We start from the raw sequence: 67195 nt of genomic DNA, 5'->3' as shown, positions 1-67195 counted from the left end.
TATATAAAACAAAAAATCTTGGGTAATATGTGTGTGTGTATTTTTATGTGTGCGGTTTATTTTTTGGCAAGGTAATTGGGGTTAATTGACTTCCCAGAGTCACTCAGCTAGTAAGTGTTATGTGTCTGAGGTCAAATCTCAACTCAGGTCCTCCTGACTCCAGGGCCAGTGCTCTATCTACTACACCACCTAGCTGCTCCTTGAGTGATCTATAGATTAACTTTTCATAGAGAAGGGGGGTTCAGACCTAGGATTTTCTTGGTGCAATAAACTCTTGCTGTCAGAATTCCCTTCACCACCGAAGATCAGCAATTCATCTGTAACTTACAGCCCTAAAGAGTCACTTGGGGTGCTGAGGGATCTTAGTGGCTTGACCATGTTAATAGAATATGGACTTGAATTCAGTCAAGTCTTTCTGATCCCAGGGCTGGCTCTCTACTACTATGCCCTGCTATCTCTAGACCTATAGATTTGGTGACTCTATCCCTATTTCTATATTTGCCTGGACTAAAACTCATACATATCATTTGATAAAGAATATTTCTTGCCAATTCTTATTAAAAGTATATTCTTTTCTTGAAATCAGACTCTGATCACTTTTTTTAAGGACCCTTCCAGCCATAGAGTTTCTATGATTGTAGGGAGTCTAGATATAAATACTAAAAATAGCTATTTAAGTGTAGCTAGACAAATACAATGTAAGACAAGCTACCAGTTGTATTCCCTATCCTGCATCATTCTCTCTCGGGAGGTTAGCCACCAGATCCCAAAGCTGTGGATGTTCAAATCACTTTTTAGCTTACCTTAACAATTACACTGTTACTTTAGAATTAAGGAATAATCATTCCTTCTCCTTCTCTCTATATAATAATAACAAATAAAGTTGATTTAATGCAATCTAAAATCATAACAATCTAGGGAGACAGAGGTTTTTTTTGTCATCTTAAATAAGATATCAAAGCTACAAGATTTTGCTACTGACAGATATACATAATAAATTCAGAAAGGTAGGTCAGATAGGTGGCAAATAATGACTGCCTCCTTAGATTACCTTTTGTTCTGGCTCAAAATCCACATTCATGACAAGCCAAAGAAGGTCTTACATCAGATCTATGTCAGATGGTATCTGGAACAAATGAATGAATGAATGAATGAAAAAGCATTTGTTGAATATTTACTTTGTGCCAAGCATTTGTGCTAAGTACTGGGGTTAGAAAAAGTAAAAGCTGGACAGTCCTCACCCCCAAGGAGCCCACACTCTATTAAGAGGGGATAATATATAAATAAAAGTTTTGTTGCAGGGCAGATGGAAATGTCCAGAACCCTTAAAGGTTAAGTAACAGAGAAGATAGCAAGGCCTAGAAGTCCTGAAAATGTGCCAGGGATCTGCAGGGTATAGAAACAGGGCAACTGGTAAGGCCTGATGATCTTCCAACTTAGCAGATGGAAAAGAGAGGTGATTCCTAACTTATCCAAGCTATGTGAGCAGTCAAAGAGTCAAGATGGGTTCTGGGTGGCCAAAGCTAGAGAAAGGAGCAAAGAGGGAAGACAAAAGGGAAAGAGCACCTCTAGTAGTAGTGGGTCTTCCTAGATATTCTAGGATGGCCTGGAGGGTGGGGGGAGAAGAAAATAAAGCTGGAAGGGAGCACATGAAAGAGAGTTCAGCCACAGGATGGATGGAAGGGCCTAGAAATCCTAAGGTGAATGGAAAGGCCCAGGTGTCTTAGGGCCCATGAATAAGTAATGACAGTTCCCCAGGCTCTGGAGGGCACAGAAAGATAGCAAATGGAAGATATTAAGACACAGTGACAGTATTCTTAACCAAATGACGAAAGATAAAATGCGAAAGATAAAACAGACAGTTTTGGTTACCTGAAACCAAAAAGCTTCTGCACAGAAAACATTAATGCATTTAGGATGGGAAGGGAAGTGGTTAAATGGGAAAAATTCTTTGTAACCGATTTCTTTGGTGAGGGTTTGGTATACAAGATATAAACAATTAATAAACATATAAATGGCCAAAGAATATGGAGAACTGCAAAGTATTCACAAGTACATAAAAAAGTCACTAATAATAAGGGAAATGCAAATTAAAGCAACTAATATTTCACCTCACACCCTGCAAATTGGCAAAAATGAACTATGCAAATGAAGTAACTAACTTGTCCACACCCTTTGAACCAGAGACTCCATTCTTGGGCATATACTTCAAGGAAGTCATCAATAAGAAAAAAGTCCCCACGCTCCAAAATATTTATAGCAGCACTTTTTGTGATGGCTAAGAATTGGAAACAAAATAGATGCCCACGAACTGGGAGGAAGGGAAAAGAAGGAAGTAACAGAGTTGAATTCCGGTGCTTGTTGTCACATAATGGTGGAATGAGGACAAGGGTAAGGATTCTAAGATCAGCAAGGGAATTGTTGGGTGAGCAGACTATGAAACACAAGCCTGCAAGTCCCATCGTGCAGCCCCTAAGACAGTAGGCAGAAGACAGGATGTTGAGTGAGCATACTAGGGATAAGAGATCAGTTTTTTCAGCTTTTAGTTCAACAGGGTGGTACCTTATTAGTGTTTTTGGTGTTTTAGTCTGTGGAGACCTCTACAATTATTTTGCCTCTTGAGAATAATTCATATTTTGGGAGTTTTGAGCAGTCATGAAGATTAGAGAAAATGTCTAGGCCTCCATCTTGTTGGTCACATCACCCAGAAGCTTCATTCTTGCCTCTCTCTTAATGCAACTTTACCTACCTCTTAAATCACAGCAGGCTTTATTCATTCTTTTTAAAATACAATTTTTTTTAAATCAACAAAAATTCATCTTCTGTCCCACTAACTTCACTCTCCATCAGCTGAAAAAAGGAGGAAAAAAAAACCCCTTGTTACAAACATGTATCATCAAGCTAAATAAATTCCTGCATTGGTCATTTCCAAAAAAGTCTAAGTCTGTACTCTGAGTCCATCACCTCTCTGTCCTTTGATTCATTCTTAATGCCCAGTCCACTTAAATTTATGTGCATTTAATTACTTAAAAGAAAGAATGTACATTTAAAAAAAAGTAAATGACAAAAATGAGGAGGAGAAAGAGAGTAGGGGAGGGAGAAGATGAAGAGGGGAGGGGGGAAAAGACAGAGAGAAGGGGGAGGAGGAGGGAGAGGGAGAGGGAGAGAAATGAGAGGGGAAGGAAAACCATGGGTTCAAGTCCTGCCTTTGCCACACATTGGCTGTGAAATCCCAAATTAGATTTACCTGAGAGTTTACTTACTGAATGTTTTTAGATTACAGGATCATGGATTTAGAGCTAGAAGATACTTTAGAGACCACTGAGGCTATACTCTTTCCCTTCGCCCTCAATTCGCAGATGAGGAAACTAAGCCTTAGAAAGGCTTTTACTTGTCCAAGGTCAAACGATTAGTACTGGACAGAGGTAGCACTCCAAAGCACGTCCTCCTCATTCCAAGGCCAGAAATCCATCCACGATAGCATGTTAGTGACAAAAAGTCTTTAAAATTGGTAGCTGAGCTGGAATCGAGGGTCTCATCAGATGATCTCTCTTCCCAGGCCCCTTTCAAGTGAGGAAGAAAACTGTGAAGTGCTTGGTGGGGTTCGGGATGGGGGTGGAGCAGCAGCTGTTACGGTTTCATCCTAACTGGCTGCCACATATCCATGAAAACACGGCACCTCCGTTCTTTTGTGTTTCTTCTTTCTTGACTTTTCCTCATCAACATAAGTGAATGAGTATTGGAGGGAAATAACCAGGTTAGGACCTTGTCAACTTTGAAAGGCCTGAAGAGACATGGGAGGGATCCTCAGCTACCAGATTCAGCAGCAGTGTGAAGGAGCTCAACTAGCTGAGGACAATTAGAAGTTTTGCAAGCATCACGTGACCAGCATAACTCAGACCAGTAGCCAGTTGGCCCTCAGGCGAGACACCAACCTTATAAGGAGCCAGCTCAGCTGAGTTAAATCAAGGTGAACTTGATGGCGGCTCCTCAAGGAGATTAAAGGTCTCCCAAGGCCAAGATCTCAAAGTAGCCCTTAGTTCCACACGGTCCTTATTTCCCTATCTTTGTGCTTCTATATGGTATCCACTCTTTCCAGGGGTTATGTTTAGAGGGGAGAATGTACCTCCATTGTGGGGAAGGGAATATTTTTACAACTTCTGTCTTTATTATACCTTGTCAGTAAATTCCCTTTTGTAAAAGCTAATTGATATCAACTAGTGGATTGATATCGGAGAAAGGACTCTAAAAGGTGTTTGTGGGGCAGCAAAGTGGCACAATGGCTAGAGCACCAGCCCTGGAATCAGGAAGACAGGAGTTTAAATCTGGCCTCAGATACTCACTAACTGTGTAACCCTGGCCAAATCACTTGTCTGTTTCAGTTTCCTCATCTGTAAAATGGGGATAATAATAGCATCTCCTTCCCAGGGTTGGTATGAGGATCAACTAATGTGTGTAAAGCATTTAGCATAGTGTCTGGTACATAGTAAGCTCCACATGTTAGCTATTAGTAGCCATTACATTATTATGAGTGGTAGTATTAGAAGCAACAACCCCTCAGGGTTTTCTTTCTCCTGAGGAGTCAACATACTAATGCAAGGAGGAATTGGGAAAGTGAGCCTAGAGGGGTGCTTAGAAAGGCTTAGGAATATCTATCAATAGATATTTGGCTATGGCTAGACACTTGAGTCCTACATATAAGGAATGGAGAAAGACTAAGGCAATCTAAATGCATCTAAATGATAGAAAGAAGTATGGATTTATTCCTTTTTCAGACCATAGCTATGGGAAAGTAGACAAAATTCCACCTATATGGATTATAGGCAGCCTTGCTGAAACATTCATCAACAAATGGCATCAGTTACTTTGGAATCAAAAGCATACGATTTATTTTCCCAGTTCATTCTGAGTCTTTATCATCATCCTAAAGATTCTTTCTAAACTGGCTAATTATTAATACTGTATAAGGTGGTTGTAGAATCTATACAGCACTTGTACAAAACTGCCTGCTCATATCTGAGCAACAGGGCTGATTAAAGTAGGTTCAGTAAACATGATATATTTAGTCTATCTGTAAACTGTGAATTTAGTTATTTTAATAGAATCCAATGAATGAGAAGCGCTGTCACGAACAGGCAGAGCAGACTCCATGATGCCAAGTCACCAGACATTTTTCAGAGGAAAGAGGGCATTGTTCTTATTCCTTCCCTTTCTCTCAGCCCAGAAAATTCATAAAAAAGCAAAATACCTAGACGTTTTTGCAGAAGTTCAACTCCTAAATCTCTGGTCCGTGTACTGATGATCTCCCTTGTACTTTTTTCAGTTCTAGTTATTATCATGGTATTGTAAGTGGATAAAGAGGCAGTGAGGTAGTGGCAAAGTACTAATAGAATTTATGGTTCTGCCTAAAGTTAGAAGACCTGTATATGAGTGCCAGCTCCATAAAAATTATTACCTATTTGACTATGGTAAGCCATAACCTCTGTAAGCCTGAGTTTTTTCATCTATAAAATGAAATAATAAAACTACTGGCCTGAAGAAATTATTTTGAAAATTATAAAGTGCTCTGTGTGAGCTATTATAGGGAGTTGACTTTAAAAAAGTAACCTATACAGCAAAAAGAATCTATATACAGCAGACAGAATTAATGATCTGAAGATATATTCCAGGAAGTAAACGTCCTTAAGGTATGATTTACAGATGACTCTTACTTATGTTTCTCCAGCCTTGACCTTTCTCCCAGAATTCAGCTCTATCACCCTGCCAACTTTTTGATGGACATTTCTACTTGGAAGTCCTACTATAACTTCTGAAACTCAGTATGTCTAAATTAAAACTGAACTAGCTCCAGTTTCCAGGCTAAGTATACCTTACTGTCACTGGCCTATTTACCATTTACCCACATTCAATAACCTCTCACCTGTGTGCCTTTGCACAGGCTGTCCTCCGTCCCTAGGATCCTCTCTCTCTCCTCAATTCCACCTCTTGAAACCTTTAGCTCACTTGAAGACTGACTCAAATGCCAATTCCTTTAAGAGGCCTTTCTTGACTCCCCCATTTTTAGTGCCTTTGCCAAATTGTTTTGTATATATTTTATATTTACTCATCTGTAAACATGCTATATTGCCCCCTGTAAAATGTATATTCCTTGTAGGTAAGGACTGTCACATTTTTGTATTTGTATTCTCCCCAACTAACAGACTGCCAAGAATATATTAGGCACATATATTGTTTTATTGATTCCCTTTGATTGGAATGACTACCCCATCTTCAACAATAGAAATTCTATACATCTTTCAAGTCCAAACTCAAATGCCATCTCCTCCAGGAAGATTCCCCTGGTTACATCCATTAGAAATGATTCCTGCTTCCTCTGAAGTCCTATGACAAAATGCTTATGACACTAATTTTCTGCTTTGTATTATAGTTATTTGTATGTCTTCTCTCCCCTTACTTACCTGTAAGTTCCTTGAAAAATAGACATGATATCTCATATATTTTTATGTCTGGGAAATGGCCTTCCCAGATTATATCAGAGAGCTCACACCACACTAGCATCACGTGAAGGAATGGGGAATATTTAGTTGTACCAGGATAATACTTATCAGGCATGTGACAGCTATCTTCAAACAGCTAAAGAACTGTCACATAAAAAGAAATTTGAATTCTGCCTAATCTAATTTTGCAGAATTAACAACAATGGATAGAAATGGCAGAGAAAAATTTTGGCTCAAGATAAGGAATAAAAGTTCCTAACAATTAGAGCTAGCCAAAAATGAAATTAAATGCCTCAGGAAGTCATGGTTTCACCCTCACCTGAGGTCTTAAAGTGAGACTGCTGGATTTGTTAGCTATATTGAAACAAGAATTCCTATTCAGGCATGGATGAATTATATGATCCTTGAAGACCTTTCTAATTTTGAGATTCTATAAAAAATCAAGAAGACAGTCATCTAAATGTAAATTAATGTAAAGTGAACTATAGTATTAGAAATTATAACATCATAACATATGAAATAAATGATATAATGGAAAGATTTTCTGCCGAGCAATGAAAAGAGCTAGAAAAGGGGATATGGAGAGTAAGAATGGCATAGTTCCTACAGCACTGACTAAAGAAGGTGTTTAGCACCTTAGTACTTGACTATCTTACCTTAGCAGTGACTATCCATAGCTGTCAATCAGGAAAGATTGTTTTAAAGAGGTTCATAGGATTACATATTTTGAATTGGAAGAGATCTTAGAATTCATTTAATTCAGACCCCTTATTTTGCAGCTGAGAAAACTGAGGCCCAAAAGGTTAAATGATTTCCCCAAGGTCAACGAGGCAAATGATGGAGTAGGAATACAAGCCTACCCTCTTTAATTCCATATTAGCTCAAAGTCTATGATAATACCCTACATATAATGTATACATATACTAGCTGATAGATGGCAATGATAAGGTAGAAAAAAACTAGCCCTAGTGTAGAAAAGGAAGACAAAAACATCACTTTGATCTAAAAATCTTTTTGGCAATACACAATTTCCTTTTTTAATTTTTCTTTTCTGATTCTATGATCATCAAGCAACTTCTGATTGATCTCTTTCACTGTGTGGGGCTTCCAATCAAGTAACTACAGATGACCACTCACTACTGGTTATACTGCCACTTAGGATCTGGAGATGTTCAGCTTGGGAAAGAAAGGACTTAGTACAGTTATCATTTTCTGTTTTCAAATGTTTGAAGTGTTGTTCCATAAAAGTAAATTAGACTTATTCTGACTGAGAAATGATTTTGATTAAAATTTTTAAAGTTGTATTTCTGAAACCTAAGAATTTCCAAAAATGTCTAAAACATAGTAAATTAATGACTTTTTTCTCTTAAAAATTGATCTGAAAAGTAGAATGAGATTGCTATCAACCCTTGGAGATCTTTGAGTAGTTGGCCAATTATAAAATATGTTGCAAAGGGAGCTCAGGTAAGGGTTGGATTGGATAATATCTGAAGTCCTTTTCTACTATAAAATTTTATGGTTTGAGTAATTTTAATGGTAATTGCAGTGAGCAATAGGAAGGGACATCAGAGGGAACTGAGATATCAAAGCTGAGTAGAATAGGATGTCTAGTTAGAGGTAGGTTGGAGGAAGATGCAGTACCAGATCTTGCTAATAGCAGAATAATGACCTTTATCACATGGCACAGTGACTACTTCAGGGTACCTTTCACTGGAACTTAAAATAACACTTATGTGGCCAAGTACTACACTCAAAATCAAAAGATTTGGGTCCTAGTATCATTAGGCAGTCATTTCAACTTGTATGTAGCAGGGAATGAGACAGTTGATAGGGAGTTACTTGAGATTAGGTGCATTCCTCCTCACCCCAAACATCCAAATGGCTTCCAAGAAAACCCATCTTTTCTCACAACTCAATTCAAAGTAAAAAGCACTTATTAAGTACCTGTATAACCACTGTACTAATCAGGAATGATACAAATCCTTTAAAATCTGTTTTCCCTAAGACTTAGAATGCACAAGGATATTATGTCTAATTTCCATTCTCTTTGTGATCACAGTCATGGCTGGAATGGTCATCCCTTCCAAAATTTTCTTAATTTCCAATCCAGATACCACTTCTTCTTTGTTTTCTCCATCTTTTTGAAAGATGAGGTAGCTAAGCAAGTTGAGCAAGTCAAGAAATTATTAGCTGCTCTGCTCTTACCAGAAAGAAAATTCCTGCAGTGTGTGCATAATTGAAATCCCTTCTATTAGGTCATTTCCATGACAGGCTTGTAAGCTGTTTCCCATATTTCTTGTGTAGGTGATCTGTAATATATACTGCAATAACAATATCACTTCTGTTTCCCTTCCACTTGATTTTCACCCAAATGATTCTCATAGGTATACACATACATATAGGTGTGTGTGTATATATATATATATATATTTATATGTACAATAAACCTTCTCCTTTTGAATAAGGTGTAAAGTCCAACAACCATATTTCAGTCATGGGTCTCATCCCAAGTGTTAGTGATGCCTACAAAGTCAAATTTGCTTTTGTGTTGGGCTCTCCATGGTTGCTACCCTTATTTTCTGCATTTGTGTAAGCATTTAATATTTATACAATTATCAATACAAAAGATGGTTTCTAGCTCTAAACTCTTATTTATGCCCTAGTCTCTTATTTCCAATTTCTTCATCAGGATGTCCCATCACCTCAAATAATCATGTAGCAAATATATTATTTCTCTTTCCATTCTCCTCTCAAATCAACTGCATTTCCCAACTACTTGCTTGCTGAGTTTCTAGCAGTGGTGTGTCATCATTCTTCTCCTCCCTTGAAAAAGCCTTGTCATTCCCCACCCCTACCCCCACTTCTAGACCCACTGTTACCAAGATCCATTTCTTTCTTCAGAATTTTTCCCACCAACAACCTACTACAGTATGCTTTCATAACTTCATACCTGTATCAAATGAAATAATACCCTAGCTGGCCCCCTTGATTCCAAGATCTGTCATAAATGATGCTGCCACACAAATCTAAACGATCATGCCGATCTCCTGTTCAAAAACCTTGACTGTTCATTGCCAGTCTAGAGTTCTTAAACTGGGGTTTGTGAACTATAGATATGTATGTATGTATGTATAGCTATAGATAGGTATATATGTATACACATGTATATCACTATTTCAACATAATTGGTTTTTTCTGTAATGCTGGTTTTTAAAAAGTATTTAAAAAACATTATTCTGAGAAAGATACATAGGCTTCCCGGGACTCACTGTTGAAGGTTCCAGGACACAGGAAAGGTGAAGAACATTTGGTCTAAAATGGGAGGAGGAAGGAAAGGAGGGAAGAAGCATTCGTCAGGCGCCTACTAGTGCCAGGCACTGTGCTAAGCGCTTCACAATCAAGGGGAAGAGAGCCTGGTCGGAGAGTCAAGGAGAGTGGCAGGGGTAGGGGAGTCAAGAGATGGAGGGCGAAGACAGCCTAAGACCCTTCACTGGCACCGGAAGCCGCCTAAACCTCCTGAAGCGGAAGCCCTTTGAGATCCCGCGAGATCTGTCAGGACAGCCTTGCTGCACGAAGCGTGCTCTGATTGGCTGCCTTCCCCCTCCCCGCCCCAGCTTCTTCCCCCGCCCCTTCCCTTTTCCTATCTTTCCTCTCCCCCGGGCTCTCTTCTTCCGTCTTTCCTCGTGGATCCGGCTCCGTGAGCCGGAAGCGGAAGTGGGTCTTCCAGTCTCTCGGGGTGTCGCTGTGTTCGCGCGGGTGGTCGCAGGCACCTGGAGATCTCGCTTCGTCTAGCCCCGGTTCTGAGCCGCCGCAGGTGTTTCCACGCCCCCTCCGGGGGGGTTCGGAGACCGGGGGGGGGGGCCACGGCCCAGGATGAGCACCATGTTCGCGGACACTCTCCTCATCGTTTTCATCTCCGTGTGCACGGCGCTGCTGGCCGAGGGTGAGGGCTGGACCGCGGCGGCGGCGGGGGCCTCACTCCGCTCTCTTGGGGGTCCCCTGCCCTGGGCCTAGGACCCAGAGCTCCTTTTGTCCTCTTTCCCGCTTCAGGGGAGCAGGGGCTTCTCACCGATTCGGTTCAGTTTAACAACCGGTTTATTATGCGCCTACTATGTGCACAACACTAACCTTCCCTCGCACGATTTACCTGCACAGTATGTATGAAATGGAGAACGAGGGTTGGACATCAGACATTTGGGCTGGACTTCTGACTCCGACACTTAATAGCTGCGTGGTCGTGGGCAAGTCACTTAACCTGAGTCTCAGTTTCTCATATCGACATTTAAAAACCATACAACTTGTAGTGCCTGCCTCCCAGGGAACTTATGTACGAAAGTGCCTTGCAAACCTTAAAGAATTATGTCAATGCCAGTTATTAATGTGGTACATAGTAGGCGACTAACAAATGCTTATTGAATGGTTACTGGCTGGTCACTGCATGTACACAGATTAGTTTAATACAGGTAGGAAATGTGGGGGGGCCAGAGACGGAAGAGCTCTGCAGAGGGAGGGAGGGGGAAGATCAGGAAGGATTTTTGTGGAGAGAGTAAAAGCTGAGCCTGGAAGGAAGATAAAGATTCTGAGAGGCAGACTTTCTGCATTTGTGCAGGCATTTATCAATACACAGATGATTTTTAGCTCTAACCTCTTATGCCTTAATCTGGTGTTTCCAATTTCCAGTAGGACATCATCATCACGATAACCCATAATAATGAATTCTTAGGTGTGGGGGATTGTATGAGGCAAGAGATGAAATTTTAAATTCTGAGAATATAGAGTAGTCCAGGTTAGATGGAACTAGGGTGTGCAAAGGGGAATATAAAGAAGTGTGGTATGTATTTATAAGTCATCCAGTGATTTAATGGCTATTTCTTCTTCTGTTCTCTTGGTGTATTTTGTTATTACATTACATTCAGAGATTACACTCACTTTGAGAGGTCTCTTATATTAAGGTAGAAAGGTTAAGTAAAACTGATAGTTCAGTGACCTCGTTTGAAAGTGCTTGCAACCTTTGGCATTTGTAGCACCCTCCCATCCAGCTTCACTGGGGGAAAAAGAAAACAACAAATTTTGTGTGACAAATATGCATAGTTAAACAAAACATTCCCTCAGTGACTGCATAAAAATAGCATTTTGCACCCTAAATCTCGCACCACTCTGATGGATAGCTTGTTTCTTCGTAGGTCCTCTGGAATCTTGAATGGTCATCGATCATAATTTTTGCAACTTTCAGAGTTGTTTGCTTTTATAGTGTTATAGAAATTATTTTGGTTCTACCCATTTAATTCTTCATCAATTTATAAAATCCTCAAAATTTTTCATCTTAATAATACTGATATGATATAAATTGTTCTGGTTCTGCTTACTTTACTCTGCCTCAGTTCACGTGAGTCTTTCCATATGTTGTTGTTTCCTCATTTCTTAAAGCACAATAGTATTCCATCACATTCATATAACATAACTTACATAGCCATTCCTCGATTGAAGGATATCTCCTTATTTCCTGTTTTTTGCCAAAGAAAAAACTGTACTACGAAGTGGAATTTATTAAGACAATTTGTTACTGGTTAAAAAGTAGATCAATCAGTTGAACAGATTAGGCATATAACACACAGAAGCAAATGTATCTAATATTCTACTGTAGTGGTGTCTAACGCAAACAGAACTGAGGGCCACTAAACCATACATAATGATCCCTGCTGCGTGCATATTGACTTTGAAAACTATTTATTAACATCATCTATCTTCCGGGCAGCTAGGTCACACAGTGGATAGAGCTCTGGCCTTGGAGTCAGGAGGACCTGAGTTCAAATCGGACCTCAGACACTTGACACTTACTAGCTGTGTGACCCTGGGAAAGTCACTTAACCCTGATTGCTTCACCAAAAAGCAAAAAAAAAAATCTGTCTTCCATTGTATTTTTATTATTAAATGATTCCCAATGAACTGGTTCCAGCTACACGTGGGAGTCGTGTGCTGTAATATCCCATAAGCATAAAGACTCCAGCTATGGGCTTAACTATTCACTAAATGACTAAAACCACTGGGAAAATTGGACAGCTGTATGGAAGAAATTAGATTTAGACCATTGTCTCACACCCTGTTCAAAGATAAGCTCTAAATGGATGTGAACTAGATATATAAAAGGTCACATAATAAAATAGAGAAACATGGAAAATATTACTTATCAGGTCTATAGACGGTAGAAAGGTTCAATACCAAACAGAGAGTAGAGAGGATCACAGAAGATCGCATAGAATTGAAAAGTTTTTGCACCAACAGATGTAGTGGTTTTAAGATTAAAAGTGAAACAGTTAACTGGAAAAAAAATTTTAGCAAGTTTCTCTGAAAATTTCACTTCCAAGATATATAAGGAACTGATACAAATAAATAGATTTTCCAATTAATAAATGAGCTAAGGACATAATCAGACAGTTAAAAAAACCCAAGCCACTTATATGAAAAAAAAATGCTCCATATCACTAATAATTAGAAAAATCTAAATTAATGCAACTCAGATTCTACCTCACACTCATCAGAGTGGCAAAGATGACCAAAAAAAAACCAAAAACTGACAAATGTTGGAAGAATTGTGGGGAAAACAGATAACATTGATACACTCTTGGTAGATTTGTGTGAATGAGTTACAACCATTCTGGAAGTGACTTGAAGTCTTCACAAGGAGTTACTAAAATAGTCCATATCCTTTGATTTAGCTGTAACACTGCTGGGCCTGTACCCAAAAGAAATCAAAGAGAAAAAGGTCTTTTATGTACAAAAATATTTATTGTAGCTCTCTTTGTGATGGCAAAAAAAAAAAGCACTCTATAAACTTGGTAAGGTAGGAAGTGTTAAGTGTTGTTACCCCAGTGTCACACAGCTCATAAATGGGCCTCGGCCCAGAACCCAGGGCCTGGATCCAATTCTAGTCCTCTTTCCACCATGTTTTTTATTTTTGTGAGGAGGGGGATGGAATTTGACATTAGTTTAGAAGAATCTTCTAGCAACTTCTTTCCTATCTTCTGAGAACTCTGGTGTCTGATTGCAATTCCTGACAGGTGGAATTCCCCCTTATTCTCTCCTTAGCCAGACTGTTTAGACCCATGTCCCATGGTTTAGTCTCCTATCACGGTCTGAACAGTTCTCTTCTAGTTGGTTTTCCTTTTTTTTTTTCTTTTTTCCATAGGAGGCCTCAGACTGAGGGTTTTACTAAGTAGGAGGGATATGTATCCTATGAAGTAGAAGTTCTCAACTCAAAATTAATTGATACCTCTTTGTATTGCAATGTTTCTCTCCCACCAGGATGGAACTAAATAGATACTTATGCTACCAACGCATCCTGGTATGTTGCCTTGATTGAAGAGATGATTGGTTTAACGTGTTATTTTTGATGTTTTCAGGTATAACTTGGGTGCTGGTTTACAGGACAGACAAGTATAAGAGATTAAAAGCTGAAGTAGAAAAGCAGAGCAAAAAATGTGAGTATTATTACTTGTTTGATTCCAGCTAAAATGTATTAAATGTTCACAGAATGTGCGTCATAGCATCTGTTATATTGATAAGAAAAGTTTATTCCACCAATCATTTTCTTGCTGCAAGTTTTAACAAATTTAATTTAGATTTAGAAATCAGACCCTCAAATTAGGAATGATGTGAATTTTTTATATTAGAATAAAAAGAAAACTGGAGGAAAGGTGGTATGTTAGCATAAACATACTTAGAGTCTAGTGCGTCCCACCCTCAGTCCAGGATCCATATTAGGGCACCTCATCATCTCAGGAAGAGTCTCAGAAGACGTTTGCATTTGTCTCAAAGAAGCAATTGAATGTATTTGACCACAATACATCATGGATAGCAGGCCTGTACTGAGATGTTAATGTTGTGGGGATAGCAGTGGAGCCACAGACTCTCAGTTGTTCCTCATTTTCTCTCTATTCTCTCTTTTTACAGAGTTGCCTCTTTGGTAATAAGTTGAAACCTTTTCCCACCCACTGTGTACTGCTTCATTGTTCAATCCTTAAATTTAATTCATTAGACATTTTGATATTCTCTGACAGGTAGTAGTACAAGATTAATGGAAGAATATTGATATAAAAATGAGACTTTGCTTTTTTCTTTCTTTTTTCATTAGATATTTCTTTAAAGTTAAATCTTCCTAGTTCATTGGGCTTAAGTAGGAAAAGACAGTGGCCCTTTAGGCTTAGTAGGTCCTTTGGCTTCCCTAGCATGTCACATGTTGAGGTTCTTCTTAGGTTCTTCATTTCCTAACTCTAGATATGGGTGTGTGCCTTTGGAGCTGGTATGTATCTAGGTGGGGGTACCTTATTCAGAAGAAACAGGATAGGTGAAAGGGAATGTGGTTTGTAGTGGAGTAACATTGTATATTAAGAGAAACTTAATGAGAATGTCATGGAAGCCAGTGGGGAGGAACTTGCTGGAGAGCATTTGGGTAAAGATCAGTGGGAAAAAAAGTAGATTTGTCATTGGAGTATATTATAAGAGGAAATAGATGAGTTTGGAAAAAAGGATTATAGGTATGGCACAAAGATATGATATGATAATAGTGATAGGAGGCTTTAGTTATCCAAATGTCTGCTGGAGCTCCCCTCTGGCAAAAGCAGAGTAGCTAATAACTTTTTGATTTGACTTAATGGTAATTTGATCCTTCAGAAAGTAGAGGAGCTAACAAGGGGAAATTTTATATTTGATATGATTGGACTAACTGAGAGAAATTGGTTGCCAAGGTAGAATTGATGACACTTTTGGAAAGAAGTAACTGCTCCTTGAGTTTGTGCTATAGGAAGAGAGAAAGCTGGGTAAGATATATAACATTCATCCTGTAGATCAGAAGAAAAAGAGTTGGGATCCCATGTCTAATGTTGTACAGGAGAAATCAGCCCAGGGTGAATGGGAGACTGTCAAGAATGAAGTTCTTAAGACACAGAAAAGTCTGAGTGGAGGAAAAAAAAAACAGCGGAGATGATCTGAAGCAGCCAGTGTAGGTGCACAGGAAACTCATCAAGGAAGTCTGTTATCGAGTGGAGGTTCCAGGTGGCATAGTAGAGAGGGGGCAGAGGAGGAACAGGACTGAGGAGAGGTTTGGAGCAGAATGGGCATGGAAGCAGATCTAGAAGGGGAAGGGGGCTTTTAGAATCTGAAATGGGTTAGGGAAGCAGGAAGTATACATTTACTAGGAAATTTACCTTCAGTTAACTGTAATAAAGGCATTTTGGTGTACTCTTCCTTCTTCAAATGCTAGAGAGCTAACAAGGGTGGTTGCAAGTAATTCATACAGAAGCTCTGCTTTACCCTGGTCTCAGTTGAGTGTGGTAACAGCTCAGTAGTTGTATTCCCAAGATGGTGGAAGATGAGAAGACATAGTATATGTGGGGCATACCCTTAGTGTGATGTCTCAGACCCTGGTCCAGACAGGCCATTATTAACCCTTCCCTGCAGTTCCAGTCTTCTGAGTCCTGGTGCAGTACTAAACCTTTGCCTGAGATTCTTTGCTTTCCAGCTTCTGGCAAGGTATCTGACACTGGGATGAGGGGAAGGGTGCGAATGGGGGGAGGTGGGCAAGGCACAACTGACGAATTTTTGATTCAAGTACTTCTGCAGGCTGTTCAAGTGATAGAAGGGTTGCAATCTGTGTTGGTCATATCCACCCAAATAAAATTCAGAGACAGGGTTGTATAGTGGTTAGAGTCTGGCTCAGGGTCAGAGTTTGTCTCACCTCTGCCACTTTGTGACAAGGGGTAAGTCATTTTTCTTTTTTTAATGGCAAACTACTTCACTTCTCAGTCTTCATTTCCTCGTCTGTAAAATGGTGATAAAACCTTTAGTAGTACTGGAATGAGGCTCAAATGGGATTGTATGATAAAAGTGTTTTGCAAATCTTAAAGTGTTATGTGACAATTCTTGTTCTAATTATTAATATGTAATGATCCTCTGTCAAGGGATACTCCTGACTCATTGAGCATGTAGTCCATTCAGAATCCCATGGCATGTGAACTATAGTGTAGCCATGCCTACTCTGGGCTTTGCTTGGACAATTGATTGTTTTGAACCCAAGAGTAGACTAAAATTTTTCCTCATTAAATTGCATCTTATTTGCTTTAGCCTATAGTTTTGCGTCCCTATGTTATTGGATCTTCACTCTTTCGTTTAATGTACTAGCTATTATTGCCAGCATAGTGCCATCCAAAAATGTAATAAGCATGCCATTTATGCCTTTAACTGGGTCATTGATTAAAGTGTTGAACTGAACAAGGTCAGGACCATAACTTTGTGTTTCACTAGAAATTTCCTGGCAGGGTGATATTAGTTCATTTATCATCATTCTTTGGATCTTGTCACTCACCTTGTCCAGAGTCCATTGCACTATCACCTAACCCACATCTCTCCAGTTTATCTGTGAGGATATTGGGAAAGACTTTGGCAAATGCCTTACAGAAATCAAATTAGATCACATGTGTGGCTTTTTCCTGGTCTACCAGTTTAGAAAACCTGTCCCAAAAAACGAAGTGAGTCTGCCTTGTTCTTTTTTTGTTGTTAAATTAACCTTATTTTTTATTGATACCTGTTGCTTTTTACATCACATTCATTTCCAATTATAGCCCTTTCCCAGACCACTCTGGCAAGCTACCCCTTGTAATAAAGATTAGTAGTGGGTGATTTATATTTTTCAAAGCATTCATTCATTTCACTTAGATTGTCAGTTTTATTGGCATATAATTGGACAAAATAACTCCTAATCATTGCTTAAATTTCATCTTCATTGGTTCATTAACACTTTTCATTTTTGATACTAGTAAGTAGTTTTTCTTTTTTTTAATTAAATTAACCAATGATTTATCTATTTTTTTCTCATAAAACTAGCTTCTAGTTTTATTTGTTGAGTAGTTTTCTTGCTTTCAGTTTTATTAATCTCTCCTTTGATTTTCAGGATTTCCATTTTTTTGTGCTTATTAGGGGATTTTAAATCTTTTTCTAGTTTTTTTCTTTTTAAGTTGTATGCCCATTGATCTGCTCTTTCTCTGTATTATTGATGTACCCATTTAAGGGATATAAATTTTTTCCTGAATACTGATACAAATCTTGCATTAGAACTTCAAATTAGAAATCTTGTAATCAGAATTTGTACTTTTGCATTCAGAAGATGAGACTTAGCTGAAGCTTTCTAGATTCAATACAGTTATTTGAAATTATACTTTTGTAGTACATATGACAGGTGAAGTAGATTTGACTAAGAAAACATGAGAACCAATGTTAAATGAGACAAGACCTTTTTGGGGGGGGGGCACTGCTTTTACTAGATTTACCACAGTTACTAATGATGTGAAATTTGCACATATATAATACAAACTTACAGCCCTATGTGTTAATCTGTCATCAAAAATCAGTTAGCATAACTGAAAAGATTTGGATTTAGTTTCCTCAAGCATTTTATGCCTTCAATAAGAAACAGTGTACAGTTAACTCTAGGGGCAGGTAGGTGGTTTAGTAGATAGAGTGCCGGCCCTGGAGTCAGGAAGACTCATTTTCCTGAGTTCACATCTCACCCCAGATCCTTATTGTCTGTGTGACCCTGGGCAAGTCACCTAATAATCCTGTTTGCCTCAGTTTCCTCATCTGTAAAATGATGCAGAGAAGGAAATGGCAAACCGCTCCAGGATCTTTGCCAAGAAAACCCCAAATGGGATCAAGAAGAGTCAGACACAACTGAAACGACTAAACAGCTGCAATGACAGGACAGAAAGTAATAAGTCTAAAGGAAAGATCCAGACCAAGGGTTTTGAGAAATTAGGAAGTGGAGAGATCATTTTTGCAGCTGGTTAGAATCTGCAGTGGAATGAGGAAGGAGGTGGCTGTAAAACTGAGCTGAACATTCAGTTCAGCCCCGTAAACATTTGTCAAGTAACATCTGTGCAAATGTATAGGGGTTAGAGAAGGTAGGACCAGATCGGGGAATGGCTAGTACGCCAGGTAGGCTGAGAACATACTGTATATGAAAGGGAGTAGACTAGAGTTGTAGCTTTGAATCATATTGTAGAGGGCCTTCAATGACAAGGAATTTGTATCTTATCCTGCTGACAGTTCAGAGCCGCTGACAGTTTTGAAAATAGGGGTGGAAGGGGAGAGTCCTATCCATTTCAATTAGACCTTGCTTTTTTTGACATAGCAAGTAGAAGGTAGAATTCTAATTAGAACTCTGGCCTGATGCCAAATTCATTGCTCTTCCTAGTAGATCACAATTCCTCTTAGTAGCCTAGACAGTAAATAACCTGAAAACTATCAAAAAACTTGGGCTTTAATTATAATGGTCACTTCTGTGACAATATTAATATATTTCTAACATTTTTGTTTGTGGAATTATTTTCATTCTTAGAAAATTATTAATGTCTAGTGGCAAGAAAACTGACTTACGCATGACTATAGTTGAAGCCATTAAGTGATGATCTGGTCATTGCTGCTATTTTGTCCATTTCTTTAATCATGATGATTATGAAGAGTTAATAGTTTACTTTGATATCATAAGCTATCCTTTGCTTTTTTGTGTTAACCACTCTTGCTTTGTCGATTGCAGTGGAAAAGAAGAAGGAAACAATAACAGAATCTGCTGGCCGTCAGCAAAAGAAGAAAATAGGTAAGATTACACTGTGGTCTGTGCACAGTAAATGCTTCAGAGATGAAAGTGGAGGGAAGATATATGAACAGAATTGTCCCTTTCTTGTTCTGACCACTGAAGTTTTAAATCTTGATTAAGAGAAGGCGTTAGTTTTGGGTTTTTGCATATGGTTGAGGATTCTTCGTAGGATTCCTTCAAATATTTTTTATTTATCTTTGAAATTGTGATTTGTAGTCATTTCTCATTTGGTTTTGCTGAAATACTAATGTGTGCTCTTTATAGCCCTTACGTAATGATGGGATTGAACTAGAGGTGAAAGCTCTCCTGGAGGTTTTATCTTGCCCAACAAGTGGTATTGCACTCATTGCTGTTGCCTCTCCAGTTCAGCCATAGCAAGTTGCTTGAATTGTCTTATTCAGAACAAAGTCCCAACTTTTTCCTGATGACTTAGTTTTGATATGCCTGAAGTATGATACTTGGGAGTGAGGTTGGCTAGTGCTAAGAACACTGGATGTGCTTGAATACTGCTAACGGTGCAGGTCACTCACTGCTTAGAGTGGAGAACTTGGAGATGGACTTGATGAAATTGGTGAGTGACTCTTAGTGGGTCTGTTGAGGATACATGTTTTAGAGTCTACAGATTTAAGGTGTAGGGCAATTTAAACAACTCTAAAGAATGGTTCATCAGTTAATCAATATTTTAAAGGACAGTAGATAATAGGTGATAATTTTGAAGCCCCCAGGCCAAGTGAAAGAAAGTTCTAATGCTCTACTTTATAACTTTAAATTTGAACCAGGATTTGAACCCACTGTCTTGTCTCTTTTGTCCTTATTGCCTCTCATGAGTAAAGTCATATAATTTAATGGTAGACTGCATATTGTATGTAGCAAAGGCCCATTCACATTGGATTTGGTGGCATTTAGCAGTGATGCAGGTTCTACCAGGTTCTACCAAGAGAATGGTTTCAAGTAGGGACCCAGTGATAGGTTGAATATCTGTTTTTCTATGAACAGCCTTGTTAAGTTCTGAAAAACTTGGTTACCAGGTGATGATTTTTTTGTCTTTTGGTTACATGATTCATAAAGATCACCAGCTAAGGAGTAAAAGGTTTATGACCTGAATCATTGGAGGGAATACCCTCTCCATACTTGTAACTAATTTCGATTAGTCCTAAGCTTTTCTATTTCAAGAAAATGTACTCAGATCAGTCAACAAGTATTAAGAAGCTATTAAGTGCACTGAGGCTATAATGGCAAAAGACATTCGTTTTCAAGGAGTCTAATGGAGGAGACAAATTGCAAACCACTATGTACAAATGAGCTATGGACAGGATAATTGGGGATAATCAACAGAGAGAAAGCATTAGAATTAAGGGGGTTTGGGAAAGGCTTCTTTCTTGTAGAAGGTAAGATTTTAGCTGGAACTTGAAGCCATCTAGAGAAGCCAGGAGGTAGAGATGATGATAATTAAATTGATGGGGTCACCAAGAAGGAAGAAAAAAAGGCTCTGTGCAGATCCTAGAGTTATCTCTCCTGTGCCACCCCTATCCCCCCCCCCCCCAATTAGAGGCTAGTATGTGGATGATGCAGGAAAAGAGACTGAGAAATTTCAAGCAGTCACACATTAAGAAGAGAATCAAGGAAGAGTAGTGTGATGAGAAGGCACTAGAACTAAAGGGGATTGGGAAAGGTTTCTTGTAGATGGTAGGATTTTATCTAGCACTTAAAGGAAGCATGGGAGGTCAGAAAACATATGAGAGTGGAGAGAATTCTATGTATGGGAGATAACCTGTGAAAGTGCCTAGAATAGAGAATGGATGGACTTTGAGTGCAGATTGAAGGATATTTTTTTCTTTTTCTCACTCCTTTCCCTTCCCATTATGATTTAACATGAAAATATTTTTCATGCCTTCAAATGTACAATGGGCCTTGTATTTCCTGCCTTCTCAATGGTAGGAGAAGGGGTGGAAGGAGGGAGAGCATTTGAAACTGGAAATAAGAAAGAAAAATGAAAGTTCCTAGAGTCAGGAGATGGAATGTTTTATGTGAATAACAGCAGAGAGACCGGTGTCACTGTTTTGCAACGTATGTTGGAGGGTATGAGGTATAAGAACACTGGAGAGGCAAGGAGGGGCCCAGGTTATGAAAGACTTTGAATGCCAAACAGGATTTTATATTCGATCCTGGAAGTGATAGGGAGCCACTGGAGTTTATTGAGTAGGGAGATGACCTGCTGAGACCTGCACTTTAGAAAGCTGACTTTGGCAGCTAAATGGAGGATGGACTAAAATGATTAGAGATTTGAGTCAGGGAGATCAAACATCAGGCTGTTGGATTAGTCCAAGTATGAGGACTTGTACCAGGGTAGTGGCAGTGTCGGAGGAGAGAGGGGATCATATTCATTCAATAGTTGTTTTGAAGGTAAAAGTCAGCGTTCCTTGGCAACATATTGGGTATTGTGAGTGAGAAAGAATGAGGAGTCAAGCGTGACATTTAGATTATGAATCTAGGTGAGTGAATGGATGGTAGTGCCTTTGACAGTAACAGAGAAGAGTTAGGAGAGGAGAGGGTTTGTGGGGAGAGAAAATGGGTTCAGTTTTGGACATGTAAAGTTTAAGATGTCAGTGGAACATCCAGTTCAAGATGTCTAGTAGGAATTGGGAGATGAGCTCCTAGAAGTCAGCAAGGGGGACAGGGCTGGATAAGTAGATCCTGAGAGTTACCTGCTTAGAGATGATCATTTAATTTATGGGAGCTGATGAGATCCCTTAGTGAAACAGTAGAGAGAGAAGAGGAGAGAGCCCTGTGGGCCACCAACATTAGTGGATGAGACCTGGCGAAGATCCAACAAAGGAGACTGAGAAGAAGAGGTCAGATATCTGTAGAAAAAGAACCTAAAGAGAGTAGTATCATGAAAGCCTGAGAGGAGAGAGTATCAAGGAGAAAAAGGCGATCAACAGTGTCAAGGTAAACACTTTGTATTGTGAAAATGGAATTTGCTTGTATGTTTCTGTTGGTTTTGGAAGCCAGGCAAGTTGTAATATATGTTCCTGATTAAAGTATTTGAGAACCTAATATATGTTGTGTGTCTTAACTCCAGCCTTGATTCTTTTCAGAGAGGCAGGAGGAGAAACTGAAGAATAACAACAGGGATCTGTCAATGGTAAGATACACACACACACGCACACACACATATATATATATTTATTATACTTATAGGCTACACGACACACACCACACTACTCTTCTTTGCCTTTCATCCAGCATCCTACAGCTACCTTTTTTGTTTATTTATATTTTAATGGTGGGATTATGTTGTTTTTGCATTCTGCAATGGCAGTCTTGTTATTTGCCATGCTTTTGGTCATTTATTTCAAAATGGAAGGTATGTTATTATCTCTAAGACTTTGTTTTATTAAATTGAATAGTACTCTTTAACCCATCTCACAGTTTATCAGTTGTCCCCCTTGCACAATTCTTGCCTCTTTTCCCGTAGAATCCTTGTATTATCAAATAGTGAGACACTTTTATCTGTCGTGACTTCATTTTATACCTTCTGGCCCTCACGTCCTGTCATTATGAGAACATGATAGTTTCAGTCTTCATTGGTGCCTTTTGGGGATCATTACTGTGGGTGTCTTTGTTCTCATTGATTTTTTTTGGTCTGACATTTCCAGGATGATAAGAAAGATGATTTCATCACCCATTTATCTTTTATTTAAGGAGGAGCATATTTAAGCCTTTCTAGGATGAACAAACTAGTTCTCTTGCATAACTTGATTTTCCAATCTGGTTTTTAATACGATTTTAAGAGAGGAAGTCTAAGCAGTGATGCCAGTTCTCATTAACTTGCTGAAGAACCTTTACCATCTTTCTTAATCTCCTTTTGCTTGAAATTCACGTTGTTTTGAATGAGAGAGATCCATCATTTAGTGGACAGTTGAAACCTTGTCAAACTGAAATTTGTGTTCATTGCAATTATAGTATTTTTTCTTGGTGATTGTCAGCAGGGTACAGTAACTGTTTGTGACCTTTCTCGTTGCAGGTTCGAATGAAATCTATGTTTGCTATCGGCTTTTGTTTTACTGCCTTGATGGGAATGTTTAACTCCATGTAAGTAATCCTTCTCTAAATGTTTTTGCCTAACTGCACACATATGGATGCATTTCCTTTTTTTTTTAACTTTTGCATTTTAATTCAATAATAACAAAGCTGTGTGAATATAAACGGGGCACAAAGTTGGTTTTTTAAAAAATGCTTTTTTATTCTGAACTTGATTCAAAATGTGATCATTTCCATGTACAAACCAGGAGACAAAGAGAAGATTGTATATGAAATCTTGAATTTCTTTCCCATACTGCTTGCCTTTTTAAGTATATAATAAATCCAACATGTTACTTGCAGAACTGCCTAGTTTGTGTATGCTTCCTTCTGAATTTCTCTTCTCTGTGTACTTAAAAAGGTTTCAGTAGCCCTCTTTTTTCTTTCTTTTTTATCACCATTGATACTCTCCCATCCCAATTAAAAGCAAAAGAAAAAACTATTTCTCTGAAATCATCTCTTTCTTTATTTCATACAATGCAATAATATTCCATTACATTCACATACTATAATTTGTTAATTATTCTTCCAGTTGATGGGCGTCTTTTTCATTTCCAGTTCTTTTTGTTTTATGCTCATCTCCCCTTCAGGATTAGGAAGTATGTTTTACTGACATCCATTCCCTCCCTGGTATTATCTTCTGTCTCAAACCACCTTTCTTCTCTTTCCCCACTTCTTTCCCTGCTGAATTTCTCCTAGTTCTACACCAGACTCTGGGTATGTATGTTCAGCCCTCCTTTGTCCAGGTCAGAGATGAGGTAATTCTGATACCCAGACTCCCTCCTTCCTCTTAACAGCATTTTTCTTTCTTTGTTAAAAGCTCTCAAAACACAGTCTACCCCCTGGTCCTTTGTTTTTCGTAATTTCTAAGTATCCTTGGAAGACATGGTTCTGAAAGGACAGTTGGTGTTGTCTCCCTATTAAAATGTTAGCCCTTCATCATCATAAAGCCTCTTCCAGTTTGCTCAAATAAATATACCTCTCTGGGTTTTTCTGGACTCTGGTGTTTTTATATCAGAGTTCTTCCTCAGCCCAAGTCTTTTTATTAGAAATATCTTTATTAGAAAGACCTGTATTCCATTAAATTTTCCCATGTAGGATTACACTTAGCTTTTCAGGGTAAGGTATTCTTGGTTGTAAGCTATATTTTTTGCCTTTTGGAATATCCTATTCCATGATCTTTCCTTTTCATTTCATTTCATTTTTAAAAATCTCTTGTTTCATTTTTTCTAGATATTCTTGTAGTCCTTATAGAAAATCTATTTTATTTTTCCTTTGAATCTCTGCTTACAGTTGTGTTATAGTATTATTTTCTTCTAGGTTAGATTTTTGGGTATCTTTGGATTTATTATAATTCTGTTTTATAGTAGTCTGTATCTTAGAATGTTTGTTCCTCTATCCAGTCTGCACTGGGCTTTGTGCCAGGGCCCACCTCAGCATTCTGATGCCCTTTTGGGTGGCTTATGGTTGGCCTTGCTTGGTCACCTGGATTTCTGTGCTGACCTCTGCCTTCTGAATATAGGCCCTTTGTGGATCTTTGAGGTTCAGAGCACTGGATCTTTAGGACCTTCTATTGTTTCTCAGGGCAGTTATAAGGACCTCTGAGAGCCCTTGGGTCTGAGCTGTCTTTATCTGAACGCTAGCATGTCACTTATTCTCTGTGCTTCCAGGGTCTCCACTGTGAGTTTACGATTCTTCTGGAACTTTCTTTAAAAGACATCCCCTACCCGCCTGCCCCCTTAAACATACACACTTGCTAACTTAGGATAATGAACCTACAGATATGTTTATCCCATCTCTGGGTACATGGGGAGGCAATGCTGGCACTGGCTTTGCTGACAGCTCCCTTTCCTCTTGTCCATGGGCATCTGGCTGACTTCTTGTGCAGTTCTGGAGTGGAAGTTCTCATGTACTGTAGTTTTTCACTGAGTTTCTTGGTCATTATTCATTCTAGTGTGATTTTTAGGTTTTTGCTGGAGTAGGGATATGGGAAGTGGATAACGTCTTGGTTGGAAGCAAAGAGCTGTTTTTTTCAAGGATTCTACCATACCTTTTCCAAGCAAGTACAGTAAAAATACAGTGTTTTAGTTGGCTGGTGGTATTCTTGTAAAGTAGAGTTCTAAATGAATGTATGTCAGCTTTCTCCTCTTTTTATAATTTCAGATTTTCTACAGTATCTATCACCTTCACCCTTCTGTTTCTGTGTAACAACCAGGTTCTATCTAGAGACAAGAATAACATCCCTTTTGTAGTTATGTTACTAAGAACAAAAATTTTCATACAGATCCAGATCATGATCTCTCTAGTTCAGTATTCTGTGTCTTACAGTGGTACCAAGGGACCGCTTATAGAAGAACATAATTGTTGCCAATAATGACAGCCTCACAAGATTAGAACTGTATCTCTAAAACAGTGTCCTTAACTACTCTGTAATGCAGCTATCTGAATTTTTAAAAACTATTTGTGAACTTATTTATATTTTCAGACCTGACCATTCTTAGCACAACCAGTTCTATGAGTTTACCATCAATTATATATTGTAATTCTGCTTTTTTATATATATTGTATTATTATATTATTTCAACCCAACATTATATAAGTATAGTTTGGATTATATTTTTCTGCCACTTTTATGTTGTATTTTACATTTATCTCTTTTGAGTTTTAAGGTGTACTCCTCAAGTTCTGGTATTCTACATTTTGTAAGTAAATATGTATTCAGCATATCCACAGGCTTCATCATTTTTATAGGTTTTGATCCCTTTGCAAAATGATGAGTCCTTATTACTAGTCAGTTTTCTTTTTTGCTTTTTTTTGTTGTTGTTGTTGGTGAGGCAGTTGGGGTTAAGTCACTTGCCCAGAGTCACACAGCTAGTAAGTGTTATGTGTCTGAGGCCAGATCTGAACTGAGGTCCTCCTGACTCCAAGGCCGGAGCTCTATGCACTGTGCCACCTAGCTGCCCCTTCTAGTCAGTTTTCTAATAGTGTTCACTCCCTTGCCTTGATTATAGAGTACTGGACCTGGTATCAGGAAGACCTGAGCTCAAATCCAGCCTGAGACAGTTACTGGCTGTGGGACCTGGGGCAAATCATTTAACTTCTGTCCATCTTAGTTACTTCTTCTTTAAAATAGGGATGATAATAATAACACCTGCCTCCTAGGGTTGTTATGAGGATAAGATTAGATAGCATTTTGGTAAAAAGCACTTTGCAAACTTTAAAGTGCTATGTAAATGCTAAGCTATTATTAGTTTCTTCTCTAGATCTGTTATGCCTCTGTTGAAGTGAAACAACCAAAATCACTTGAAGTATTTTTTCTTTTTTTCCTTTTTTTTTTTTTTTTAAGGCGACTAGGGTTAAGTGACTTGCCCAGGATCACACAGCTAGTAAGTGTCAAGTGTTTGATCTGAGGCTGGATTTGAACTCATGTCCTCTTGACTTCAGGGCTGGTGCTCTATCCACTGCACCACCTACCTCCCCCCTCGCTTGAAGTATTTTGAATGCAGATGTATCCTCACTTGTTATAAAATGTTCTGTTTTATTTTCAGTTCCCTTTGTAAAGAAGCTCAGGAGTCTAGGAGATAAGTGTTTGATTCCCAGTTGTGTCACCCTGGAAAAATCACTTAACTCCTCTTGGTCTCAGTTTCCGCATAAAATGAGGATAGTAGTTCACTGTCTGCCTCACTGTTGTTATCAGGAAAGTGTCTTGCAAACCTTAAACACTATGTAAATATGAGCTGCTGTTATTATCCTATTGTTTTTCTTAACTCTTAGTCCATTACGCATCAGATCTAATGAATTACCCAGGTTTCATTTTTAGATAGTAACTGATAGGTTCTAAGATGTCCTTCTGTGAATGTAGTTTGAATTAATTTTTATTTCTATATATATGTTGCCTCACTCTTGGAAACAGTGAAGCACTGGACCACTTTTTTCCTACTTTCGCCACCACCTTGAAAACTTTGACTGTGTTTCATCTCCATTGATTGAACATTTCACTTATCTGGAAGAAATTGTTGTCTAAACACTTGGAAATTACATATTCTTTATCAAATAGTTTAAGATTAGCTTGGTTATCAGTCCCTTAAAGCCCTTTTGTTTATGCTTTTCCAATCAATGAAGTATCTACTTATCTGTTCCTTTTGTTTTTTCTTTCTAAGCTATTTCCACGTCTGTTACAAAAGCATCTATTTCCTAAGTCCCATGATAATTTTAAAATGACCACGTGATCTTGTCCAAACCTTTTCCATGTATATATCTGATCTCAGAGTTCTTTTCAAGAATGCTTTTTGCTTTGATTCCACTCTCCCAGTGAACCTGTCTTGTATCGCTGATTACATTATTTAATCTCTGTTATCACTTCATCTTGGAGTGTGTTTTCCTTCTGTGATCACCAGAATCATTCTTTAGCCAGCTTGCTGTTTTATTTGTATTTCAAAGTTTTGTAGTCACTTGCAGAGGGCTCTTTGGTTTGCTTAGTTTATTTGTACTTTCTTGCTGGAGTGTCTCTGATGCTTACATTGACGTTTATCAATCAACAGTACACATTTATTAAAGTCCTTACCATACCTGAAATTGTTCTGGGTGATATAGAGGATGCCAGACAATCAATAAGATATGGTTTCTGCCCTCATGGAGCTTATAATTTAGTTGGGGAAAGAAGATTGAAAACATGAAGCAGTTAGGAAACAAACTTTGTTTATTCAGAACTGTATAGTTTGTATGAGAACTAAAAAGGAATTAAACTTCTTTAGAATTCGGAGTATGATAGGAGTGTGTGTGTGTGTGTGTGTGTGTGTGTGTGTGTGTGTGTGTGTAAGTAATAATAATCAGGGGAAGGCTTTGGAGGCAATGGGACCTGGATGATGGGTAGAATTTGGCTAGCTAGAGGGCATTCCAAATGGAAGGATTAGCATGTACAAAGGGTAAGAATAAACATAGGATGTGAAAGCAACAGTTTTATTAAATTGGAAGGTGTCTTGAATAGTCATAATTAATATTGGATAGGTAGATTGGGACCTTTTATAGAATCACAGAATTTTGGAAGGAAGGAAGAATTTCAGAAGAAAAAAATCTTGAGAAGAAGAAATCTTAAGAAGTCTTGTGGTCTGATCTATGCCTAAACAATATACTTGACAAGTGACCATCCAAGTTTTACTGGAAGATATCTAGTGAGGGGAACCCACTATGTCCTGAAGCAGACTGTTCCATGTTGGGAAAGCTCTCATTATTGGGAACATTTTCCTTACATTTACCCTAAGTCTGCTTCCCTGCTTGGGACCTTTGGGACCATGCAAAACAAGTCTAATTCCTTCCATATTTTAAGCCTTTACAATTTGAAGATACATCTATCTTGTCTCCCCTAAGTCATCTTTTTTGCAAATTAAACAACCCCAATTCCTTCAGCCAACCCTTAAATGGTATGATCTTGAGACCTTCCTGGATTATTCTCCTTTATCACTTTTTTCTAAAATACGGCCTCCAGAACTGAGTACAGTATTTTAGATATTGCCTGATAATGCAGTTTCCTAAAAGCCAGTCTTAGATGTGTAAACTTGTGATTGTGCGTAGCCATCTGGGCAGACACTTTGGTGTAATGAAAATGATACTGGTTTGGGAATCACAGGTTCCAGGTTTGAATCCTGGCTCTCATTTTGTGACATTGGGTAAGTCATTTCCATCCTCTACCCCTTCCATTCTCAGGCCAAAAAAAGTAAAACCTAACGAATTTTTATTCCATATTGAGTACAAGATACCTCGTCTACATTGTTCCTAACCTAGTAGGACACATTAGTTGTGGAAACTAGGTAGTAGAGGATTGAGTAATGAATTACTGAGGAGGGGCGGTCCAGAGGTTAACCCCATATGCCCCATTTAAGTTTTTTTGGAGAACAGAAACAATGTTATGCACTTTATGCTATTTGTAACTTTGAGGTTTGAGGAAACAACCAAAAACCACCCTTGAGTCATAATGTTGCAGGATCTCTTCTGATAGAAGACCTTAAACTGCATCAAACCGTGACCTCGAGTGATGCACCTACTTTCTAGGGCCCTGCTTGGGGCAGGCATCCAGCAAATTAGTTCAAATTACAACCTTGCCTTCATCATACTGTGAGGAGGTGCAAGGTAAAGGGTACTGAATTTGTAGCCAGAGATTTGGGTTCAAAATTTGCCACTGTCACTTCCCTGTATGACATTGCGCAGTTCATGTAATTTCTCAGTGCCTTTACCTGTCTTCCTTGGTAAAAGAAGAGATTTTATCTAGATAGGTTCTAAGGCTCCTGTTAGCTATAAATCTGTGATCATGTGTGTGTGTGTGTGTGTGTGTGAAAGAGAGAGAGAGAGAGAGAGAGATTAATTATTTTTGGTTTTATAGCACAGTCATTTCTGGAGATCCTCCCTCCTCCATTTAAACTCTCATAAATAAGAAAAGCAGTTTAGGCAAACATCTAAAACATTGGATGTGTTTGATAACATTTACAACATTTTACTTGAGTAGTCAGTCCCTTGACTCTGCTTTGAGGGAGGTAGGTTTGTTTTCTTTTTGTTTTTGCTAGGCAATGGGTTAAGTGACTTGCCCAGGGTCACACAGCTAGTAAGTGTCAAGTGTCTGAGGCTGGATTTGAACTCGGGTCCTCCTGACTTCAGGGCTGGTGCTCTATCCACTGCGCTGCCTCAATGCCCCTGGTTTGTTTTCTTATCTGTCACTTTGAACCGATACTGGTTTTTCAGCTAACTCAGTTTGGCTTCCTTTTAGTGAGCCACTGCCAGAGTCAGTAAAAAAAGACCACTTTGGTCCTGCTTATTTCCATGCTGCATTCATTCTCAAAAATGTTCCTTTATTTCTCCAAATTTATCAGAATCATAATTTCTTACTGAAAAATAATATTGCAAATAATAAGCATTTATTAAATGCCTATTATGTGCTGGATACTGTGCTAAGTGTTGGAGATACAAAGAAAAAAATGAGAATAGCGAGAAATAAGTTTCTCTGATAAGTTTATCTTATTTCCAACATATAGGAAGAATTAATTAAAATTTATAAAACTAGGTGCCATTCTCCAATAGATAAATGGTCAAAAGATATAAGCTAGCATTTTTCAAAGGGAAAAGAAATCTAAGTTTTCAAAAATTGTATGAAAAAATGCTCTAAATCACTGATTAGATAAATGTATATTAAAGCAGCTTTGAGGTTTTACCTTATACCCATTAGATTGACAAAGATGGGAAAAAGAGGAAAATGACATGGGGGAGGGATTGTGGTAAAACAGGTACACTCTTGGACCTGCTGTACCAGTGGAGCTATGAATTGGTCCAGCCATTCTAGAAAGCAATTTGGAACTTTGCCCAGAAAGTTACCAGATTGTGTGTTATGCCTGTACCCTCAAAGCAATCAAAGAGGAAGAGGATCTGTATGTACAAAAACTGTTGGAGGGACAGCTAGGTAGCACAGTGGAATAGAGCACTGGCCCTGGAGTCAGGAGGACCTGAGTTCAAATCTGGCCTCAGACATATAACACTCACTAGCTGTATGACCCTGGGCAAGTCACTTAACCCTGATTGCCTAGCCAAAAAAAAAAAAACTGTTGGAGCTTTTTTTGTGATACCAACAAAATAGAAACTAAGGACATATCTTATTGGGGAATGACTAAAATCGTGCTATATGAATGTAGTAGAACGTTATTGTGCCATAAGTGAAATGTTTGATTTCAGAAAAAAACTGGCAAGAATTGTCAACTGATGAAGAGTAAAATTTGTCAGCTAGCATTTATTAAGTGCCTACTATGAGCCAGGCACTGCACTAAATGTGAGGATTCAAAGAAAGGCAAAACAGTCTCGACTCTCAAGGAATTCACAGTCTAATGGGAGAGACAGCATGCAAACAAGTATTTATAAACAGGATGAATAGGAAGTAGTCTCAGAGGAAAGGCACCAAGGTTGAGGAAGACCCGGAAAGGCTTCTTGCAGAAGGTACAAGGGACTGCAGCTGAGATTGGAAGGCAGCCGAGGAGGCAGAGATGAAGAGCTTCCTAAGCATGGGAGATAGCCAATGAAAATAGAGCTGGGAGATACAGGAAATATCAAGGCGGCTATTGTCACTGAATTGAAGAGAACTTGAGGGTGAATAAGCTATAAGAAACTTGGAACGGTCGGAGGGGACCAGGATCTGAAGGCCTTGGGAGTTTATTGGATAAGGAGGTGATGGAGTCAGGCCTGTGCTTTAGAAAGATTACTTTGGCAGCTGAGTGGAGGGTGGACTATACTGGACAGTGAGACTAACCAGGACACTATTTCGATAGTCTAGGCTTGAGGTAAAAAGCTTAATCAGTGTTTTTTGAGTCATCGATCATGTCTTCTTTGTGGTCCAGAGCGCCTAAAATGATTTTGAGCCACGTAAGAGGAATTCAGTGAATATCGGTTGGTTTGGTTGTTGGACCAATATTAAAAGAGCAGATCTTGTGGAGTCTATCAAGAGAAGATAAGCCATAATGAAATAAATTGTATGGGACAACTCTAAGGGCTGTGGGAGTTTTAGAGCAGCACAGATGTCATACTTTGAGGAGAAAATGTCATTGTGGGGAAAATCACATGATGAGCTTTAATACATATCTGACTTTTGTTTCTTGCAAGTACTAGCATACAAGCTAGATACACTGGGGGGAAAAAATCTCCCCCTTTATTTTCCCAAACAGTCATTTTAATTTTGTGAACTTTCTGATTCAGAACTATTCCAAAGAGGTAGTTTTAATGTTGGTTGATTTCTTAATCATACCAGTGCAGGATATGGTTTCTATGTTGATAATCACTATAGTAGATTAGATAATGTCAGCTTTCTTTTGCCATAGGAAGAGTGGGTAATAAATTAAGGCTATTGTAAATTACCTTGGTCTGATTCCTGTAGTTCCAGACATTTTATTTCAGTACATGCTACTATCTTGTAGGAGAAATGTAGGTAATGAGTTATGTTATGATTTTATGCCTTTGAAATGACATTTGTCCTAAATTTATGTTTTCTTATTCCTAAAATGTCCTTAGCATAGGTTCATCCCAAATATAATGTAAATATGTTATTATTCTTATACTATTTTCATGGTGGCAGTTTTTTTCCTGAAGATTTTGAAATCTTTGTGACCTTGTACTTTTTGAATGTTGCTAGGTGAAATGAGATGTTTAATACCTTTGGCATTCTAAACTTTGGTTGACAGCTAGTAAATGGCTAGTAAAAACCAAAGAATGGCTAAGGGTTTAGCTCTCTGGCTGCTAGACAGACAGTGGGGTTAGACAGTTTGTATTTTTTTTTTAGCTCTTTTTAGCTCTTGCCCCTCAGCCACAAACAAATTTGGAAGGGACCTTAGTTGTCTTCTAAACCAATATCCTGTCTCGTGCACAAATCCCCTTCTATAATGTTTCTGATAAATGGATGTCTTAGCTTCTGCTTGAACACTTTCAGTCACAGAAAACTTAATTGTTTCATAAAGTAGCTTATTTAATTTTTGGACAGTTGATTATTCTTTTATACACGAACCAAGATGTGCCTTTCTTTAAGTTCTACCCTCTGAAATAACAAAATAAGTCTATTTATTTTTCCATGTAAAAGCCCATCAAATATTTGAAGACAATTGCAATGTCCCATTCCATTCTCCAGCTTTGATCCCTTGGCTAAACATCCTTAATTCCTTCAAATACTCCTTATATAACTTTATATCAAAGCTGTTTTTGGCGATTCCAGAGGACTCATGATGAAAAATACTATTCATCTCCAGATAGAGATCTGATGAACTCTTTGAGTATAGATTGAAGCATATTTTTTTTTCCACTTTTTAAATTTTTCTTGCTTTTTTTCCCCCTACAACATGACTAATGTGGAAGTATATTTTGCATGACTTGGGCATTATATTTCTAACCTTTTCAGTGGGTGGAGGAAAGGGGAGGAGAGAATTTGGAACTGAAAATAAAAAAGTTTTATGAGATATGTACAATAAGATTTTTTAAAAAAAACTATTTTGTTCCTCTTTCTCTTTCAGTAATTTTGAGGCAACTTGATATAATGGAAAGGGCAGTCCTGAGTGGGAGTCAGGAGATCTGAGATCTGAGCTCTGAGTGCTAGTCCTGGCTCAGTTATTAACTAGCTGTGTTTTTGAAACTTCTTACAAAGAATAGCCAGTTGGATCTGCATGTCGCTCCATCAGCTAAAAAATTATATGTTATTGGGTCACTATCACCTATTACATGTAAAGTCTCCCACGGCTCTGTTTTATAAAATCAATGTGATAAGGCAATGTTCAAGCTAAGCTGTACTTTGACCTTGAATAGAATGTTACAAAGATTGTTCCCAAATGGAATCGGTATTCCTTTGGGTCCCATTTGTTTCAGTTTGTATCAGAATGTATATGAAAAGAGGGGGAAACACACACCTAGTTGTTTTTAATATGTAGAAGACAACTAATAATAGGAAGTAAATTTTTTAAATTGAATGAGAGTGTCAAGTAGGTTATTTGGTATTTAGAATAGGTGTCTAATTGAAGTTGACTAGGAAGACTGACTCTTGAGTTTAATGGGTCATAAAGAAATCTTACTATATTTATAGAAGCCAACATTTGCTGCTTGATGAGCCCTGTCCTTATCCCTGCTTCTCACCTTCCCAAAGCTTTCTGTCTTGAAAAAGATATGATCATGTTATATGAAACCTGGCATGATGTAATTTTAGATACTCCTTTTTGGACAAGGACTCACAAGTTTCAGTTTTTTTTGTTATACCTCACAATGCCTACGAGGCATGTAGTGTTTTATACAGAGCAAGTGTTCAAAGTTACATATCTGTCTGGCTTTGTGCTTGACTGGTTCCAGTCCAAATCAAGGAGATCTAAAAGATCTGTCTAAAATAGATTTGTTGTGATTATGTATCAGAGATGTAAGATGATACACATCTCAAGTAATTTTATAATGGGCAGCTCTTCTGTTTGTCTTTTGTTTTTGAAGAGGACCAGTGACATCACAAGGTTGTACAGAGTCATCAGCCTCTCTCTTCCTGAGTCATTGAAGTACATTGGCAGAACAAGTCAGGACAGTTGCTTATGGCCTGGGATGCAGTGGATGACCTTAGCGTCTTTAGGTGTCTAAGCGCTCCACAGCATCTGCTTCAGCCGCCTTCATGGCCATTGGAACATGTTCTCATCTACCCATTCTGCTGCAGGAAGTGTTCACATGCTTGGGGTAGACACCCTCCTAACTCATTGATGGGTTTAAGGCCTGTTGGTTACCCTCAACCTCATCCTCTTTTATAGGGGTGTGGCTTCTGCACATTCTACAGCGTGGAGTCATGGGTGGGAGTTGAGTGCCAGGTAGATACCAAAGGCAGATGAGCAGCCCTGAAAAGGGCTCAGCTAATCCTCTTTGAACCCAAACCCTTCCACCCCAGGTGGTGAGTTCACTGTCACTGGAAGCTATCTGACCATTGAATTTAAAGATAGAAGGGAATTTAGTGATCATCCACTCTAATTAACTTATTTGACAGATGAAAAAACAGAGCCAGAGAGATTGTGACCTGCCCAAGGTTATGGAAATAACACCAGCTAGAGTGGCATAGTGGGTAGAATACTGGACTTGGGAGTCAAGAAGTTGAGTTCAAATCCTACCTCCAGCACTTAATAGCTGTGTGGCCTTCAACAAGTCATTGAAAGTCTAAGAGTCTCAGTTTCCTCATCTATAAAATGGGAAAAATAGTAACACCTACCACACAGGGTTGTTGTGAGTATCCAATAAGATAATATATGTAAAATGCTTTGCAAAACTTAAGTTACTTTACAAATGTGAACTATTTGCTTAATTTTTTGAGAGGCAGCTAGGTGGATAGAGCATTGGTCCTGGAGTTGGGATTCAGCTTTACACACTAGCTGTATGACCCTGGACAAATCATTTAAACTTTGTTTGCCTTTGTTTCCTCAGTTGTAAAATGGGAATAATAATAGCGTCTGCCTTCTAGGTTTGTGATGATCAAATGAGATAGTATTTGTAAAGTGTCTCATTCTCTCACCGCCTTGCCTTGGGGCTAAGTTGATAAATGAACTAATTTGAATTTAAGTGGCTAAGAATCTTCACAGAAAATGATTACATTTTATTTAATATCTTTATGATTCAAAAAAGAAATTGATTTTGTGGGAATTTGAAGGAAGATGGTTTAGAGAAAGAAAGAAATTTTTTTGCCCAAGGACACTTTTGCAGAGCCCTTAAACCTGTCATCACCTGTCTATTTTAACCAAGTGTAATGCCAGTCCCATGTCTCATGCCCCCTCCAGTAGAAAAGAATCTCTTTAATCAGATGTTAAATCTGGAAGGACTTTGAAGGAATTGTTGAGATCATTTAGTCCAACCATGTCATTTTACAGATAGTAAAGTAAAATAGAAAATTTATTTGGCCTGTGTAGACACTGCCATAACATTGACTACAAACTTTATTAATTTTTAGAATGGAAAGTTACAGGAAGAATGAATTACTTCCTCTTCAGTAGTTCCCTAGGAAATAAGCCTGTTATATGGTACAATTTGGGCTTGTAATCTTTTTGGGAGTCATCCTACTTTTACTGGAACTTGCTGATCTACCTACTTTTTTGTGTTCTTCCTGTACAAATTTAAGTATTCATGGAATTTGAGGGTTACAAAGCATGCCATCTAGTTTACCCAAAGCATGGATTTCCTCTGCAGCATCCCCCTTCCCCTCCCAAAGTGGCAAGAAATTATTTTGTGTAGTGTGTGGGGATTTAAAATTAGAGGTCCTCAGTTCAAATCCCAGCTATGCTATTCAATAATAATAACAATAGTAGCCAACAATTATATGCAGTTTATGGTTTGCAAAGCACTTTTTTGCAAAGCACTTTCAGTGGGCAGCTATGATCCACCACAACTGCTAATTTTTTTTTTTTTTTAAATTTTATAATCTATAGAGAAAGTCACAGACTAGATGGGTCATGGATGTTGAACTTCCCCCTCTCTTTGTGTGAGGATTGTTGAGTAGAGTGTGTAGTAGAAGCATATCCTACAGTTATTCCTGTTCTGGACGCTGTAGTTAATAATAATAATGTCCCCTGTGCAGGCTGATTAATTGAATGGAAATGATAGAGCAGATATCCTTTCACAATATCTTCTCCATCCCTCCATCCTGTTGTGGAACCAAGCCATAGTTAAGAAAGGGACATTCAGTGGGAAACTTCTCTGTGTAGTAGATGCTCTGTAAGTGGTGAGATTTGTTTCTTACCATACTATCTAAATATCTCCTCCTCGAGAAAGTAATAGTTTTAATGGTAAAGTTCTTATAAAGAGAAGGTAATAATTGATTTAACATAGTCTACTAAATTGCTTGCTATATGTAAGAGAGGGTCCTTCATAAGTGAACTGCTTTTCTCTGTGTAAGAAAGGAACATATATGTAGGATCTCTAGAGATTTAGAAATGATAACTAGAAAATACAATGAGAAAAGCACCTCAAATTGAATGTATGCTGCTTTTTATTGAAATAGTTTTTTTGAAGGTTATTCAGAGATAATGATTTTGTAAGCAAAGGTACACGTTTTTGTGATTATATTAAATTGCAATGGTAAAAAAGGCTCTCAAGATTTTCTTTATTTGCTATTTTTTGTCTCTGAGAGAAAGGATTATATTGCTATCCTTTTTCCCTTTCTTCCCCCTCTATTGAGGCAGATACTGCCTCAATATGTAGTGTTTTTGAGAGACATTCCAAACTACTCTGAGGGAAAACAAACTCTTTGTATGTCTAATGCAGCTGCTAATTTCTGTATTTTCCTCTGTTGTTATTTCAGACTAGGAAAAATCATCCTACTCCTTGCCATCCATGATTTTCATGAATTCTTATTCCTAAAATTGGCAGTTTTGTTTAGTGCTTGATACTCCATTTATCATGTTACTATAAAATGGAGTAATCAAGGCAAGATGCTCTTGCCTTTGATGATTAGAAGCTGTTGAAGTTAGGGGCCCCAGGTCCAAATCTCAGTCTTCCACTTTACTACCTGTGTGAGCTCTAGCAAGTTGCTTCAACTTTTTAACCCCTATCCATTAGATGAGGGATTGAACTAGCTGACTTTTTTTTTAAATTTTTTTTTTTTAGGCAGTTGGGGTTAAGTAACTTACCCAGGATCACACAGCTAGTAAGTGTGGAGTGTTTGGTCTGAGGCTGGATTTGAACTCAGGTCTTCCTGACTTCAGGGCTGGTGCTCTATCCACTGTGCCACCTAGCTGTCCCTGACTTTTTTTTTTTAAGGGCCTGTCCATCTCTAAATCTCCCATCTTGTTTACTACCACACTTGAAGCAAAAAGTGGAGAGAAGGTGGAAATATATTTTCTGAGTATTCTCTCATCATATATATGTGTGTGTATATATATATATATATATGTAGTGTACATATATATGTAGTATGAGTATTTTCTGAGTATTCATATATATGTAGTGTATATATAATAGTAGAAAAATGATCTCTCTATTTTACATGGAAACAAAATAGGTCTTACAGTACTGGAATAACTTACCTAATGTGATAATAAGGCTATAGCCTAACCCAGGGTTTTTGACTTATAGTGGTTTCCCTTAGTAAGTTTTTAAATTATTTTGGAAAGTTTTATGTCTTTTCCTCATTTCATATACTGCAGTATAATAGAAAGAATGTTGAACTGGGGATCAGGAGACTTGAGACATAGGCCAGGCTGTGCTTCCTGTCTGTGTGGCCATGTATGAAATGTTTGGACCTTAATTTTTTCATCTGTCAGACGATGAAGTGAGTGGACTAAATAATATTTACAGTCCTTTCTAGCTTTATAATTCTAAGTTAGTTTCTCCTTTCAAAGGACACTTTCAGCTTGATTAGCTCCATGCCTCATCTTCTTCATTATCAAAATAAAGAAATTTTAATTAAGTGCCTCCTGGTTCTAAAATGCAGTGTGTGTTTTTTTTTGCAACTATTATTAACATTGTTAGTTTTCTGCTGGCAAAAATACCTGATCCATGAACAGCAACTTTCCATTGGTATTTTTTTTTTTGTTTTTTTATTTTTTCTTCCCCCTGCCTGATAACCACTGTCATTTATATACTATTTGTCTCAGAAAACATGTAGTAGCTGAAATATCTATCCTTAGGACTGATGTTCCTTTCATCTTGGAAATACATTTGTAACATTGATCTGTGGGACTTGGAAAATATATTTTGTGCTGGATAACTCTCTGAAGGAATAGATTTTCTTGAACAACTTCATTTCATGGTTTAGGGAATGGGTGATGGGAATAATCCAAACCCTTCCTTTTATCCTTGCACTTTATTTAGGTCCTTACCTCTGGTCACCTTTTCTTTGTATTTCAGAGATCTAAGAACCTAAGTGTTGTTCCTGTCCCAAGAGCTTATCTGAACTGGGAATCTCATCAGTCATCCGAAAATAATAATTTGTTTTTTCCTTCCTAGATTTGATGGCAGAGTGGTGGCCAAGCTTCCCTTCACTCCTCTTTCCTACATCCAAGGATTGTCTCATCGAAATCTGTTGGGGGAAGATTATACAGACTGTTCCTTTATCTTCCTGTATATCCTCTGTACCATGTCTATTAGACAGGTGAGTATTTACAATCTTGTTTATACTTACATTATTGGAGGCATTTTGGTGTGGTGAAAGAGGATTTGGAGTAAGAGGAACTGAGATCAAATCTCAGCTCAGAATTTAATCCCAGTGACTTTGAGCAAGTCATTTGTCATCTCTTGGCCTAATTTTCCTCATCTGTAAAATAATGATGTTGGATATGATGACCTCTAAAGTCCTTACCAAATCTTAATCTATGATAGGAATTCGTTCCTCAGATTGCCTTTTGATTTTGCAGTGTTGAACAGTGTATACCTCATTGTTACAGAGACCTTCTTCTAGATGCACAACTATATGTGGAATTCTCGATTAATGTTGTCAAACTGTGTTTTGATTTTATATTTAAGTCCTTCCTGTCATTTAAGACCTAGCTTGGTGCTACTTCTGCCATGTAGCCTTTTTCTTGATCTACTTCTTTCATCTCCTCTAAATCTGTTATATCTCTTGGTTTGACTTACACATTTATCTTATTCAAACATGTATGACAATTGTGCACGTGCCTCCCTCATTTCCCCAAACAGATTATATGCCTCTCAAAGCCAAAAGTGGCATGGTGTGATGGAAAGAGCTCTAGCTCTGGAGTCAGAGAACCTGGCTTCATATTGTTTCTCTGATTCTTACTGTTCTTACTATACTTATTATTCTTACTCTATGACCTTGAGCTGGTCACTTAATCTCCTTTGTCCCGTTTCCTCATCTATAAAATGAGCTATTGTCTTATGATCCTGTTTCTCCAAAATAAATAAATTTTCATCCCCAGTTCCTTGGATGGTTATCCCCCAGTTCCTTAGATGGTGCCTTCCATGTAATAAGTACTTAAGAAAGTTTAATTCATCTGTAATTATTGTTTCCTCCATGTAGCACTTTGAGGTTTAAAGAGCACTTGATACACACACACACACACAGAGTCACATTTGATCTTTCCAACAACCTTATGAGGCAGGTCCTTGAAGTATACCCCTCTTTGCAGATGAAGATGATGAGGCTTATGAAATTTAAATGATTTACCCACAGTCGCACGGCTCATTAATGTCAGGGGTAGAATTTGAGCTTAGTCCTCTCCTGATGCTAGGTCCAGTTGGCTTTACACTAAAGTTACACCCCAGGTTGTTAAAGGAACTTGGGCAGTTTGTCTTTGAGTAATCCTGGGGATGAACAAATGCTTTCCCAGTTTTTACGGAGGGGTACAGAGGATTCCATAAACTATATACTAATAAGCATGATGTGGCTCTCTGAGTCTATACTAGCTAGAGTACTATTTGAATAGTTTGTGAACCCTTAGATGAGAAAAAAAGTAGTAAACACTAGGAGCCGACTTGGCTTCACTAACATCAGACCATACAATTATAGGATGGGGAAGCCTTGGTTAGACATCTGTAAAAGAGCTGGGAATTATAGTGTGCAGAAACTCAGTATGAGTTAATAGTATGAGCCAGCAGCCAAAAAAAGCCAGTACTGTCCCGTTGTATTCTGTCTGCCCTGATCCAACAACATCTGGAGAATGGTATTCCATTCTATTAATATAGTCAGTAAAGGCAGCTTGACACAGGAGATAGACTTGGCCTATGAAGCCACCAAAACCTGTTGTGTCCTGCTTCCTGACACATACTGGCTCTAAGGTACTTGGAAAGTCACGGCTTCTCAGTGATCTGGGCAACTCTCTAGGACTGTTAGTTGCAGAGAAGTTGTCAACCTGAATTAGGTTAAAAAAAGTTTCCTCATCTGACGGTTCCTTACACCACTGAAGTCACAATCCCTCTCCCTATGTGGGCACCACAATTTTAAAAGGACAAGAGCATCCAGAGGAGGGCAACCAGGATAATGATAGGTTGTGACTGAGTGTGATTGAGAATCATCTGGAAGAAGAAAATAATTGGGGGGAGTGGCAACCTGGGAGCTATCTGCAAGTATTTGGAAGGATATTGTGGAAGAAAGCTTAGTCTTAATTCTGTTTAAACTCAGAAGGCAGGACTAGGAGCAATGAGAAGTTTCAAAGACGCAAATTGAGGTTCTATTTCAAGGAAAACTTCTTTATACTTAGAGCTGTCCGAAAGGGGAATGGATTGCATTGGTGGGTGGATGGTTGCTCCTTCTTGGATGTCTAGACAGAGCTTATATGATCACTTGTCCAGCTAGGTTACAGTGGAAATTCCTTTATAGTAAAGGTTGAACTAGATGGCTGTTGAGGATCTTCCAACTCTAAAATTTTGGTATCCCATGAACCAACTTCACTTCCTTTAGTGAAACAGTTGCCAAATTGGTAGTTCCAGGAAATATGTTGTATCTGAATTTCATCAAGACATTTGAAGTCCATCATGGTGTTGTTGTATACTATAATTCTGGTGAGTAGATTTTGACCCAGTTGAATTACTAGGCCCAGTACATAGGTATTATAGGTTGATGCCATTGTAAACAGATTTCTAAGGATTACTAGAGATTTCTGTCCTGGATTCTATTTAGTTCATTATTTTTATCTGTAACTTGAAGACATTGATAGAATGTGACAGAAACCTTGAAGGGAATAACCAAGACCATGAATGACAGAATCAAGATCCAAAGAGGTCTTGACAGGCTAGAAGAACTGAATCTAATAATACGAAATTTAATTAGGAATCAATGTAAAGTCTTATACTTAGGTTAAAAAATTTAGTGCTGCTAGGAGGCAGTGAGGTACAGTGGAAAGAGCCTTGGCTCTGGAGTTGAGGATCTGGATTCAAATCCTTCCCTGAGAGTTATGTGTGACCAGCCTCCCTGTGTCTCAGTTTCAGGTAATGCGGTGGTTAGAGCACTGGATTTGGAGATAGGAAGAGCTGACTGAGTTCAAATGTAGCCTCAGACCCTTATTACTTAACTTGGTCCTGAGCAACTCACTTAACCTTTGTCTGTTTCAGCTTCATCATCTATAAAATGAGGATAATAGCACCTGCTTTCCCGGGTTGTTGTAAGGATCAGATGAGTTGACATGCAAAGCTCTCTGTAAATGTTGAAGTGCAACAGAATACTATTATTATTAGCTTTTATTAAGTGATAGACATGGTCTCGGTGTCCTATGTGGTCCCTACCAGTTCTAGATCTATGATGATTAAGCAAATACTGAAAAGGTAACCTAATGCTTTTTTTTCTAGGTGATTTAATCATTTTATCAATAAGGCCAGCATGTTATTTATAAAGGGATGGTCATTTGCCTGCCTCTTAGACCAAAGACCCCTCATGGTGGTAGGCTCAGTTTATATGCCCTTCAAAGAGTAGGTATTCCCAAGGAATGGCAATCATCTCAGATTGGTTAACACAATGGGAGGTGTGGGTTATATTAAAATGAAGGTCTTGGGGTACATGACTTATAACCTGATGCTTTTTAACAAACTGTAATGAAATGTAGCTAAAATGATGTGCTTCATCTTTCTGATGTTATGTGATGCTGTGCATCATGCTCAGCCAAATATAATAACAGCTCACATTTCTATAGCTTTTTAAAGTTTACAAAGTGCTTTAGTCCTGAGAACCAAGGTGTTGATTTAAGAATTCTTTTCTTTCACCCCTGGACTTTGATTGCACTATTCTGTAGGTCTTGAGGCTCTGTGGAACACAGGGCTTGCCAAATAACCCCTAAGGTTGGGATGAATGTGAGAGACATAGTAATCACTTAATAAATGCTATTTGTTTATTTGCTTGATGAAATTGCAGTGTAAACTAGACTGGCATCTTCATTACTAATAGCTTGTATAGGAGGCAAGTAAACAATATTCAGTAGTATTAGTAGGACTTTTTTTTCTAAAGTTCAGAAACATTACCATTCTGGTGGTAGTAATTCTTTGATAGACTCATATGAAAGGGTCCCTTCTGAAATCACACTATTATCCTGCCCATAGTACAATTATTTTTTTTTCTTAATTAATTTATTTTTAGTTTTCAACATTCACTTCCACAAGATTTTGAGTTCCAGATTTTCTCCCCATCTTGTCCCTTCCCCCACCCCGAAACAGCATGCATTCTAAATACCCTTTCCACTAATCTGCTTCCCTTCTATCTCTTATCCCCTTCCCCTACTATTTTCCTGAAGGGCAGGATAGATTTCTATACCCTATTGCCTGTATGTCTTATTTCCCAGTTGCATGTGAAAACAATTTTTGACATTTGTTTTTAAAACTTTGGGTTCCAAATTTTCTCCCTTTCTCCCTCCCTACCCACCCTCATTGAGAAGGCAAGCAACTTGATACAGGTTATATATGTGTAGTCATGCAGAACACTTCCATAGTAGTCATGTTGTGAAAAACTAACTATATTTCCCTTCATCCTATCCTGGCCTTCCCCACCCCCTGCTTTATCCTATTCTGTCTTTTGACCCTTTCCCTCCTCAAAAGTGTTTGCTTCTGATTACCTCCTCACCCAATCTGCCCTTCCTCTATCATCCCCCTGCTCTCTTATCCCTTTCTCCCCTTTTTTCCTGTAGGGTAAGATAGATTTCCATACCCAACTGAGTGTGTATGTTATTCCCTCCTTAAGCCAAATTTGATGAGAATAAAATTCATTCGTTCCCTCTCACCTTCCCCCACTTCTCCACTGTAAAAGCCTTTTCTTGTCTGTTTTCATCTTCAATTCACTCTGTGCCATCTATCTGTCTATCTATCTGTCTGTCTGTCTGTCTGTCTGTCTGTCTATATATATATATACATATAAATTTTTTTCCTCCAACTACCCTAATACTGACAAAGGTCTCATGAGTTACAAATAATATTTTTCTATGTAGGAATGTAAACAGTTCAACCTTAATTAGTCCCTTATGATGTCTCTTTCCTGTTTACCTCTTCATGCTTCTCTTGAGTCTTGTATTTGAAAGTCAGATTTTCTATTCAGCTCTGGTCTTTTCATCAAGAATGCTTGAAAGTCCTCTATTTCACTGAATGTCCATTTTTTCCCCTGAAGGATTACACTCGATTTTGCTGGGCAGGTGATTCTTGGCTGTAATCCTTTCTCCTTTGACCTCTGGATTATTATATTCCAAGCCCTCTGGTCCCTTAATGTAGAAGCTACAATTACTTTTTAAAAACAGCATATTTGGAGCCTAAAGACTTTCAAAACTTATTTTATTTTATGTTACTTTTTAATAATTAATATTTTTTTTTAGTTTTCAACATTCACTTCCATAAGATTTTGAGTTTTAAATTTTCTCCCCCTTCTCCTCCCCCCTCCCCAAGACAGTGTGCAATCTGGTATAGACTCTACTTGTGCATTCATATTAAGCATATTTTCACATTATTCATGATGTAAAGAAGAATTAGAACTAATGGGAGGAGCCATGAGAAAGAAGAAACAAAACAAAACAAAAAAAGAAAAAGAGAACAAATAGTCTGTTTCCTTCTGCACCCAGACTCCATAGTTCTTTCTCTGGATGTGGATAGCATTTTCCATTGTGAGTCTGTTGGAGTTGTCTTAGATCCTTGCATTGCTGAGAAGAGCCAAGTCTGTCAAAGTCAGTCATCACACAATGTGGCTATTACTGTGTACAATGTTCCTATAGTTCTGCTCATTTCACTCAGCATCAGTTCATAAAAGTCTTTCCAGGTTTTTCTGAAGTCTGCCTGCTCATCATTTCTTATAGCACAGTAGTATTCCATTACATTCTTATACCACAACTTGTTTAGCCATTGCCCAATTGACGGGCATCCCCTCAGTTTCCAATTATTGGCTACCACAAAAAGAGCTGCTATAAATATTTTTGTACATGTGGGTCCTTTTCCCATTTTTAAGATCTCTTTGGGATACAGCCCTAAAAGTGGTATTGCTGGATCAAAGGGTATGCAGAGTTTTATAGCCCTTTGTGCATAATTCCAACCAGAATGGTTGAATCAATTCATAACTCTACCAACAATGCATCATGTTCCAGTTTTCCCACATCTTCTCCAGCATTTATCATTTTCCTGTTTTGTCATGTTAGCCAATCTGATAGGTGTGATGTGGTACCTACCTCAGAGTCGTTGTGATTTGCATTTCTCTAATCAGTAGTGATTTTAGAGCATTTTTTCATATGACTATATAGATAGCTTTAATTTCTTCCTCTGAAAACTGCCTGTTCATATCATTTGACCTCTTATTAGTTGGGGAGTGACTTGTATTCTTACAAGTTTGATTCAGTTCTCTATATATTTTAGAAATGAGGCCTTTGTCAGAGACACTGGCTGTAAAAATTATTTTCCAGCTTTTTGCTTCCCTCCTAATCTTGGTTGCATTGGCTTTGTTTGTGAAAAACTTCTCAATTTAATGTAATCAGAGTCATCCATTTTTGCATTTCATAATGTTCTCTATCTCTTGTTTGGTCATAAATTCTTCCATTCTCCATAGATCTGATAGGTAAACTATTCCTTGCTCTCGTAGTTTGCTTATAGTATTGGTCTTTATATCTAAATCATGTACCCATTTTGACTGTATCTTGGTATAGGGTGTAAGATGTTGGTCAATGCCTTCAAAAATTTTTTTTTTGTCAGAGTATTCATTTATAGGAGAATGAAGGTAAAACTCCCTCTCAAAAACAAATGCAGATTAGGGTTTCACACTAAAGAAACCCTTCTTTCCCCCAAAGCCACTAATTCCTTTTTATTAAGGTAGAGTCTCTTAAGTGACTAAAACCTGTAAGAAATAATGATTTTAATCTTGAATTGTTGATGGTTCTTTCTCATTTTCTTTTTCTTTCTTTCTTTCCTTCTTTTTTGACAATTCATATAGTCACTAAGAGGAGTAGAGTGTGCTACTTAAGGCTGACTAGTTTTGTTTTGACTAAGTACAGAACAGAAAGGTTATTGTATTGTGGGAGAAGGTAACATCTCATATAAAAATAAATCTAATTACCTTTTCTTAGTTTATTTTTCTCCTTGGTTTTTGTTTTCTTCCTTAAAGTTTAGTGATTAACTTGCCTTGACCTTCAGATAATGACTGGTTTCCGTTTGTGAATTTTAAGAGACTTCTCAGTGATGTGGCAGCTGTGCCAGTTTCCACTATAGTTGTTAAGTCAGTCTCAGGGCAGTTAAAAAACTCCAGAATAAAAAGGATCTTCTCAAGACTTTTGAATTGAGGCTTTCTCCTTCTTCTTCTTCTTTTTCTTGTGGTTTTTTTTTTCTATGTGATTTTACTTTACCTTAAATGGGATTAATAGCATCCATTAGTGAAAATTATTGTAGTAGACTTGTAAAATCCAATCAGCAAAACACATCACTATGTTGACTGACAACAACCCTGTGATGTAGGTGCTATTATTATCCTCATTTTACAGTTGAGGAAACGAAGACCAACAGAGGTTCACTGATTTTCTAGGGTCACCTATCTAGCTGATTGGAACTCAGGTTTTCCAGTTCTACACCTCGAGCTCGATCCACTGTGCCACTTAACTGCTAATTATACAGTATTCATTTTCAATTTTGCTTATTGCTGCTCTTAGTGTACTTGTGTTTTGTTATTTTCTTGGTTTTCTTTACGTCATTTTTATCATATCTTCCTATATCTATACTTCTTTTGTTCTTCATAGTCATTATTTCTTACAGCACAGTAATAATCTATTAAATTCACATAGCATAATTTATTAGCTGTTCCCTAGTCAATGGTTATCTACTTCATTTCCAGTAATTTGCTACCACAAAATACATTGCCAGGAATATTTTGGTATATACAGGGCCTTTCTTTCTATCTTTGTCCTCTTTAGGGTATATATTTAGTAGTGGGCTCTCTGGGTCAAAGGGTATGGACATTTTAGTCAGTTTCTCAGAACAATTCCAAATTGCTTTCCAAAATGGTTGGACCAGTGTTAGTCCACCAAATGTATGTCTCTCTTTCCACAGTCCCACCACCATTAAATATTATCATCTTTTGTCACCTTTGCCAGTTTTCGGGCTTTGTCTTGAGACTTGAGAATTATTTCAATTTGCTTCTCGTTACTAGTGATTTAGAGCAGTCTTTCATTTGATTATTAATCATTTGCAGTTCTCTTGAAATTGCTCATATCCTTTGATCACTTGTCTGTTGGGAATGATTTTCATATACATCCACACAAGTATGTATGTATTGGTGGTAGTTTAATATCTATATTTGTCTGTCTATCTCTCTATCTCTCTCTCTCTCTCTCTATCTATCTATCTATCTATCTATCTATCTGTCTGTCTGTCTCTTGGCTATCAGCCCCTTATCAGAGACATTTGATTCAGAGCTTTTTTTTTTTTTTTGGTAATTGCTTTCTATATCCTCATTGTGTTGATTTAGTTTTGTAAAAAGCTTTTCAATTTCATGTAATTAAAATTGTAGTTTATTTTTTGTGATCATCTCTATATTTCTTATTTATATGAGAATTGTCTTCTAGCCATGACAGTGAAAAATATCTGATCTATCTAGTTTTTTTTTTTTTTATGGTAAGATCTTTAGCATTCAGATCATGTACCCATGTTGATCGTATTGTAAATATTGTAGGATAGTGATCTAAACTAGTATTTGAAAGTAATTACTTCTGAGTATACCTAAGTTGTCTGTCTGCTGCATTTCCTTGAGACATCAAGGAAGGCTTCCTGGAGAAAGTAGAATTTGAGTTGGATTTTAAAACATTTCTGAGAATTCAGCTGGTGAAGATGAGGAAGAAGGAAAAGCAGTCAGGTTTGACAGTTTAGTGCCTATTCAGGAGACAGATAATTGGAGTCTAATAGTCATTCTTGAAGTCAAAGGTTTGAGTTCCTGTTTTCTGGGTTTTATTTAGTGTGTGGGCTATCAGGGTATTGAAGGTGGCCTCAAAAATCACATAGTATCGAAGGAGACAGATACATTTGTTCTTTGAATAATCCTAGGTACTGCTTAGAGGCCTTTATTATTTAGTAGGGATGTAACTGGAGATGGTGGTTACTGCTTGAGTATAACCTTAATGGTGTAGGAAGTACAGGTCAGTGTACCTGTTCTCCATACTGAACTCTTTTCTCCTACCTAGAGAACCAAAAAGTGCTGAAATCTATCTCATGAAGTATATTGAAATGATCATGAATGACTGAACATTTTGTCTCCAAGCCAATACCTGATAATAAAAGCTGATAAAAAGGTAGTTTAATTATTGATTTACCAAGGAGGGTCCAACTGAGTTGAGATTCCAGGTTATTGGGTTCCACAGGCAGCTTGTGGAAGATGCAGTTAATAATATGACATGTGGAGAACTGTAGGTGAAAAGTGAGTATGAGATGGAAAATAAAGGCTGTAAGACTGTTATATGAAATCACCAAGGAAGCATAATTAATTGGAAGCGAAAGCTGACTGCTAAATGTTAGAGAAGACCACAGTGCCAGAGAGCTTTGCATTAACAAATAGAACTGGAAGTTATAAGAGATGAACATTATCTAAATGATGAAAAAATAAAAGAATGAAATATATTTATTGCCCATAACCTCGGTGTCTTCCCAAAATATCCAGTTTGCAATTAATAGCTTCCTTTTCTTGGTAGCTTGTTCTTACCCTTCACAAGAGAGGAAGGAACGTAAATCCTGTAGAGGAGGGTGTCTGGATTTCCTACTTTAGTGGAAGGGATAAGCATTGGGAAGTTTTTTTCCTTTGTTTTTTCCTGGTCAGAAAAGCTTCATTTGCTAGTGATTACATATGGCTTCTCTCAAAATGCAGAAATAGATATGGGTCTTCCTATAATTCAAAATGTTTTATGTATCTGAAACTTGTTTTAACTTCATTTTAGAAACATGTTTACCTTATCATTTTTCACCTGTCTTTTAATTAATTGGTTTAAGTTCTCTATCTTATCATCTTCCTGATGTGAGAAAGAAAGCTTATTTTTATAAGTTTGATATCAGTAATACTTCTTTTCCTTCCATTTGTCTTTTTTGATTAACCTAAATCTACCAATTTGGAAAACTGAAAAATTCATCTCAGAAAGCATTTTGAAGAACTGGCACAGCAGTCAGATCAGAATGAGAAGATCAGGGAATGGGTGATTTAAAAGATGAAAAAAAAAAAAACCACTAACGTTTTCCATATATCCTTCCCTAACTGTAGTGTCAGGCCACTGGCCTTATTGAATTGAATTTGGGCTAGCTCATTCAGGGGTGCTGCTTGTAATGTGCGTCCTGCAAGGTACTTTTTAATAAGGGATATGTCTACTATTGCAAAATGGGGTATGGTGTTCTCTGGGTCTCTGCATGAGAGAAAAAATTCACTAATGACTGGCAAGTGTGAAGGTGTTTGTTCTCAGCAAAGGCATGAGCATCATGGCATTAACAGAAGCCTGTATTTTTATCAGGCTATCTTATGAGAAATTCAAGACAACTTTGTTCTGAAGAATAAGATGGCAATATTTAAGTGAACTACAGCTTGAAACACAATTGCTGGGGCATTTCAGTTGTTTGAGTCTTACCAGTTTAGGGTAGCACTGACCTCCGGCGAAGTCTGACAGCAAGAAAAGACAATGCTCTGCTCTTCCAGTCATCTGCCACTTTCTTCAGTTACTGATCAGTCACCTACCGTTGTAGACCTGAGTGTTGAAAATATTTTTTCCTTTATACGTTTCCCTCCACCCACATCCACTTCCTTAAATCCATTGACCCTATAATTTAAAGGGTAGCAGAGTTGTGTTTAGAGAGGAATTGTTTTGTTCTGGTACCTTTTTTACAAAATTATAAGCTGCATTTCCTTGTGTCCTATGCTTATTCAGTATCTTGTGTGTTACAAGTCTAGACTGTATTACAGTGTTTTCTTAATGTCTTATTATAATTGGCTTTATATCATAAGTGAAAATTTCTTAACTAAACTGTAAGCTTTGTGAGAATAAGGGACCGTGCCCTGTAGTTGTCTTGCACGCGCTTGGTACAAAGTAGGCACTAGAGAGAGTTGACAGTTGACCAAGAGAAGTTAGAAAAAGGCATACATCCAAGGCTTTTTGTTGTTTAGATTATTGTGCACCTTTACTAGAGGCAGGTAGCCTGGTCTCCCAACAGTGACTTCCTTTTATCCTTGTGCCTCCCTTTGAAATTTCTTCTTAAGAGCTTTATAGTCACAATATTGGAGAATTGCAAGGGACCTCAGTGGTCTATCCATACATGAGAGGAATCCGTATTGTAACACATACCACAAGTTATGAACAATCAGATAAACATTAAAAGTGTTGTTGCTTTAAAGTAATGCATGTATTTGTGATTACATGGTATTTAAATAAGCACCTCAGAAAATATTTCATATTCAAATACCTGTCTGTACCGACTGAAAGCATAGACTAAGACCAAATGTAGCAAATTAGTGCAGTGTGGAAAAAGGGTGAATTAGGAGTCAGAGGCCCTGCTTTTAATCCCAGCTCCGCAAACTTAGCGCCTGTGTGACCTTTGGCAAGTGACTTAGCCTCCTGAGCCTCTGTTTCCCCCTCTATAAAATGAGGGGGTTTAGCTCTAGAGGTCTATGGTTTCCAATTGTAAATATGTAAATCTGTGGAAGCTTCGGGGGAATGTGTATTTGAAATCTGAACAGCATGGGACCAGTTGCTACTGGAAACAGCCATTCTTCCACCCTAGGAACTACCACATTTCTAGGTGGGGTTTTCCTTTAGGTCCGTTGCAAAAGCATCATAGGGAGGATACTAAGGGTACTTTTGCTTACATTTGGACACATTCTGTGTTGGCTACAGAGAACTTTTTTGACTACATCTGGAAATCAAGTATATAGCATAAATACTTAGCCTTCTAAAAGTATCATTCTCAAACCTAATTTGGTTTTCTGTTTATCTCCACAGAACATTCAGAAGATGCTTGGCCTTGCTCCTTCTCGGGCTGCCACCAAGCAAGCAGGGGGCTTTCTGGGTCCTCCAACTCCAGCTGGAAAATTCTCCTGAGACCAAGCCCAGAGTTTTTTTCATTCCTTTCTTACTTACTCAGACAATCAAACCAAACTGCTCCTATTTCTTCCTGAGCAGTGGGCACTGTTAGCCACAAAGGCCATGTCCCAGCTTTCTGAGCTAGTCTCAGGCCTCTGTACCGTGATTGGAATGAGAACAGCATTCAGTAGACAAGATTAATAATTGTACTTGTCTGTCAGAGTTGAAAATTTTAAAATATGTCTATGTTCGCTAGATAAGTTTAAATGCTATTTGTATGGTTGAGAAACAAGGAATCTTTCATGTTATGCTTGTTATGTTCTAAGAATATTTTTGGTGTGGCCAGTTCATAATTCCGATAGGTGCTCTATGCCATCGAAATGGGCTGGGCATGAAGTTGTGGGGAGCTGAACTGAAAACAATCAGTTAGATCTAAGCACACTCAAAGAAAGAATTTGATATGATCCTTTTTTTCCACAGCTAAAATGTTAGGTGACTGCCAACTTTAAGAAGAACCTAGTTTGTGCCACTTTAGATAATTAGATAATCTTACAGTCTAATAAATACACCTTGTTTTAGCATGTTTATGAATGTATGTCATCTTTAATAATGAAAGCTTAAACTGCATATAGTGGGGGAATCTTGGTACAAAAGGAATAAAACAAGTTGACTGCTTTTGTCCTAACTTTTATGACCTGCCTCCTCTATTTGAACTTCATACAGAGCGGGCGCAGTGTGGGAGTTCATGAGGATGAGCACCAGGTCAAATGGTTTGTAGCCCAACAGGCTTTTAAAGCATACCATTCATACCTTCAAGCCTAATTGCAAATCGCTGGATTTTCATAAAGGAGATCTTCCCCATTGGTAGAACAATGTGTACCCTTTCTTTTTTATTTCTTATGATTGTGTTTCAAAGTTTCTACTTGTCTCTGGTCTTTTTTATTAGGAAAATCCCTCTTTGGAAGTCCCCCTTTCATTCCTAAAGCTAAATAGAGTCATAGTTAGGTATAAGGGGCAGGATGCTTGACTTGACACGTAACCCTCTTACTGTGAAAACAGAATTTCCTGCCAATTGTATTTGCATTGTAATTCTTAAGGAGGAAGTTACATTCTGTACATGTACACTATGGAGAAGACTGGTTTTAAAATGCTAATATCAGACAGAGATTAGGAGGTTTTAAATATCAGAAAAAAAAATCTATCTTCACAAAGAGCAACTTGCTGAGGATAATGTTGAAATGTCAACATCCGATTTAATTTGTTTTACTACTTTTATACCTTGTAAGGAGAAGCCAAGTCAGGCTATTTTATGAAACCTAACTCATGTGGAATGCTGTTTCACATGATAAAGCTGGCAACAATGAAAGGGGCAGATTGGAAGAGCTCTAAGTTTTGAGAATTTGAACTGATGACTCCATCAGTATTATAAGACATATAAATGGGGAACATGAAGAGATCATCTAGGTTCTAAGTGTGTGACCCTGTGCAGTAGACATCTTATGAAGGAGGAACCTAGGAATGCCAATCTCATTTCTCTAGTGCCACTAACACATCCTCCCCTGAATCTGATTAGGTGGCTTCTGCATTAATATTAACTGATTTGTGTCATCTGCAAATTTTATGACTGTGACATCTATGCCTTTATTGGAGTTATTTATGAAGTTAAGCAACACAAATAGTAACTTGAGAAAGAGCCATGTGAAGCTACCTAGGGTACTCCACTGGAGACTGGCCGTTTTGACAGGAAACCATTAACAACTATTCTGAGTCTGACCATTCAAGCAGTTCTGAATTGGTCTCTTTTATCATTTGGTCCACAGCCTTCTCTGTACAGGAATATATGCAAGAATTGTAAGAGATATTTTACCAAAAGCTTTGCTAAAATCTAGGTAAATTATATCCACAGCATTCTCATCTACGTGTTTAATGATCCTGTCAAAAACAAGAAATGAATTTAGTCTGGCATGACAGGTTCTTGATAAAGCCATACTGGTTTTTGTATTCATTGCTTCACTTTCTAAATGGTCACCCTGAATACCCTACACACCCCAAAGGCATCAAACCCATCACTGAAGTAGAGGGATGTCTACCCCAAACATGTGAAGACTACCCTCTCCCCACCCCACCCCCACCCACACACAGAATAGGCAGATGACAACAATTTGTTCCAATGACCATGAAGATAGCTGAAGCAGGTACTGTGGAGTGCTTAGAGTTTGGTCAGACATCAAAGATGCCAAGATCATCCACCGCATCCTGGGCCATTGCCAGTCATCTTGACTTTGCCCTACAACTGGACTTCAATGTCTCTGGAAGAGAGAGTGAGGCTGATGACTTTGTGTAACTCTGGCTCACTTTAATCCAATTCACAGATAATTCAAGACATCACCCACCCACTATTTTGCCCCAACATCATGATATATTTGGCTGTCAAAAACGAAGGATGAACAAAAACAACTCAGAAATGTTCACCAACCATCTCTTGAGTGATCTGTTAAACTGTATCTGGTGTATGGTGTCAAGGACTGGGCAGCTAGGTGACCCCGTAGTGCACAGAACACTGGACTTGGAGTCAGGCATACCCGAGTTCAAATCCAGTGTCAAACACTTAGTAACTGCCTGACCCAGGGCAAGTCACTTAACCTGTTTGCCTCAATTTCCTCATCTGCAAAATGGTAATAATAGCACCTACCTCCTAGGCTTGTGAGGATCAAACAAGATAATTATAAAATGCTTTGCAAACCTTAAAGTGCAATATAAATGTTAGTTATATTTTAGAAAGGGTATTCACAGGCTGGCATGCATTCAAAAAAGGGCAGCCAACGTGGTGAGTGGCCTTAACACTATGCCATGTATTTAATTTTGCTTCTGTTTTCTAAGAGAATAATAATTAGACTGAGAAAGAGAATAAACATAGTTAACAGTTGAAATGTAAAATAATGGAGTAGAGGACAAGGACATATTTCTAGGACATAGCCTAGTACCTGGTGCTTAGTACATTCTTAATGCTTGATTTCATTAATCTGAGGGAATTTCACTCTTCAAGATGTTTGGCACATGGTTCAGATGGTCTATATCTCAGGATGCTGAAAGGCCTGACAGGTGTAATTGGTTTAGAAGCTGCAATACTAGACTTGGTGTCAGGAAGTCATGGGTTCGTATCTTGCTGCTTCCACAACAGTACGGGATGGCCAGGGCAGGAGTGAGGGAGAAGGAGAAGAGGTCACCAGGTATCTTACTCCATGGAGTTGAAACCAGGCAGAGCAGTAGATGCAAAGTAGAGTGAGCTGAAAGTCGAATTGGGAGGAGTTTGCTACTCTGCCCCCCAGACCTTCAATGAGATGGTAGAGGAGGCTGAGGTAGGTGATACCTATCAAGGCATGAGTTAGCAGCATGGAGGTGAGTTTAGAAGTGATTAGCTTATCCTAAATGAGGCATGTTGTTCTGTAGCGTTCCTCCTTGCACACCTAGTGCCATGAGTAGAGTACGGGTCCGGGAGTGAGGAAGACTCATCTTCCTGAGTTCAAATCCAGCCTTGGACACTTATTAGCTTGTGTGACCCTGGGCAAGTCACTTAACCTTGTTTGCCTCGGTTCCTCATCTATAAAATGGGCTGGAGGAGGAAATGGCAAACCACTCCAGTATGTTTGCCAAGAAAACTCCAAATAAGGTCAGAAAGAGTCTGTCACAACTGAATAATGATTGAACTAGTTCCTCCTACCTTTCCAACTTATTTTTTACTTTGTCATACTCAAATACTCTTCAATTCAGTGACACTGGCCTTTTTTGCTATTCCTTGAATAGGGATATTTCATCTCCCAAATGGGTATTTTCCCTTGTACCCCATGTCTGGAACTCTCCCTCTTCATCTCCTCTTGACTTCCCAGGCATCCTTCAAGTATCAGCTAAAATCCCACCTTATGTAAGAAGCCTTTCCTGATTTCCCCTTAGTGCTAGTGTCATCCTGTTGATTATCTCCCATCCATTTTATCTGCACATATTTGTTTGCATATTATCTCCCCTCTTAGACTGTGAACTCCTTGAGAACAGGGTATATCCTTTGCCAGTTCTTTGAATCTTAAGTGCTTAGCACAGTGCCTAGCACATAGTAGGTGCTTAATAGTTGCTTATTGACTTACTGTTTGACTTGTTGATTTTTTTTAAATGTTTTGTTTATTATTATGGACTTAATATCAACAAACAAATATTTCCTTACACAAAGAATAGGAAAAGAAGATTTATGACGCCTTTAAATACTATTATAGCTTTTTTTTTTAAAGTAAATTTTAAATTTAACATGTTCTAGCCTTGACCTATTTTTCCTTGTCCCCTTCTGAACTTCTTTTTGCTCTCTTGGGTATATATTTTTTAAAGGATTTTCATTGATTTGTTTTTATATCACTTAAATTTTCCACTTTATCCATTCCCTTTTCTCTTACCAGAAAGCCAGCTTTTTAAATAATTTTTTTTAAAGAAAAAGGAGTAAGAGAAAAATTCCACAAAACTGAATATACATATATATACATACATATACCTATGTCTGTATGTAAACTGACATATCCACACTTTTGCTTTGACCCTCCCTCCAGCACAAGCATATTTGCAAAGTAGTGGGAGGAGGCATCTTCTTGTCCTCTTTTATTTGGGGTCAAGCTTATATAATTTTGCAACGTGATTGTTTCCTGGTGGTGGTGTTTCCAATTTTCATTGTTGCTGTCATTGTATATTATTTTCTTGACTCTGCTTATTTTACTATGCATCAGTTCATGTAAGTCTTTCCATGCTTCTCTGTGTATTCATCACAGTCATCATTTCCTAGAGCACAGTAATATTCCATTACATTCATGCACCACAATTTGTGTAGCCATTCCACAACTGATGGCATCTAAATTGTTTCCAATTCTTTGCTGCCACAAATATTCTGGTATGTGGAACACTTCTTTTTGTCAATGACCATTTTGTCAATTGTTGATTCTTTGATTGATCTGCCTGGCAGTGAATTCTCTGGACCAAAAAATGTCTACATTTTAGCCAGTTTGTATAATTCCAAATGACTCTCCAAAATAGTTTCACTAACACCAAAGTAGCTTCACCAACAATGTACCTATCTATGCATAACCTCTCCATTGTTGACTAATTCCACCTTTTGTCATCTTTGCCAATTTTCTGGGTGTGAGGTAAAACCTTAAGTTTGTTTTCTGTTAATATTAGTGATTTATGTACTTTTTAATATCATTGTTAATAGTTTATAATTCTTTTGAGAACTGTTTGTTCATATCTTTTGATCATGACCACTTGACAATTGTGGAATGGTTTTTGGTCTTACGTATTTCTGTTATTTGTCTAATATCTTGAATACCAAACCTTTATCTGAGGCATTTGTTCTTAGCCAGCTACTTTTCTTCTTATATTAGTTTTGTTTGTGGAAATATTTTTCAGCCAAAATTTATCTTTTTTATCTTTTGTAATTGTCCCTATCCTTTGTTCAGTTAGGAATTCATCTGCTGTCCATAGCTATGAAAGGTAAATGATCTACTTCTCTTCTAATTTTCTGTGGTCTCTTATACAATTTTGTAAACAAAATGGAGACACGATTCCTAACTGTGCCTTTGGCATTGGCTATTCCAGGCATGGGCCTGAAATATTATATATCCTTTCCTCTGCCTCTTAGCTTTCCTGGCTTCCTTTCAGACTTAGCTCATAAGCCACCTTCTGCAGAAGGCCTTTCCTACTCCCTCCAGGGCTTTTGGGCCCCAGCCATTGCTTCTAGTACCTTTCTTCTGTGATTAATTTCCATCTACTCTGCATATATCATGTACATACACTGTTATTTCCATGTTGTTTCCCCCATTAGAATGTGAACTCTTTAAGGGCAGAGCCAGTGTTTTTTACTTTTTATCCCTATGGCATAGCACAGTGCCTAGCATGTAGTAAGTGTATAATAAGTGCTCGTTGACTGGTTAACTGTTGACTGGAGTTTTCTGATTGGCTGCTGGTGATATGACAGTCATGTCAACACTTCCCAGTGAATGTTTTGCATGATTTATTTAAATTTCCATGTCATCATAGCAATAAGACACTAGTACATTTCTTAGAAATTATTATTGTCTTCTCCCTGGGTTATAGCTTCTCACACACAAGTCAGAGGAGGAGATGTATGTGGTATAATCATCTCACTCTAAAAGCATCACCTAATCCAGTAAGCTGTAATTTGCTTTCCTTTCACTCCATCCTTTACCCAACCTAGATTTCTCCTTTTCACACAGACTAGGCCCTCTTTCTCCAAGACCTCCCCACTTCAATCCTCTCATCTTCTCTGAACATACTTCCCACACTCTAACCTCCATAATCTACCTCCACTTACCCTCATCCATCTTCTATCACTCTACCCTCTCAAATGATTTTGGCATAGACTCAGGTCCTTTCTCATTTCCTTCTGTCTCATCCCAATCCCAAATCTAATTCCTTCCCCCCACCTCAGCCCCCAGCCTGTGCCCCAACCACTCCCTCTTGGAAAATACAACCTTCAAAAAGTAGAGAAAAACCATGAAGGGAACCACTATTCTAGATTAGATTCTGAACAACAGAGGGATATAAATGATGGAAACACTGTTGTTGAGTTGTTTCTGACTCTCTGTGGTCCCATTTGGGGTTTTCTTGGCAAAGATACTGGAGTGGTTTGCCATTTCCTTCTCCAGATCATTTTGCAGATGAGGAAATTGAGGCAAACAGGGTTGTGACTTGCCCAGGGTTACCCACTAGTAAGTGTGTGTGGCCAGATTTGAACTCATGAAGGAGAGTCTTGGTAATTCCAAGCCCAGTGCTCTACCCAGTGCACCACCTAGTTGGCCAAGCTTCAGCAAGCGTTTTATTTTATAATTCTTGGTAGAAAGATGTCTGAGGGAAGTTTATATATAAAACCAGCACTAACTCCCCCACCTCCCCCTTGCTTCAAAAGAAAGCACCAATAACATCTAAGAGTGTGCTCTGTGTCAAACCTGACTTAAACTGCTCTAGAGGTTCAGTCTTGAGATTGGAATGAAATTGGATAATGGTAAACCATGTAACAAGTAACAAAAGACATTTACTCAATGGTGTAGAAAGGATTTTAGGCAAAGATACAAGATTGGTTCAGTTGCGTATACACATTTGCCATGATGTTATGCCAGATCTGAAGGGTGCATTGATTCCATTGACAGTAAGAAGTCTCTCAAGTCTACAAAATGTCATTTAGTCTTGTGCTGGACTTCTATACCTTAGCTAACCAGGAAGCTATGTCAGTGGTTCAAGCTTAAGTCCCCTGAACCAACTAACTCTCCGGGATGGTTTCATTGCCCTTTTAGGGGGAAAACCAGCCTGTGGGGCAGGGACTTTCCAGTCTTTTTATATGTAGTAGGTGTTGTTCCTACTACAAAAGAAAGAAATCCCCACAAGGCAAGTTCCATAGGGGAAAAAAAAAAACCAGCAGATGGGTTCAGGAACTGAAAAAGCAAAGAAAACCTCTTAATTTAATCCAGAAATACTATGTAGTAAGAAAATTCCAAGAGCAGATCCCAAAAGAAGTATATACTCTTATAATATCGAAAATCAGAACCTCAGAAAGAGAATGAAATGACCACAAGAAACCTGTCAGTGTTTAGAAGGTCTTATAAAAAATAATTGGGGAAAAAGATAAAAAGAAAAGTCAGAGCTCTTAATGAAAAACTCAAAAGAAAGTATGTCTTAAAACAGAAGCTCAGAAACTTTAACAAAGCGTTAGATACTTTGAAAAAAAAGGAAGGAAGGGATTAAGAGAATGAAAAGAAATTATTAAGCACTTAATAGAGATCAGGCCCTCTTCTAGGCAAACTGTGAGATAAATGCAAAAGGAACTAGTCCCAGACCCCTAGGAGCTTATAGATTCAACGAGGAAAATAACATAGTGCGAAGCAGCAGCCAGGGAAGAGAATTATAGTCTGAGAAGTCACGAAGATTGTGAGTGGAACAATTGTGACGGTCAATTGACACATGTTTCCCCCACAGGCAATAATAGTATGGATTGATTAGCATTCTCAGAGCAAGAGGTGGAATGAAAGAGCACCCCAAATTTCACTGTTGAAGCAAAACATATTAGACCAAAATCAAAAGTCGGCAAAGTTGGAAGCTAACAAGTTCGTGGGAAGACTGACGACGTTTTGATTATTCTGGCTTTTGTCTCCTATTGAGTAGTTATGCCATTTGATTATTCCTGCATTTACCTTCTACTGAGTAAATGTGATTATTATTGCATTTGCTTTTAGCAAATGCTTTGTCTTTAATTGTTAATGGTTTCATGGTGACTGATTTTGTGTAAATGCGAAGCACACCATTTGGGACTCAGGAGTCATTATGGTGAGTATTTGATTAGTAGGCGTATTTTCCCAACATGAGCATTGAACTAGATGATTTCTAAGGTCTCTTCCAAATTAATTACGGTTTTACAGTTCTACCAAAGGTTACACATCTAGCAAGTGATAGAGCCAGGATATGAACCCAGGTTTCCTGATTTCAAGTGCAATTCTATAAGACCACTAAACCATGTTTATTTCTGTTATGGGTTATATAGGTTAATTAAATTATATTGTCTAATTGTTTTAAAATTCACATTGATGTGATTTTTTTTTTTAGTTTGATAGCAGAGACCGTCTTTTAGATTCTATTGGATACATGCTGATTTGTGTTGCTCGATTTTTCAAAAATCAATTCAAGAGATCATTAGCGGGGGATTTGTAGGGAGGAAGAAACTATTAGAGCCAGCAGGAGACTTTTATACAATCAACCTCTTGCACTTTAAAGAGGCCTTCTTAAGTGAGAAAGGCTGATTTGAAGGAATGTTTTCTCCCCTTTCCCTTCCCCATGCCCTCCCTTTCCCTTCTCCTTTTTCCCTTGATTTCTGTATTTGCTTACCATTCTTGTATTTCTGTTGTCTGGGGTGTTTGAGAAGCAAATCATTTCTTCAAGTTTACTTTTCTTTCTAGGAACATTTCAAATACCTCTTTTAAAAATCCATGTTTTTTCATTGATAGTTAGAATCAGATTTTAGACAAGGTAAATCTGGGTTGAATCTTGAGCTCCTTTGCTCTTCAGAACACCTTTTTCTATTTTCTTGTGCAGTTTCTGGTGGTGCAGAATAGTTTTGTGTCTTTTGAATTTCCTTTCGTTTATATTTAAAGGTCTTTCTCCTAATTGCTTGGAGGATTTATTTATTGTCAATGGAATTTTCTTTCTATTTAAAGGTCTTTCTCCTAATTGCTTCAAGGATTTATTGATTATCAATGGAGTTGCTAAATTTAACCACTATGGGTCTTGGCGTTTACAGCATACAGTTTTTAATTTTTTTTTTCTTCCTGGAAACCATCTATGGATTTTTTCAATTGACACTTTGTTTTTCTGTGTTCAGAAGTTTTAAACACTTTTCTTGTATTCTTTCTCACATTATGGTATTTAGGTTTTTTGACTTGTCATGTTTTTCTGGGAGCCCAATAATCTTTAGATTTTCTCTTTACATTCTGTCTTTGAGAAGAATGTTTTGTTTTTATAGGGATCACACTTTATTAAAATTTTATTGCTTTTTGTTTCCCTTTTGAGATTGTCCTTTAATTCTATATATTTGCATTCCCAATCAATTATTCTCTCTTCTGTTTCTTTGGAGTGGTTTACCACTGTGAATTCAGATTTTTCTATTCTGCAAGTTATTTCTGCTGTGCAGGCCATAAATTCTCCTTTCAAAACTTGTATTTCTTTTTAAACCATTCAGGAACATGTTGCCATGGTTCTACCCTTTCTTGGTATTCCACAAGGTCCTTTGCTTCATCAGGTAGTGATTCATTTTTCTTTGTCTTTCAATATTTATTCATAAATTTCTAGACTCTATAGGCCATCTTCCTTTCTGTTATTAATATCTTTACTGTTAGTTTATCTACTTATGTTTAAGGTTTTTAATTGAGTTTTCTTCCTTCTGTGATTTTTAGTAATTTCATTTCCCCCCCCATTGCTCACTTTCTGACACCTTCCTTTCCCTGAGGGGTGGATCTCAAAGCTGTCTCAACTTCCTACAATACTGAGCAACGTTCACCGGTCTCAGTTTCTGCATCCAAGTGACTTCCAAGGGGACAGAACTGTCCCCAAATCTATCCTGGGCTCTTTCTCTTAGGCTTAGTGGAGTGCCACATAACCACACGTGTCCTTTCCCAGTTTTCTTTTTTTCCCATTTTTCTGGGGACACATTGCATTGGCGCACTGCTTTCAGAGCCTGAGTAAGATTCTGCCTTTTGGATTCCTGTGGCACTAGAGAGGAATAGAATTGAATTCTCTTGTAAGTCTTTAAGGCAGCTTATGAATCTCTGCTGCTGGAGCACTCTGGGTAATTGGGGAAGGGGTATTGAGTGAATGCATTAAGGTTTAGGGATTACTGGTTTTCTTTGTTCTTGGTTTGTTGGCTTATATTTCATTTGGGTTCTTGGTATTCTAAGCCATAGAGACAGCTAAAAGGTTTATCTCTAGTACTTTATCTTTTCGGTATTTTTCTGAGAGGTCATGAGGATTGGAGAAAATGGTTAGTCCTCCATATTACTGGTCCTGCGATCTGGAATTATTTAATAGGCTTCTTAGAAGGATGAAGCAAGGGGCAGCTAGGTGGTTCAGTGGATAGAGCTCCGGCCTTGAAGTCCGGAAAACCTGAGTTCAAATCCAACCTCAGACACTTGACACTTAATAGCTGTGTGACCCTGGGCAAGTCACTTAACCTCAATTGCTTCATCAAAAAGGAAAAAAAAAAAGAAGGATGAAGCAAGATGAGCAGCTTCAGGGGAAGCACCATGAGAAGCTAAGGAAATATGGGGCAGAGAAATGAATAGGAACAAGATTTGGTAGAGGTATCCATAAAGTAAAAGATGAAACTTGGCTCCCTGATGAGACCCATTATGGTAGGAATAGAAACGGTGACATTAAGGGACCTCAGCCCAAATAACAATTCTTGCCCCCTTTTCTATCCCCTGGGTAAGAAGCAGTTCCTCTTGATGCTGTTTTCTTACTTCTTGCCCTCCTCATTTGTTACTAAACATAGCAACTGGAAGGTGGAGGGGGAGGGTGGGGAGAGATTTGTTTGTTTTTTTCTCTCTTTTAACTATTTTGCTTTCCTTGTGTTATCTAAAATGCATATATACATTTCTAACTTGATTATTGTAGTCTGGTGAAGCCCACCTGGACCCCTTCTCAGAAATAAAATAGGATTATAAAAAACCAATTATATTTAAATGAAGATGTAATTTTTTTCCTATTCAGATTCAGACCCTCTGAAATCTATCCACAGTCCCTGTGAGGGTCTCTATAAGGAAGAGGGCCCAGCAGTACCAGATCTCAATCTATGTTACAAATCATCAAAATTATTTGATATTGGCTAAAAAATAGAAAAGTTGATAAGGTGAACAGATTAGGTGTACAACATACAGAAGCAAATGAACCTGGTAGCCTAGGGTCTGACAAACCCAAAGACCCCAGCTACTGGGATAAAGACTTATTATTTGACAACACTTCTATGAAAACTGGACAACAACCTGGAAGAAATTAGATTTAGACTAACAGCTCACAATGTACACTAAGATAAGCTCCAAATGAATATACCACCTAGACATAAAAAGCCACATCTTAAACAAATAAGAAGAACAAGGAAGAAATTACGTTTCAAATCTATGGATAAAGAATCATGACTAAACAAGTGAGAGAGGACCAGATAATTACGATTATGATAAATTAAAAAGGTTTTTCACAAACAAATCCAATGCAGCTATGATTAGAAGGAAAATAGTTAACTAGGAAAAAAAAATCTTTGCAGAAAGTATCTCCAATAAAGGTCTCATTTCCAATCTATATAAGAAGCTGATTGAAATTTGTAAGAATAAGTGCTATTCCCCAAATGATAAATGGTTAACAGATAAGAAAAGGAATTCTCATGGGAAGAAATTAAGGTATCAATAGGCGTATGAAAAAATGCTCCAAATTACTAATATTTATAGATGTTGTAAATTGAAGCAACTTTGAGGTTATACCTCATACCCATTAGATTTCCAACATTTACAGTGAAGAAAAATGACAGATTTTGTAGGAACTGCAGGAAAATTGGCACATTCATGCACTGCTGGTGGAGCTATAAATTGATCCATCAATTCTGGAAAGTAAATTGAAATTAAGCCTAATATGACATTAAATTGTGCATATTCTTTGTTCCAGCAATACCACTTCAAACCTATGCCATAAGGAAATCCAGAAAAGAAGAAAAGACCGTATATGTATAAAATATTTATTATAGCTCTTTCTTCAGTTGTAAAGAACTAGGAAAATTAATATAATCATTTTTTTGTAACTACTACTCTGGGGTCTAGTTCTGCCTCACCAGATTGGTTACTGAGTACAAACTGCCCCACTTAATCTACTACATCTGTCTGGCCCCAGACCTCATGCCATGCTTTACCTTCACAGCTTATCTAGCTATCCACATAGGCCATCTTGCCACATTCTTGCTTTAACGTGTATACTTTCTTTCCATCGACACTTCTTTCTGCCTTTTTTTCTCAGGCCAGTAATAAAATCAATGGTATCTTTGCTTCTGGAATATCAATTGATTTCCCTATACATCAATTTAGCATCCCTGTAACTCCTCAGACCATAACTTCTGTCCTTGGCCACATCTGTTGAATATGTGTTGTCTCTGCCTTTTGTATTCTAAACACCTTGAGGGCATGAACTCAAGGTGTCTTCCTCTTTTGTATTTATGTCCCCAATATTTAGCACAGACCTGGCACACAGTAAGTACTTAACAAATGTGTGAAGGAATCAGATTTCTTGAGTTAGTTGATTGTAGTTATACACTAGATGTGAACGAGGCCTCTGGCATCTTTGTTAAATAAACCAATCAGTCAAAATAATTTCAGCTAGGTGGACAGAAGTGTGTTGGGATTTATTAGCTGAAGAAATTTGCTCATACGCTGTGCATCATCTACAAAATAAGCAATTCATAGTCTAGCATTTGAGTATGTGGCAAGTTAGAAGATAACTCTAGTATCTAGATAGTCAAGCTCTTGACTAGACTAGATTGTTTGGGGGTGGGCAGTACAGTAGAGAGAGTCTCTGTCTTTCTCATTCCTTGAGTAGAGAATGACCTTGTGAACCTTTTGGCCTACTGGCATCACAGCAGCATCCTGGGACAGTAAAAGCTGGTGTCATATTGGGGGCCAAGGACAAGTTAGATATATTGAGGAAAAGAGTTTCAAGGTAACAAGGATTCCTGCAGAATTTTTTTTTCTTGTAAGGCAATTGGGGTTAAGTGACTTGTCTAAGGTCACACAACCACTGTCAAGTGTCTTAGGCCAGATCTGAACTCAGGTCCTCCTGACTCCAGGGCTGGTACTCTATCCACTATGCCACCTACTTGCCCCTCCTGCAGAAATTTACACTGTGCTTAGGGGAGACATCAGTAGCAAGAGGAGAGAAAAGACTTTCAGCAACCAGGATTGGTGAGTTACCCCTTTACAACATGAGCGCTCAAATCTTCCTCTGGGCTCTATACATTTGTAGGAGAGTGTGTCACAGACTTTTGGGGGATCTTTTATACTACCTATTCTTGCTATACCACCTTAGCAAATAATCCTTTCTAAAAGCTAATTAAATCTGGCTAATTGATGTCACTATATCATCAAGGAAGAAAGCATACCAGTGGGGGCTCATACACTACGGAACTAGAACACTATCTTCACCCCTCAGGGTTAACCCTAAAACACTGAAGGGAGAAGTAGCCCAGTCCTGAGGATTCTACTTGGTAATTGGAGTGAAACTGAAAGTAAGCCCTAGAGCATGTACTACAAATAGTTTTTCATTCATTCATGTAGATGAGAGAAATGAGGCTCAGAAAGGTTAACACTTGCCAAGGCCATACAGCTAGTAATTTGCAGAGTCAGATCCTCTGACTCAATCTGATTCCTTCTTCACTCTATCACGTCCCAAAGGAGATTTTGCCAAGTCATCCTAGACATGCCTGGCACTGTGTAAATCTCCCGAAGTTTGGGAAATGCCAGCCCAGAACATAATGAGCACCATAGGAAAGGGATACTGGGATATTAGGGAAATCTGGTGGAAACAAACTGTCATAATAGGATAGACTTAAAGGATTGGGGAGCTTAGTTCCATAGTTACAGATGGAATTTTCACAGGTGTGATGGAGTTTTCACAGGGTAACAAAGGATTGCCTTACATAGAGCAAAACAGAAACAGAAGCAGTTCCCATCAGCAGTTCCTGATGGGAACTATTAATATGCAGGAAACTTTCAAGTGATGCTTGGAAGAGCAGGACTGACGTTATTCCTTCAATTAATCATTAAACAGTAAAAATAGCTTCTGGTATCACCTAACTTAAAATATACATTCCTTGAATTGTGATGGGACAAAGAAGCTGGAAAGAGCAATTAAAGCAGTATTTCAGGAATGAAACACAGGACTTGCTTCAGGGCTAATTAACATACTGAAAGATGATAATAATTATCACTGTTTTTATAACAATAAAGTTTAGGAAGAACTTTCCTTATGTTAACCTATGAAGTAGGCAAATAGTGTCACTCCAGTATTATATCCAAGGGAAAATGAGGCTCAGATAGGTGTAATGATTGATCCAGGATCACACAACTAGAAAACATAAGAATCCACCCTGGTCCAGAGATCTTTTTGTTATACCAGCTTGTCATTCAATTCAAGTTTTAAAAACTCATTTATTAAGGAACTTCTGAGTGCATAAGGTACTGTCCTAAACATGGTACAAAAACAATAAATAATAGTTTCTGATCTCAAGGAGCCTACATTCTACTGAGAGGAAACAATATTTATAGAGACCTACCAGTAGGTGGCACCATAGTGCATAGACTGCTACATCAGGATTCAGAAAGACCTGAGTTCAAGTATGGCCTCAGGCACTTATTAGCTGTATGACCCTGGACAAGCCTCAGTTTCCTCAACTGCAAAATGGGGATGGTAATGATAGCATCTACCTCCCAAGGATATTGTGAAGATAAAATGAGATATTTGTTGCTTTGCAAAACTTAAAGCACTATGCAAATACTACTTATTAATATCATAAGTAATTTGCCGAGGAAACACTGGCAGCTAGGGGAGGGGAGCAAAAATCAAGGTATGTAAGAGATGGCACTTGAGTTGAGACTTGAATTAAGTTAGGGATTCTAAGAAGCAGAGACAAGGAGAAAGAGCATTCAAGTAGGCCAATTTGGCTGGAATATGGAACATTTGAGGGGAAGTAATGTGAAATCAGTCTGCAGAGTTAGGTTGGAGCCAGATTAAAAAAAGTTTAATCCTTTCAGATTCAACGGAAAAGCCCTCTATGCCTTTACCTACATCATTGACAAGACTATTATGCAACACAGCGTCAACTGTAGATCCCTAGGATTCTCCAATGGTGACCTTCTATTATGCTGACATTTCAATGTCAAGTAGAAGAGTCTGTACCTGATGCCAGAGGCAATAAGAAGCCACTGTGGTTTATTGAGCAGTGGAGTGACATGGTCAGCTCTGCGCTTTAGGAATATCATTTTGGTATCTGCGATGAGGCTGGATTGGAGAGAAGAGATTATTGGAGCCAGAGAGACCAATAAGGAAACTATTACAACAGTCCAGATGAGAGCCGATGAGGGCCTGGAATAGGGTAGTGACTGTGTGAGTAGAGAGAAGAGGATGGACATGAGAGTTGTTGCGGATGAGGAGCTGACCAGACTGGATATTGGGAGAAGTCAAGGGTGACTCTGAGCTTGTGAACCTGGGTGACTGGGAGGATGGTGGGGCCTTCTACAGAAATAGGGAAGCTAGTGTGCTAGGTGGATTTCAGGGGAAAGTAATGCATGTTATTGATGGGGACAAACCCATGAATCGGTAGAAAGAAATTTATTAGATCATTTGGTAGATGAGGGCAAGCCAGAAGGTCTCTGGAAGCTTTATATCGTGTAAGATTTAGACGAGGGTGCCCGCACATAAACCACATGTACACAGTTAAGCAAAGTTGCCAAGAGGGCAACCTGAAAGTCAGGTAAATTGAAACAGATATGAGTAACTGTAAACATTCAATAAAATTTGGGTGAAGCCAGAACACAAGGGAACCCCAAACCCAAATCTGAGTGGAACCAAAACAAGACCTGGATGTGGGCACCTGAAACAAGAATGCTTTGGGTAGATCTAGGACCTAGGGGAACCCAAAATACCTTGTTGCCATTTCCAGCATTCCTAGAGAGTTACTGGGGTCAGGAGACATTCTGAGTGTGGACAACCTTTAATCTCATAAAGTTGGATTTAAACCGTATACTAATTTTCCCTAAACAATATAATAAAACATTTTTTTCTCACAACCCCACAAAATAGGCCTTGGTTGTTGACCTCAGCATTTATTCTTTTCCATTATAGGTGAAGGGTTTGAAGACTTCTACTTTGTGAGTTTTGAAAGCAAAACCTTCAGA

At 38.1% G+C, this 67195-nt stretch overlaps 1 protein-coding gene across 1 annotated transcript; it reads left to right on the top strand.

Moving 5' to 3' along the window:
• The first annotated feature begins 10161 nt into the window (after window positions 1–10161).
• On the top strand, window positions 10162–51360 carry TMCO1 (transmembrane and coiled-coil domains 1). The gene is made up of 7 exons (XM_027868630.1): window positions 10162–10440; window positions 13898–13975; window positions 19084–19143; window positions 22242–22288; window positions 23171–23238; window positions 38686–38830; window positions 50595–51360. Exons 1-7 carry the CDS (start codon window positions 10371–10373, stop codon window positions 50691–50693), a joined length of 567 nt encoding a protein of 188 aa, XP_027724431.1. The 5' UTR covers window positions 10162–10370; the 3' UTR covers window positions 50694–51360.
• Window positions 51361–67195: the final 15835 nt, after the last annotated feature.

Source organism: Vombatus ursinus, unplaced genomic scaffold, assembly GCF_900497805.2.
Source record: "Vombatus ursinus unplaced genomic scaffold, bare-nosed wombat genome assembly UNPS02014789.1, whole genome shotgun sequence".
NCBI lineage: Eukaryota > Metazoa > Chordata > Mammalia > Diprotodontia > Vombatidae > Vombatus > Vombatus ursinus.
The sequence above is the reverse complement of the archived record's forward strand: the minus strand, read 5'-3'. Positions and strand labels throughout refer to the sequence as shown.

Bases quoted from the DNA above. Each gene is read 5' to 3' on its own strand.
- TMCO1 (XM_027868630.1), top strand. From the start codon at position 10,371: ATGAGCACCATGTTCGCGGACACTCTCCTCATCGTTTTCATCTCCGTG. The intron at 13,976-19,083 runs GTGAGTATTATT...TGTCGATTGCAG, and splicing joins AGAAAAGCAGAGCAAAAAAT to TGGAAAAGAAGAAGGAAACA. The intron at 22,289-23,170 runs GTAAGATACACA...TTCTCGTTGCAG, and splicing joins ACAACAGGGATCTGTCAATG to GTTCGAATGAAATCTATGTT.